The sequence below is a fragment of the Vanacampus margaritifer genome, chromosome 2 (genome assembly GCF_051991255.1).
Source record: "Vanacampus margaritifer isolate UIUO_Vmar chromosome 2, RoL_Vmar_1.0, whole genome shotgun sequence".
NCBI lineage: Eukaryota > Metazoa > Chordata > Actinopteri > Syngnathiformes > Syngnathidae > Vanacampus > Vanacampus margaritifer.
In genome coordinates, this window is record NC_135433.1 from 23787665 (window position 1) to 23859753 (window position 72089).

Genomic DNA, 72089 nt, shown 5'->3' on the forward strand with positions numbered 1-72089 from the left:
TTCAAAGAAAAACTCATTTTGAGTTTGCCAAAACAAAAACAGTCATGTTTAAAAAACAAAAAACATTATTTGGTTTATTTGTAGGATGTCAAAGTGGTTGATAATTGCCGATAATTATCGGCCACCGATATTATCGTGCACCCTATTTAACACACAAAAATGATTTTGACCAGGCAGATGTGAGCATCTTTAAAGGATTTTACTTCAGTTTTATTTTGTAACGTTGTTGACTTCTCTGGATAATTTTATTAACTCCTAAGAATCCTAAAAAAAATATATATATGATTTGTTTGGAACAAATCGATTGTTTTGCAGCATTTCCTCCGGGAAAAAGATTTTTGAAAGAGAACAACGGAACACATCGTGCAGTTCCACTTCGGAGCTTTTCCTTCTGTTGCGCTGCGGAAGGATACATCAAGCTATAAAGTGCTTTTCCCCTCCGCGGGATTGCGACCCTAATGGCCCTAATGTCTCCGCATACAAACGCTTTTCATTCGCGTCCAATAGAACGCCGTTCGGTTCCGTCAATACACGCGCAACGATGCAATTCTTTCCATGCGTTGCGCAGTCCGCGATATGGTGACTGATGACGTCAGCGCAGCGAGCGGAAGGAAAGCGTCGGAAAGAAGGAAGGAAGGAAATAAGGAAGGAAGCAAGCGCTTCTCTTCTCTCATCAATCAGCAGTGGTGAGAGAGAGAGAGCGTGAAGGCGCAGGCCCATTTTTGGTCGTCAGGAGGCATCTCCTAGGCGAGAGTCATGGCAACAGCGAACCTGCACGGGCCCCGCCATTCAACGCTGTCCTTTTCAAAAGTGGCAGGACAGCTTGTCTTCCCCCCCCCCCCCTCCACACCCCCATTTTTCTTTTACGTCCCTTGTCGCTCCCATTCTTCTCTTCCCTGCCACCACGTGACACGATCACCAAAAAGGGAGGGAGGCCGTGAGGAGACTGTGGGAAAATGTTGACAAACAGCACAACTCGACGCACGTTTGTGCTGTGTGTGTGTGTGTGTGTGTGTAATTGTTCTGTACTTGCTTCGATGCTTTTGGATTGATGTTTGAAATAATCGAATATATTGCCATTTCTTCTATTTTTTATACTCCAGCAAAAATACTTTGGGGAATTAAATCCTGTTAACAGGCAGCGAGAGTGGCAGATAAACAAACAAAAAAGGATTATCATTTTTTTTTAATCTCCTTGGTGGAAGTGAAAATATACTTCACAACAATATGAGGATTTCATTACATCCAAGTTTAGATGTTTTTGTGTTTTTTTTTTAAACAAGCGAGGGTGTCAACATGTTTTTCTTTACACACTGTAAGGTTATTAACTCATTCACTGCCATTGACGGCTATAAACGTCAAAAATTAATTTGAACAATTTCTATTAGTTTAAATTTTTTCCCACTTTTGTTAACAAGAGTATGAAAACCTAGACTTTTTTTTTCAATAATCTTTTTATTTTTTAAGAAAAGGTTATTAAAAATTAGGGGCATCTGGTGATTAAACTTTTTAATTGTAATTAATCGCATGACTTCACTAGTTAACTCACAAATCAAAAAAAAGAAAATATTTTTAAAAAATTAGGGGCGTCAGGTGATTACATTTTTTTATTGTAATTAATCACATGACTTCACTAATTAACTCACGATTTAAAAAAAGATTATTAAAAATTAGGGGCGTCAGGCGATTGAAATTTGCAATTGTAATTAATCGCATGACTTCAATAGTTAACTCACGATTAATCACAAATATCTGTTCTAAATGTACAATAGTTTTTTTCCTAGGTTTTCATACACTTGTTAACAAAAGAGAAAAAAAGTTCAACTAATAAAAATAGTTCAAATGAATTTTTGACGTCTATAGCCGTCAATGGCAGTGAATGAGTTAAGAATCTGCTCAGCATTCATAATGTCACATCTCAACAGCTACCACAGTAATGTGTAGAGTTTTTCATTGTTTAATTGAATGTTCATTCATTCTAAAAACAAAACATGGATTTCATGCAATTTTTGTGGAAAATATTGTTTTGGGATATATGGATCTTTCTTTGCAAATATCTGCCATTGCTTATTTGGGAGGGAAATTTTATGTATCAAAAGTAGCCTACTAGTGGTATCAGAATTTGGTGTCAGTGACTACTCAAGAATTGAGTATTCATGCTGGTATGAGTCTGAAAAAAAGTGGTATCGAACATCTCTAATATATACAGTAACTGTCAGTTGACATCAAATGTAAAAGAAAATGTATAATAATCTAAATACATGTCATAACATTTGAATAGGAGTTTAATATTTCAATATTATCATTTTTTTTAAATATTTAATTTCTAGAAATTTACTGGAAATTCCAATTAAACTGACATGTGAAGGACTGGAGGTTCATGTCTCTAATTTGTGATTAATTAAAAAAATAATAATAATAAAAAAGCCAATTTGAAATATTTTGATTAAAAGTAAAATATGTAGAACTTTACAGGGAATTAAAATACTACAAGTTGTTTTTACAGAAAGTCCATTTTGATGATAAAAACGAATGATAATGGCTTGACTTTCTTTAAAAAAAAATAAAAAATCCAATATGTAGAAATGGACACAATTGAACAATTACGTGAAGTATCTGAACTAGAATCCAATTTTGAGCACAATCCTGTCAAATGAAACCTCAACAATTTGGGGATTAAGTGTTATTTATTTCCGTTGTGGTGATGACGTCATACAGTTGTGCTCTGTCAACGAGGACATTTTCAAAGCGGTTACAAGTTGCATGCAAACGAGTCAGTGCATCGTGTGGACGTTCACTTTACTGCGGCGCCACCTGGTGGACAAACCTGGAAGTGTACATTTCAATCCCAGCAGCTTGCACATGTAAACGTGGATGCGGTTCGATTAGAGCGAGTTGATGAGCGAGTGCAGCCAAGCCAGATGACGGGACACCTTCTGAAAGACGAACCCTTTGCCGCAATCGGCCTCCGGCGGGCGGCTGACCACGCCGGTGAGGAAGAAGACGTCCCGGTACAACGTGAGCAGGGGGCTCCCGGAACCCACGCTGCAGTCGGCGTTGGCGCGGACCGCCGTGCAACCCATTTTGTTGCTCATCACGTCCGGATGCGTCTCCAGGCACGCCGCCAGGCTTTCGTACCTCAACTGGTTGAGGGTCAGCTGGCCCTGGAAAGACGCCGCCCCCGCCTCGGGGTCTTTCCAGCCCGTCACGGCGGCGGGGAGTTGGCCGGACGCGAGCACGTTGTCGGCGAAGTCTTTCTCGGGGAGGCAGGCGGCCGTCACCTCCCGCCGGAAGACCATGCGCTCGCGCAGCTCCACCACGGCCAGGTCGTTGTCGGGCCGGCCCGCCGCGTAGCGGGGGTGCGGGTGGATGGTTTTCACGGAAAGCGTCTGCTCGCCGTCCTCGTAGCTCATCTTGCGCTTGCCTGGATGGAAACGCGGGACTGGAGTCACGCAAGCACATTCGGATGGTGACGACAAATGCGCGGCGCCGGCGTGTACTGACCCACAGCCACTTGGAAGGAGCTGTATTTGGCGGCACAGTGCGCCGACGTCAGCACCAGGTTCTCCTTGAGGATCACGCCGCTGCAGAAACCTTCTGACTCGGAAGACTTCAGGAGGGCCTGCAGACGCGCGCCACGCCGTCAGATTTGCGACACAATCTGATGACATCATCGATTCGGGCAAACGTTGCATCCACACGCACGGACATCAATTACAAGGCAACCAGACATTATTTGACATCATTATTTTGTCGATGACTCCAATTTTTAAGTTAGTTTAGGGCTGCAACTAACAATTTCAGTAATCGATTAATCTGTCAATTCCTTTTTCGATTTATCAATGAATGGGATTTATATTTCCATCCTCTTTTTCAAAAGCAGTAAATGTTATTTCAAATTGACAGTGCCCACACACAAATGAATAATGATTCCGTTACTGGTTTGGTCTGTAACGTGAAGAAATTTGGCCAAAATGTTGATTTACTTGTTTTCCCAAGTAAAAGTAACTGTTTTATTTTGGCTCAAAACAAAGATAATCACTCCTATTTCATGGAAGATGGAACAGAAATCGGAGAATATTTGCTGCTGAGATGCAAAAATTCTGAGCATTTGGACATTTTTTCATTTAAAAAGATAGCTAAATGATTAACCGATTATTAAATGTAATTGTCGATTAATTTGATAATCGATTAGTTGTCAATCAATTAATCGTTGCGCTTCTAGATGAATTTAATAATCAATTAGTTGTCAATCGATTAATCGTTGCTCCTCTAGATTCATTTGACAATCAATTAGTTGTCAATTAATTAATTAATTGTTGTACTTCTTCATTCATTTGATAATCAATTAGTTGTCAATCGATTAACTCATTCACTGCCATTGATGACTATAGACGTCAAAAATTCATGTGAACTATTTCTATTAGTGTAACTTTTTTTTCATTTCATTTCATTTTTTATGAAAACCTAGAATTTTTTTTATTGTTCATTTATAACAGATATAAAATTATCATGCAATTAATTACGATTAAACGGCCCTTATTTTTTATATATATTTTTAATTAGGCCCGTCAGGCGATTACATTTTTTAATTGTAATTAATCACATGACTTCATTAGCGATTAATCACAAATTTTATATCTGTTATAAATTTACAATATTTTTTTTCCTAGGTTTTCATACTCTTGTTAGCAGAAATGGGGGAAAAAATGTTAAACTAATAGAAATTGTTGAAATGAATTTTTTACATCTATAGCTGTCAATGGCAGTGAATGAGTTAATTGTTGCCCCTCTGGATGAATTTGATCATCGATTAGTTGTCAATTAATCAATTAATTTTTGCACCTCTTCATTCATTTGATAATCAATTAGTTGTCAATTGATTAATCGTTGCCCCTCTAGATGATTAGTTGTCGATTAATTGCTTAATCATTTACTTCTTGATTCATTTGATAATCATTAGTTGTCAATTAATCGATTCATCGTTGCACCTCTTCATTCATTTGACAATCAATTAGCTGTCTATTGATTAATTGTTGCCCATATAGATGAATTTGATAATGAATTGTCGATGAATTGATGAATCACTTAATTCTAGATTCATTTGACAATCAATTAGTTGTCAATGAATCAATGAATCGCTGCATGTAAATGATGTGAAATTAAATTGACTTCAACGTCCAGCTCTTCAGCCCTTCCAAATCCAATTTTCAACCGCAGCTCAGAATAAAGAATCCAACCCAAGCTGTTCAAAATCCACAGCCGCCTCTCGAGTCAGTTCAGAAAACACCCCGGCATTGTTAGTGTGTGTGTGCTGCTACCTGCCAGGGACACTCCGCAGAGGCGCAGGCAAGTCCCTGAAAGTCACTGCGGACGATGGTGGCCTGTCTGCCCTCCCACTGGCTCAGACTGTTCACCTTCCCGCACGGGTAGCGGACTGACGAGGAGAAGAAGGTGCATGCGTGTTTGTGATCACAGGATGGGTCATTATCTCAATATCCAGATTGTCATGGCTGAGCTGTTGGCATTACCAGCAGGCTCGCACTTATCCCGGTCTGTTCGATGGAGCTTCCACCCTCTGGTGCAGGAGCACTCGTAGGAGGTGTAGCCCGGTTTACAGAACTGCGAGCAGCCCTTGTCCTTCTCCACGATGCACAACGTTTGATCTGAAGGGAAGACAAACACCAGTTTTTGCAGCATTAAATAGCGCTTTAATTTGTCAGAACCATTTTTTTTTTTATCGGTCTGGGGGGCGGGGGGGGGTTTCCACCTAGGTGCTAGTTTACAAAAGCAGATTTTGCATTGCCACCGTGGTGATTTGGTCCGATTATCTAGTGACTTTTCCGATTAATCTAGTTCATGTCAAGATGATTTTTTTTTATTATAGATTTTTGTTCAAAGAGGTGCTAGTTTACGAATCAGATTTTGCATTGCCACCGTAATGATTTGGTCCGATTATCTAGTGACTTTTCCGATTAATCGAGTTCATGTCAAAATGATTTTTTTTTATAGATTTTTGTTCAGAGAGGTGCTAGTTTACGAATCAGATTTTGCATTGCCACCGTGATGATTTGGTCCGATTATCTAGTGACTTTTCCGATTAATCGAGTTATTGTCAAGATGATTTTTTTTTTAAATCGATTTTTGTTTAAAGAGGTGCTAGTTTATAAAAGCAGATTCTGCGTTAACCAGCATGGCCATTTGGTGCCTGTATCCAGCAACTTTTCCAATTAATCAACTTAGTTTGTCAAAACGATTATATATATATATTTTTTTTAATATATATTATATATATGTATATTATATATATATATGTATATATATATATATACACATATATATATATATATATATATATATATATATGTATATTATATATATATGTATATATAATATACATATATATATATATATATATATATATATATATATATACACACATATATATATATATGTATATTATATATATATGTATATATATATATATATATATATATATATATATATATATATATATATATATATATATATATATATATTTATTTATTTATTTCCAATTAATCAAGTTCATGTCAAGATGATTTAAAAAAAAATTGATTTTTGTTCAAAGAGGTGCTAGTTTACAAATCAGTTTTCACATTGCCAACATGGTGATTTGGTCCGATTATCTAGTGACTTTTTTGATTAATCGAGTTAATGTCAAGATGATTTTTTTAAAAATAGATTTTTGTTCAAAGAGGTGCTAGTTAACAAATCAGATTTTGCATTGCCACCGTGGTGATTTGGTCCGATTATCTAGTGACTTTTCCGATTAATCGAGTTATTGTCAAGATGATTTTTTTTTAAATAGATTTTTGTTTAAAGAGGTGCTAGTTTATAAAAGCAGATTCTGCGTTAACCAGCATGGCCATTTGGTGCCTGTATCCAGCAACTTTTCCAATTAATCAACTTAGTTTGTCAAAACGATTATATATATATATATATATTTTATATATATATTTATATATATGTATATTATATATATATGTATATATATATATATATATATATATATATACTGTATATGTGTATATATATATATATATATATATATATATACACACATATATATATATGTATATTATATATATATGTATATATATATATATATATATACACATATATATATATATGTATATTATATATATATGTATATATAATATACATATATATATATATATATATATATATATATATATATACACATATATATATATATATATATATATATATATATTATATATATGTATATATATATATACACATATATATATACATATATATTTATTTCCAATTAATCAAGTTCATGTCAAGATGATTTAAAAAAAAATATTGATTTTTGTTCAAAGAGCATACCTGCCAACTTTTGAAAGTGAAAAAGCCTAGTAGCTAGGGTCCAGGGGCCGCATGTCGACGTCCGGTGGGGGGTTCAGGGGGGTGAAGCCCCCCTGAAGCCAAAGGATTTTTAGCATTTTCAGGGCTTAAAATGCAGCTAAGAAGTAACAAATTTTACATTTTTTTCACAATCACAACCTCATGTTTACTGTCAATTTACCTTAACTGTACTGATGGAAATAATCAAAAGAAAGTTCTTTAAAGCTCAACAATTTATTTAATATAACAAAGTCATAGAAAACCCTCATAAATGAATGATATCCAAATGTTCTCCATGTTATACAAGCTACAGCCTAAGCATTATTTGTTCTCCATTGTGCATCGTTTTGATTTTTTCAACTGGTCTTTCGAATGGGTCACACTAAGTTAAGATTTTGTATTGCGCGTAGTGCTTCTTTCCGCCGCTAATACCGCCGCTTGGCGCTGTGAGAGCTCATTGGAGGCTCTGCAACGTGTCGAGGAGGAGGAGGAAGAAACACTTCCCCCCGTGAAGAAATTCGAGGCGAAACTGTTGGCGGAGGGGTTTTCGCTGATAGATAAAGCCCTCGCACTCTTCGAGCAGCAAGACCCAAACATCGAACCTTGCCCAAAGGTTGCAAATCAAATAAATGATGCCACACAGTGCTACCGCGTCATTTATGAAGAAAAAAAAGGAAGCTGTGCAGTCGTCGTTGGATCGCTTCTTTCGGCCAGTTTCGAATAAATCCTCCAAGGGAGATACTCGCCAACCCGCATCTTCTTCTCCTCGACCCTCAACTTCTTCCGACGTGTTCTTCCATTAAGTGTCTCTCGTTCTCTCTCTAACATTGCACTGTACTGTAGTATTCTCTCTATTTTATTAAAAGTTTTTTTCAGTACAAACCAATGCCGTTTATTTGTATACAAGCCTTAAACATACTTATATAAACCTTCAATATACTTATATAGGCTTTAAACATAAATTATAATACAAAATATAGCGCTGAAGCAACTTACGAACGACCGCTCGGAACGGAACTCGTTCGTATGTTGGGGAGCGTCTGTACTTCGCGATCTCGTGGTGGAATGTTTTTCATTCTTTATTTACGATTTAAATTTTTTTTTTTCAAGGGGAAAACCGTAGTTTTTGTAATGCGACCGTAACACCGTAATGGGTTCAAGAAAACCGTACTCATTACGGCAAAACCGTAGTAGTTGGCAGGTATGAAAGAGGTGCTAGTTTACAAATCAGTTTTCACATTGCCAACATGGTGATTTGGTCCCTGTATCCCTTTTTCTATCAATCCAGTTTCATTCTTAGAATCCGATGCTCTGGCGAGAAAACTAGAAGCAAGTTCCCCCATCCCTTCGAATGAAGTGAAACGTGCTGCACGGCTCACCGGTCTCGCAGTGGACCCCTGAGAAGCCCGCCTTGCAGACGCAGTCGTAGCCTCCAACGCTGTCGGAGCACAGGGCGCCGTTCTTGCAGGGCTTCTCGGCGCACTGGTCGCCATCTCGGCACATGAGAAAAGGTCACATGTCACACGTGGCCTTGCCAAATTCACTCTATTGATAACATCCCTTACCGATGTAGACGGACCAGAAGATGTCCTGCAAGAGAAAGCGGAGATGATGAGCGAAGACGTGACGAACGTGAGCGTGCGCGCGCAGCTCACCGTGCGGTACGAGTCCTGGAAATGCTTGCGGGCCTCCTCGTAGGTGCACACCCGCTCCATGCAGGCCTGCTCCAGCGTGGACGGCTGCGGTCCGGCGCCGTCCGCGCTCCTCTTGTCACGCGAGATCAGCGAGCTGGCCTGCTGCTTGTCCAGGAAAACTGCACAAGACCATCCAGACGTCATCAGACCTTCCTCGTTCCTCTTGGCGCCGTCTTATATAGATTTTCATCAAATAAGTTTGTCCTTTTTGAAATGCCATTCATCATTCCAGCCCCTTACAAAAATATTTTCGTTACATGACTAAATAGAGAAAAATAGCATTCGAGCAATTGATAAGATTGAGATATTGTAATTTAAAACAAAACATAAGAGGGCTGCTGCTAATGATTAGCTATCAATAATAATATATACTGTACTGTAAATGAAAACTAAATATATAAATAAAATAATAATAATAAAATAAAATGGATAAACAAAAATTGATTAATCTGTCATTTTTTGCCGATTAATCAATTAATCTGATTTTTTTTTTTTTACAGGCTATTATTTCAAATTGACTAGTGCTACCACTATAGAATATTTTTCATCCCTGATGATTCCATCAATTAATCAAATAATCTGATGCAATTTTATTTTGAATTAATATATTTTACGAAATTATCTTTCTGCTATTACCATTTATCCACTTTTTGTTATTTATTTGGCATTTTTTTAAATGATAAATAAACAAGTAAACAACAATTACGCGATATCATGCGAGAGGGGTTGATATTTTACTCATCAACCTTTTTGAAACCGATTCCGTTCACTCAGTCATAGTTTTCCAAAGTTTGCAAATTTTGATGAAACACAAACGATTATGAGTTCATGAGTCATGAAGGACTACAGAAATCAGAGAACAATTAGTGTTAAGGGGCTGAAATCTGAATTTTGACAAGTTTTAGGTTAAACAATGGCTCTAAACAATTACTCATTTGTAGAAATTGTTGTCAATTAAGTTGACAATCTTTACTTGTCAAGTAATCGATTAATTTTGACACCTCTATTGACAAGCGTCTGGAAACGAATAACATTTGTAAGAAGAGTGTCAAATTCCAAACTATTTCTATATAAATCGATCATCGAATAATGGATTTGCGGCGTCCGTGCGTTTTGCCGCGCTCGTCACGTCGCTGCCCTCCTCACCTGTTTGCGGGGGGCTGTGCAAGGCGGCCACGGCCCCCGCCAGCAGCAGACACGTCAGAGCGCCCATTGGGCTTGAGTGGCGCATGGCGACGATGCGGAAGAATGGGAAGATCAACGATGCGCGATCCTAAACACAAGATGGCAAGAAATGACGCACCACACTCTGACTGACAAAACGGATGACGTCAGACGAGGGGATGCAGTACTGTTGTTGTTTATTGAGGGATAGATATCCCGTATATACATTGAATGAATGTGGTAATAAATGTCCAATCAATAGATGTGATGATAAATATTCAATGCCTTAATAGTTGTAGATTGGGTGTGACTGTGCATTTTTCTGCCAGCTGCCATGTTGCTTGTTAGCAGGCCCGTTTGTTTACCTGCCGCACGCGACCTCCTCCAGTATTCACAAAACACCCAAATAACAACTACATCGTGTCCTGTTTCAATCACGTATCATCATAATGCTGCTTAGCCTTTAGCATTAGCACGTATGCACAAAGATGGAGGAGAGGGGGAACCAAATAAAAACATCGCCGTGAATGACGTTATGCGAGATTCGGTTGAGACTTCACGAGTACTCACCTCGTCCAAACGAAAGCAAAGTTTGTCAACTGTCGGTTCAGAAACACGCAGCAGATTGCGGGCCTGCTACTGACGTCCAATAACAACAACACGAGTGATGTGATCTCCTCCTCCTCCACTTCTTCCAACGGCAAATTTATTTTAGGGGATGTAATGTGTAACGCTGACCACTAGAGGTCACTGTAGGACTAAAATCAAGTCGCAACGGCAGAACTCATGACTCGCTTCTATTACTATAGTACGACTGCGCTCCTACTATCCAGTCGGAAATGAACGGGGCGTCCTAATACTTACTAGAATACTCCCCCCACGGGCCGTCACCTTTAGTAGAACATGGATGGAGATAGAAAAAATCCCAAACAACCGACAATCATTTGTGCTGCAGCTGTGGACTTCTGTCCTCCTCTATGAGTCCAATAACACCTGCATAATAACAGCGGGCTTCGACAAGCTGCTACCCCAGCGCTGGGAAAGGGGGGGGCAGGCTCCAGTCCGCCCGGGCCCCAGGAGGTCTCAATCCCAAAAGAGAGGAGGGAAAAAAGCATGTTGTTTCCCGCCAGAGGTGCAAATGAACATTACTGTGCTGATTTCCCCAAGCGAAGAGTGTTGACATCCGGTGATGACTGCGAAAACAGAACCAGCAAGCTGCATATTGTTCCCCGTCATCATTTTTTCCCTCTTTATTCACATTTTTTATTGTCTCACCCTGCTTCCCTTCCCACTCCCCTTCATTCGTTTTCAATTGCAGTAAAAAAAATAAAATAAAAATTGGCTGACCCATTCTTCTTTCATGCTGCTTTTTTTTATGTGGTTACGCTACCTCAATCCATAACCGAGGTGCATCAATATTTCATGAATGTTTGACAACATTGATAAACATTACCATAGAATTATCCCCCCTGCTCATCTGCGTCTATTTTTCAATTTCATCACTTGTTATTCATTCCCTTTTTCACTTGTATTGATTCACTTAATGTCAGCTGATGCAGCTTTGATTTGAGGAGTGAATGCAAAGTAGGACATAAAGTGCTTGGAGTTGCATGTTAATGTTAGCCGCTAGGTATCTAATAGCTAACAACACTCTACAGGTAGATCCACCATATATACCTGGAAAATTCGCCACGTGGAGAGATCATACACTGAAAAGAAGTTATTTGGATTTACTTCATTTGAAAATGTGCTTATCTAACATAATTTTATTATTTTCAAGAAGAAGAGGAGAAAGGACATCAGTGTACAAATAGTTTTGTACACATTTAAATTTACTAAAACACACACACAAAAAAAAAAAGTAATCCTGCGTGAAGGTGACCAGATTTTTCAAAATGTAAAACCGGGACACGAGAATTTTACTGGAAATCAATTCTCACCAAGTACTATATAACAAATTCAATCGCTAGCCAATTCGGTGGTTGTGTTATCTTTAGCTGATGCTAAATGCTGTCTTGGTTGACAGTTCAATCGCACTAAACAAGTCAATGCACTCAGCATTATCCAACTTTTTTTTGGCTCGGTCCCAGCAGCTATTCACTGCAGCATGAGGCTAGTAGGACTTCATTTCCCATCATTCTTAGACACCGAAGCAGGAAGTAGTTCTAGTTCTGATGGCAAAATCATGGGATGCCTACTAGCGAATGTGAAAGTAAACTAGAAGGAATTTAACTGTCAAATTCTTTTTAACTTGGTTTATTGTATGAATCGATATGACATACACGTGGTCCAAACAATTGGCTTGCTGACTGGACAAATAAAAAAAAATAAAAAACAGGACTTGTTTAAAAAAAAAAGTTTGTACAATCTGGATTTATTTCCCCAAATGCTATTGAAGTTAGCAGTTTCATGCGAGTCTTGCAGTGTTATTTAGGTACGTTAGCAACTTAGCAGCTGCTAATTGGGCCACGGCCGCCATCATTTATGCCGTAAAAAGTCTTCTTTATGGTGTTGGTCAGTTATTAAATGTAACTGTGCAATATCTATTAAACCTTAGCAGCACAAACGAACCAAACAGATTATTTCCTCCACATTTTGCGTGTGGTAAATTAGCATCTCCTAATTTAGCCACAAAATGCAACGTTGGCTACGCATTGGTTCCTCTTTTGGTAGCGTGGAGCATGCTCGATCCTTTTTTGTGTGTGCCCCTTCTCGTTGTGGCAGCTGGTCCACAACAGCTGTCAATCATTGTTAAAGTGTAACGTTTTTTGTTGACTCAAAGCGTTTTCTATGCTGCCGAAATGGCTGCATTGCGTGACGTCAACGTCCAGATCTCTATTCAATTATTTTGTAGGTTTAATTTTTTTTCCATTGTACTTATAATAGACCTTCATTTTTTTTGAATGAGTTTCACTATTCACTCTTCGGCCTAGTCCGTGCACTATTGTGGGCAGTGTATTGTCCACTATATATTTTTTGGTAACATTTTTCCAATTCCTTTTAATGTGAACATCGTGAAATTAATTGTGCTTGGCCTTTTGCACCATGAAGAACATGAGATGATCTTGTGGTGACAAGAGGTTTGCAGGTTTCCCCGTTGTGACTTCTTCTGGATTGTTCCATTCGACGACAGGTTGACGGCATCATTTCCCCATCTGACGTGCATAATGATGATGCAACAGGTTATTAATGCCCTCGTCCTCCACATGGTCGCCCCAATGACCTGCAATCAGGTCAAGCAATTATGCATAAGAAAGATGAGCCTGCTTTGCTCCAGAGTGCAACATAGTGAGTATTGTCGTTTGCAAACAGCCCACACATGCGCAGTGAGAATGCGGCGACGCACGAACACACACAATGCAATCACACCTCCATACAAGTGCCACCAAATTGTGTGTAATTGAGTTGTTTTGTGACAAGGGCCAGTGGTAATGTTGTATACAGTAATGGGGGGAGGCGGAAGGGGGGGCGGCGCTGTGGGGGTCTTTCAATGCTCTGTCCCACTTTTCTACTTTTATTCTCCCCCCTTTATAAAGTTACAAATTTGCCACTTTCTAAACTCACAAATTTACGATTTTTTCTCTCGCAAATTTGCGAGTTTAAAAAGTAGCAAATTTGCGACTTTATATAGTGGCAGGTTTGCAAGAAAAAACTCAGAAACTTCTGAGAAATACACGTAGCGTAGCTATAGTCTAATCATGTGAGGACTTGTTGGTGGTTAATGTGACACCGTTTATAAAATGAAACGGCAGGATGGAGACGGATTCATTCTTAAATTAAAACTTTACTCGTCATTCACCTCAGCCAGAGCAACAACACTTCCTGATCCCCTATCAGCTGACTAACACTAACCAATCAGATGCTAGCATACTTTAGGTAAATGCAAATGAATGACGGAGAGCAGCAGATTCGACACATCAATTTAGATTCTTGAACAAAAAAATACCAAAATGTATGAATGTGTAAATAATAATTCTGGAAACATAAATGTACAAGTAAATATACATTTTAACAAATTAACTTAAATACTTGATCGTCCGGCAGCACGGTGGCGGACTGGTCAGCACGTACACCTCTCAGTGCAGAGGATGTGAGATCGAGTCCGGGTTTCGGCCTTCCTGGGTGGAGTTTGCATGTTCTCCCTGTGTTTGCGTGAGTTTTCTCCGGGTACTCCGGTTTCCTCCCACTTTCCAAAGACATGCATGGCAGGTTAATTGAACACTCCAAATTGTCCATAGGTGTGATTGTGAGTATGGTTGTTCGTCTCTGTGTGCCCTGCGATTGGCTGGGAACCAGTTCAGGGTGTACCCCGCCTACTGCCCAAAGCCAGCTGGGATAGGCTCCAGTGCCCCCCGCGACCCTTGTGAGGAAAAGCGGTCAAGAAAATGGATGGATGGATGGACTTGATCGTCCGAGTATGGACCTTGGCAAAGCGAGGCGTCTTTGTCGCTGGCCAGTGGCCGTACACAAAGGTTCAAAGAGCAAATGCTTAACGTGATATAGTTAATCTATGCTAAAGCAATTACTACCTCCTTATTTGGAAACACGACCGAAAAGTATTGGCAGTATTGCTTTGCTCCAGAGTGCCACATAGTGTGTATTGTTGTTTGCAAACAGCCCACACATGCGCAGTGAGAATGCGGTGACGCACGAACACACACAATGCAATCACACCTCCATACAAGTGCCACCAAACAGTGTGTAATTGAGTGGTTTTGTGACAAGGGCCAGTGGTAATGTTGTATACAGTAATGGGTGGCAGGCGGAAGGGAGGGCGGCGCTGTGGGGGTCTTTCAATGCTCTGTCCCACTTTTCTACTTTTATTCTTTCCCCCCTCCACCCTCCCATCCATATCAGTGAACATCAGCTGGATATATTTTATTTTAGGCTTACTCGTGGCCCCCCACTCCCTGAAGCGAATTTATTTGCTCACATGTCAGAGAGGAGGTGTGAGCGCACGTGACACACGCTCCTTCCGATATACACTTGTATCCTCTCACCTCTCCTCTTGGTTGCCGCTGGTTCCCACAAAATCAAGGCAGCGTAAGGTTACTAGTTACTTGTTAAGAAATGTATAGTAAGGTAACATTGATTGGTTCGCTGCCAGCTGTTTTCAAAGGCAATTTCCTTCTACTACCAACCATTTTGACGGACCTACAGGATATTGTGTCAGTTCACAATATCAGCACCGAAACCTACCAAAACAATAAGCAGAGTCTCTTTTTCTGTCAAAAAAAAGAAGTCAGAAGCAAAATAATTATTGGCTTTCTTCTCATAAATGACATTTGCTCTCATAATAGTATAACTTTATTTTCATGGTATTATGTTTTCCTCACCGTGTATTTGTACGATGGTGTATTAAAATATATATTTTTTAGAGGACGGGGGCAATATTCAGAGAAAAAAACTGTGAAGTTGCTTAAAACAGTAGTCTTAACATTATGTGTATTTTAAAGAATATCCTGTATATATTTTTATGTTTTTATATTATCAACTGTCGTTTAGAGGCGCCGCTCAACTTTCTCAAATGTTTTGTATTTTTCCATGACATATGAAAACAGAAACTTAACCATGTTTATATGAAACGAAACTGAAACTTAACTGTAATAAAAGCGACGAGGTGGCCGGGGGAGGAGAGAGAGTCGGACGGAGCCGAGCGTGAGTTAAGGTCTCGCGTCTCCTCTTCTCTCCCAGCCGCGGTTGCATTAAGACAAACAAGCAGCTTCTGCCTCCTTTTTCCTTTGTGCACGGTCGGTAACTAAGGGGATCTGTAATATCAGACCCAACAAAAACTTGTAAATTTGCCACTTTATAAAGTGACAAATTTGCGAGTTTAAAAAGTTGCAAATTTGCGGGTTTAAAAAATAGCAAATTTGCCACTTTATAAACTCGCAAATTTATGAGTTTTTTTCTCGGAAATTTGCGGGTTTAAAAAGTAGCAAATTTGACACTTTCAAAAGTCGTAAATTTGCGACTTTATATGGTAGCAGGTTTGCGAGAAAAAAACTCAGAAACTTACGAGAAATACACGTAGCGTAGCTATAGTCTAATCATGTGAGGATTTGTTGGTGGTTAATTGGACACTGTTTATAAAATGAAACGGCAGGATGGAGACGGATTCATTCTTAAATTAAAAATTTACTCGTCATTCACTGCAGCCAGAGCAACAACACTTCCTGATCCCCTATCAGCTGACTAATACTAACCAATCAGATGCTAGCATACCATAAGTAAAAATGCAATTGAATGACGGAGGGCAGCAGATTCGACACATCAATTTAGATACTTGCACAAAAAAATACATGTAAATAATAATTCTGGAAACATAAATGTACAAGTAAATATACATTTTAACTAATTAACTTAAATACTTGATCGTCCGAGTGTGGACCTTCGCAAAGCGAGGCGTCTTTGTCGCTGGCCAGTGGCCGTTCACAACGCTTCAAAGAGCGAATGCTTAACATGATATGATGAATCTATGCTAAAGCAATTACTATCTCCTTATTTGGAAACCCGACCGGAAAGTATTGGCACAAACAGTCGAGTAGTATGCTACATATATTTCTCGTAAGTTTTTGAGGGTTTTTCTCCGCAAATCTGCCACTCTATAAAGTCACAAAATTGTAAATTTGCGAGTTTATTAAGTGGCAAATTTGCAGGTTTTTTTCTCGGAATATTGCCCCCGCCCTCTAAAAATATATATATTTATACGCCGTCGTATATTTGTTCCCTTTCCTACATATAGCTTTTTTTAAGCAATTATTTTTTTACATCTCCCCATCCTGTGTACCTTTCTGCTGTGACCTGCAGAGAGGCTGCATGCGCGCTGATTGTGCTGAAGAGGCACCGAGAGCGCTGAGACGCAATTTGCAAGTTGTCTAAATGGACTCAGCTCTCGGGCCAAAAGCACTCTGAGAGCTGAGAGGCTTCTCTAAATCATGGATATGCGGGGATGACCAATAGGACATTCATCGAGAAGAAAACCTCGACCAAGGTCAAAAGCGTACACTTGTGTTGCCAGCAAAGATTTTTTCCACTGACTTTTCTTGAGACACTTTTATTCTACAGCAGTAAAGGAAGTGAAAATACTTTGAGGATCTTCTTCAAAAGCAGCATGAATTCAATTAAGTTTGTAATACCCCAAACTGAGACAATTGACCTCAAATTCAGCGGCTGTGGTTCGGGGTCAGCAAGACCTTTTCTGCTACAACCTAAATTTGTGACATGGATTTATTCTAAGCAGTCTTTTTTGTCTTCATAACATTTCTCTTGGCTGCACTGCTTCCAGTATGTGTACATCCCTGATCTGAATATATGACTGGATAGCCGATAGCCCATACACGCCCGTGCAAGCCGTTGAAGTCACAGGGCGGCCATCTTGCTCCTCCCATCTCGCGAGTAGACTACTGTATAGGGTGCACGTACAGATTGAAGATATACAGCTCGTAGGCAGTTAGTATAGGAGCAGGGTGGGGGGTGTGTGTGTGTGTGGGGGGGGGGGGGTGTGGGTTGCGGCGGGGTGTTCACTATTTTTTAACAAGTATAATAAATAATGAACAAGTGGCCGGTATGTGCTGCTTTGAAGACCCCCTTTTTCTTTTATAGCTCAGTTCCTTACCCCAATATTAGATTTGGCAGAGGCATCTTTTGTTGAATTACAGCTCTAATTCATTAACTCATTCACTGCCATTGACGGCTATAGACGTCAAAATTTCATTTGAACTATTTCTATTAGTTTAACATTTTTTCCACTTTGTTAACAAGAGTATGAAAACCTATGGAAAAATGATTGTACATTTAGACCAGATATAAAATTTGTGATTAATCATGAGTTAACTATTGAAGTCATGTGATTAATTACAATTGCAAATTTCATCGCCTGATGCCCTAATTTTTAATAATCTTTTCTGCTTTGGGGGAAAAAAGATTATTTAAAAAAAGAAAAGATTATTAAAAAAAAATTGGTTGCCAGGCGATTACATTTTTTGATTGTAATTAATCACGACTTCAATAGTTAACTCATGATTAATCACAAATTTTATATGAAATACAATAAAAACAGTTTTCTAGGTTTTCATATTCTTGTTAACAAAAGTGGAAAAAATGTTAAACTAATAGAAATAGTTCAAATAAATGTTTGACGTCTAAAGCCGTCAATGGCAGTGAATGAGTTAATTAAAAAAAAAACATACAAGTTTCCTCCTGTAAACATCATTAAGCATATAATTTATACATGTATTTAAGGCAAGTTGTAAAATGTCTGAAGTCCTCTTGTTTATGTTGAACAAATTCAAACATCATAAATCATTCTGTTTCGCCTAAGTACTGTCTCAAATGTTCTCCAATTTTGATACTGTAAATGTATAGGATCGTATGCCTAGAAACATTTCTTGGGAGGAGCAATGTGGCGGTCTTGTGGCTTCAAATGTCTTGGCCTATCAACTATACAGTCCTATATTCAGATCAGTGGTGTACATGCATGTTGGATTATTTGGTCCAATCAGATCTTAACAATCAGATTTCTAATTTGTCCTCACAAAGCCAAAACACTGGCCATCGATGACGTCAGCATTTTTTCCACCCTCTGGTTGGTCAGAGCAAACCAAGTTCAACACATCTGTAGCAACATGAATACAATTAATAATCAGCATCTCTGGTGATTGTGATGTATTTTATTTAAATGTGTTTCCATTTTTGGCATTTAGATTTTGAACTCCAGATGATGTACAGTATGTGGCACGTTAGTGGGTTGCTACATTGTGTTTAATAATTGTGACGTGGCGTGTTATCAAAAGGTGGATTGAGTTGGGTGAGCCTCAATAGGCCCGTTGCAGCTGAAGCCAGAAGGCAGCCATTTTACATTGCCATCTTGCTAACAACTTGAGTTCTGTTTTTGCTGAAAATGTGCGTGTTTTACACTAAGATCCCTGTATGGAGTCATGAAAGCCTCGCAAAGACTAAACTCCACTGTTTGTATCGACTATTTCGAGTATATGATCTCAATATCGTGAAGTGATAATACAGATGATACAGATGAATTGTTGAGGAGCACTCAGACAAAAGAGATCAATTAAAATGGCATCCTTACGATGAAATGGGCATGTAGCGCTCCTACCAGGCTGATTGGTGCCCATGCTGGCGATGTCCCATTTGACCATCACAGTTCAGTCTCCAAATTCTGACTCCAACCATCCCCACCTCACTCGTCTGCCTCGCCGTCATCACGTGTCCAACCTTCTCACACATTCCCTCATCCCTCCTCTTCCTCTCTCTCTCCCGCTCGCTTTCCCAACTATACTCTCCTCTCTCGCACTCCTCTCCCTCACACACTCACGCGGCATCCTCCCCTCTCACTCATCTCTCCTCCTTCCTCTTCCATCATCCGCCGGCACATCTCACCTATCGCATCCCACCGCGTCCCGCCCCAACCCTCCCACCTTCGTCTGGTCTCACCTCGCGTCCGTTCCCACCTCACCTTCCGACACTCACACACCGTCCGACTGAGAGCAGAGCGACGGTCACCGAACTGTTAGCTGGCGCCGTCCGGCTTCTTGACAGCGCAGCTGAGGAAGAGGACGCGGCCATGGAGCACAGTCACATTTTCCCCGTGTCCACCTCCAACGAGAGCAGCCGGAGCATCGGGCAGCATCCCTCGGAGGGGGCCCCGGGGTGTCCCCTTGGACCGCTGCCTGTCATCTACTACAGCATCTTGCTGTGTCTCGGCCTGCCGGGTAAGAAACGTGCGCACAAGTCTTATACGTGCACCTTTCACGTGGATTCCCAAACTTGATTTGTCACGTGTGTGCGTGTGCCTGTGTGTGTGTGTGTGTGTGTGTGTGTGTGTGCGTGTGTGTGTGTGTGTGTGTGTGTGTGTGTGTGTGTCTGACCTTGTGGCAATCTCATGCGCATGCGTCTGTATACTTTGTCATCTATCGTTATGCACTCGCATTGATTGCAAGTAGCTATTCAGAATTCCTATTGAAAAAAAAATTCATTAAATGTGACCGTGATATCAAGACACAAAATTATTGCTTATTGCTAGGCACGCCCCCACCCCAACCCCACCACCTCCAGACACATTGAACAGCAGAATATTTCAGTTTTGACCTCTGCGACAAGTGAGTGTTCGCACCTGATGAATTAATGACACAGACTCAATTAGTCAGTTTGGAGACATATCAGATTAATTTAGTGTCTCCGTCCCACGGCGAGATCTGCAAAACTCACAACGGGAAGCAAAGTGTTGTGCTTATGTGTTCATGTCAGTGACACAGACAGAAGCGTGGAGGTCACATGAAAGTGGAATGTGGTGCAGTCAAATTGTCATAAAAATCACATAAGCTTTTTATTTTTACCAGCTCGGTCAATGAGGTTATGTTTACAGCACTGTTGGCACGATGTAAGAGATTAGATAATACATCCACCACACAGTTTTGAGGTTGCTGGTTCGAATCCGGCTTTCGGCCTTCTTGTGTGGAGTCATGGGTCCGGGTTAGGACTAGGTTTAGTCACAGGGTGCATATATAAAGACAACCATTTACATGACTACGGTCAATTTAGAGCAGTGGTTCTTAACCTTGTTGGAGGTCCTGAACCCCAGTAGTTTCCTATGGGCCTTCAATAAACATTTTTTTTTTTTTAATTTTAAAATTCAAATTCAAGATATAGGTTCAGGGTGGTGAGCAGCCTTTTCTTTTATGTATATATATATATATATATATATATATATATATATATATATATATATATATATATATATATATATATATATATATATAAGATGGAACCCGAGGGCCGCAGATACAATGAAAACAGCAGAGGCCCCAGAATTGAACCCTGTGGAACACCATATGTTCCGTGTCGCCATACTTTCATTTTTGCTCAACAAAGTTATTATGAAGGGATTAAAATAATAAAAGAAATCAAACAACGAACCATCACAATAGTCAAAAGTCGACTACTGAGCGCACCAGATTTTCTGCAGCACAGATAGGTTAAAGTTTTCCAAAAACTTTTCAACCTTAATAAAGTATTTTCATAACTCTTTTGATGAATCATCGACTTAAAACTAGTTGAATGATTACCTTTGTCATGGCCTGAGGGGGTCTGTATCATTTTTAACTGGCACTAAGCAACTTTGAGGAGGCTGGTAGGAACACTGCCACACAAAAAAACTACAAAAGTGCTGACTGCTTCATGGCATACGTCACTTCCCCCTTTCCCCATTCGTTACAAAGACAGAAGTCAATTTGAATGTTGCACGATTACTGCTTTCCTGGCAGAAGCTGCAAAACAAAAAAAAGTTTTGTCTGAGGAGATAAAAAAAGAAAAAAAGGAAAAAGGAAGCTACCCGGATAAAAGGACAGTCAAAGATCTACATTGGCCTGGCATGAGCTATAAAACGATGCAATGCGCTTGTCCTCATAGGAAATGTGGTCTTCCTTTAGACATAACAATACTGCTTTTGTCCATATAGTGCCGCCTTAATCAACGTTAACTGAAAGTTCTTTAGTGTTGCTTTAAGCAATGTAGCGTAATCGCCTGGGGTGTATCATCACAAATGATTCGAGTCTGGACCCCTGACGAACCCCTGAGACGGACTCATCGAACCCCTGGGGTTTTGATCTAACCCAGGTTAACCGATTTAGAGTCTTCACTGAACTTTACAGGCGTACTTTTTGAAGCCGGAGGGGTGAACATGCCCAACTGTGAGGCAGACGTGCTAATCGCTACAACACCGTGCTGCCCTATTTTCATGATTTCCTTTGGGGAAACTGTTTAAAATGCACGCTATTAGGAGGCGACTCATCGTCCCAGAATGACTTGGTTGAAACGCAATAATGGGTGCAACAGTGGAGTGTTTCAGTTTTGACATCTGCTTTGCAGAGGTTCCAAGTTGGAATCTCGGCTCCGGTTGTGTGGGTTGACATATCTGAATCTAAGTGTGACTGTTTGTTTGGTGAACTGGTGAACAGTTTCCTCAGCTGGTGTCTCAGTTGACTTTGACGGGTAAAAAAAAATGGCTGCTACACCGCTACCTTGAGTTAAGAGTGACCCAACCTACAAGTTTTTCCAATTTAAAAATTCAGACACACTGCCACTTGAGTGAATTATCAGGACATTGGGGTAGTTTTAGTGGACTTTACATGATCAACATTGTTGGGGCCCCAAAAAAAACATCACTGATCTGATCACAAGATAGAGCAATATTTCTTTTTAAATAATTGCATATACTTGTGTGCTGTTTACAGAGTATATCAACACAAGTATTTTCATGCAATGCCAAAATCTGCAGTGGAAGCCCAAATTCATTTGCAGCAACCCGCCACAAACAAATAAAAAATATATTTTTTCGTGGATCTGATCAATGATGTCATTGGTTGAATCAGTGAATTAAAACATTACAGACGTTAGCAAAAATATAAAAGAAAAATATCGTCCAATCCAATATAGCCGATCAGAGTCTAGTTTTTAGGGAACTGGAACGGATCAGAGGCATTTCACTTGATTTCAATGGAGAAAATGTATTTGGAATGTGTAAATTGATTTACAAGCTTGGTTATAAAACAAATTCAATTCATAAATCAAGGTAGCACTGCATGTACATCATCTTTTGAAGTCTGTATGTAGGATATTAGCAGATTAAAGATGCAGTGCAACATCAAAAGGGCAATTTTGTCCACCAAAGCTGAACAGTTTTATTTTGTGTAAAAGTAAAATCCCTGTGCTCACATCTTCCCTAATTATTCCCCCCAAGATGCCGCAGGAACAATTGCCTCTGTCACCACCATTTTATTCCATCCTGCGGCGTCCTCGCCAAACGCAACTGCGGCCGGCTGTTTGTTTAATCAGCGTAACCCGGGAGAGTAATGGAATCCCGCAACAGTTGTCTGAATTAATGGCCAACTTGAGTGCGGCGGGCTGATACTTTGCGGCAGCCAGTGCAACTTATTCAATCATTATGACACCGCTCGTCGCTCTTGAGCCGAGCCCATGAATGTTTCATGAGCGGTGGTGGGTGCGAGCGGCAACACGCCGCAACCCGCCAAGCCACGAGGATTTCACGCTGACGATCGATTGCGGCTGCTGCCTTAATTATGACCTCGTGTTTCATCAGTTGACACGCGCGTTCTCACATCTGCAGTAGGCACCTGACCTTTTAAGGGAGGTCACGTTGATGCCGTTGATGTCATGGCGGCTGAGGGTGACTGGACAAGAGAAAGTTGAGCCAAGTGACGAAGCTTTCTGTTTACCACTTAATCTGAACTATGGCCCCAAAATTCTGGTAAAGATCCAAAAGATTGTGCATTCAACATTTCTCTGCAGTGTACTGTATTTAACCTTAATCTGACCTCTAACTGGACTCTGACCCTAACCATAACCCTCCCTATAATCCAAACGCGTTTAAGTATCTTGGGTTCTTGTTCAAGAGTAGAGGATGGACGCTCTTAACGTGCGTTGCTGCCGATTGATTGCGGCTGTTTCCTCAATTACGACCTTGTGTTTCATCCGTCGACACGCAAGCCTCACGTTGTCACGTCTGCATTTCACAACTGACCTTTGTAGGGAGGTCATGTTGATCGTGCCGATGTAAGGGCGGCTGAGGGTGATGAGAAATGGGATTACGTGGCGTTAAGTAGCAGGAAATGATTGCTGTGTGATAAACCCACACATACTCACACACGTACAGTACACACAAAAGGGGATCAAGGACAGCCAGATGAGAATTTGGCATCAAAGCAGAGAAGAGAGTTTAATAAGAGGCAAAGTAGTCAAGTTGTGCCTCGATGCTGTAAGAGGAAGACGACAGATGAGCTGAGATGCATTGTCACCCATAATTAATGGCACTACCTTGCTTCATCTTCTTCTTCCCTGAGCTTGCTTGCCATAACACATGAGGCAGCGCAGACGTGTGGCGGCGTAGCGAACAGCGGCACCACACAGATTGTATTTGATTAAAAGAGTGAATCACACCCTTGATGCAATCAGGGCGTACTACTCACAAACCTGCAGCAGTGACGCTTGTGTGCAGACTGACATCACAAATTCGGGCTTTAGCAAGGTTTAAGGCTCAATTTAGATGTTACAATGATGTGGTTGTTGTTCGAAATGATGTAGAACAACATGGCAACACTCTTTACGTGCATACCGTGGCTTTCACTTCAGATTAAGATTTAAATGAGCAGAATTCTTTGTCCTCACATATTCACTCAATTGTGAAACACCCACTCACTAATCCATGCTTTATCATACTAACTCACTCAGTTTTAAACATTCACTTACTCATCCGCCAAAAATATTTTGACTTGCCTCCCTCCCTCACTCATTTTTAACATTCATTCGCTCATCTATGCTGAAATCATTTTCACTTACTCACTCACTCACTCAGTTTTAAACGTTCACTTAATCATCCGCCAAAATCATTTTGACTCGCCCCCCTCCATGGCTCCCTCCCTCACTCACTCACTCACTCACTCACTCATTTTTTGAACATTCATTCGCTCATCTATGCTGAAATCATTTTCACTCACTCACTCACTTACTCCGTTTTAAACATCCACTTACTCATCCGGCAAAATAATTTTGACTCGCCTCCCTCCATGGCTCCCTCCCTCATTTTTTAAACCTTCATTTGCTCATCTATGCTGAAATCATTTTCACTCACTCACTCACTCACTCACTTACTCACTTACTCAGTTTTAAACATTCACTTACTCATCCGGCAAAATAATTTTGACTCGCCTCACTCACTCACTCATTTTTAAACATTCATTTGCTCATCTATGCTGAAATCATTTTCACTTACTCACTCAGTCTTAAACGTTCACTTACTCATCCACCAAAATCATTTTGACTCGCCTCCCTCCATGGCTTTCTCCCTCACTCACTCATTTTTTAAACATTCATTCGCTCATCTATACTGAAATCATTTTCACTCACTCACTCACTTACTCAGTTTTAAACATACACTTACTCATCCGGCAAAATAATTTTGACGCACCTCACCCACTCACTCATTTTTAAACATTCATTCGCTCATCTATGCTGTAATCATTTTCACTTACTCCCTTACTCACTCAGTCTTAAACGTTCACTTAATCATCCGCCAAAATCATTTTGACTCGCCTCCCTCCATGGCTCCCTCCCTCACTCACTCATTTTTTAAACATTCATTCGCTCATCTATGCTGAAATCATTTTCACTCACTCACTCACTTACTCAGTTTTAAACATCCACTTACTCATCCGGCAAAATAATTTTGACTCACCTCACTCACTCACTCATTTTTTAAACATTCATTCGCTCATCTATGCTGAAATCATTTTCACTCACTCACTCACTTTTAAACATACACTTACTCACCCGGCAAAATAATTTTGACTCACCTCACTCACTCACTCATTTTTTAAACATTCATTCGCTCATCTATGCTGAAATCATTTTCACTCACTCACTCACTTACTCAGTTTTAAACATTCACTTACTCATCCGGCAAAAATAATTTTGACTCGCCTCACTCACTCATTTTTAAACATTCATTCGCTCATCTATGCTGAAATCATTTTCACTTACTCACTTACTCACTCAGTCTTAAACGTTCACTTACTCATCCGCCAAAATCATTTTGACTCACCTCCCTCCATGGCTCCCTCCCTCCCTCACTCACTCATTTTTTAAACATTCATTCGCTCATCTATGCTGAAATCATTTTCACTCACTCACTCACTTACTCAGTTTTAAACATCCACTTACTCATCCGGCAAAATAATTTTGACTCACCTCACTCACTCACTCATTTTTTAAACATTCATTCGCTCATCTATGCTGAAATCATTTTCACTCACTCACTCACTTACTCAGTTTTAAACATTCACTTACTCATCCGGCAAAAATAATTTTGACTCGCCTCACTCACTCATTTTTAAACATTCATTCGCTCATCTATGCTGAAATCATTTTCACTTACTCACTTACTCACTCAGTCTTAAACGTTCACTTACTCATCCGCCAAAATCATTTTGACTCACCTCCCTCCATGGCTCCCTCCCTCCCTCACTCACTCATTTTTTAAACATTCATTCGCTCATCTATGCTGAAATCATTTTCACTCACTCACTCACTTACTCAGTTTTAAACATCCACTTACTCATCCGGCAAAATAATTTTGACTCACCTCACTCACTCACTAATTTTTAAACATTCATTCGCTCATCTATGCTGAAATCATTTTCACTTACTCACTTACTCACTCAGTCTTAAACGTTCACTTACTCATCCGCCAAAATCATTTTGACTCACCTCCCTCCCTCACTCACTCATTTTTTAAACATTCATTCGCTCATCTATGCTGAAATCATTTTCACTTACTCACCCAGTCTTAAATGTTCACTTACTCATCCGCCAAAATCATTTTGACTCGCCTCCCTCCATGGCTCCCTCCCTCCCTCACTCACTCATTTTTTAAACATTCATTCGCTCATCTATGATGAAATCATTTTCACTCACTCACTCACTAACTCACTCAGTTTTAAACATTCACTTACTCATCCGCCAAAATCATTTTGACTTGCCTCCCCCCATCGATCCCTCCCTCCCTCAATTTTAAGTATTCACTCGCTCATCTATGCCGAAATCATTTTCACTCACTCATTCACTCCCTCCATTTATTACAGGCGAAATTAAAGTCTGTGTCAGTTCAGCAGCACAACTTGATGTTGTGACTTCAACTAATTCCATCCCAGATGCGCAGGCATGGAAGTGACACTTGAAAATCACCTGATGTGTTAACACGAAATGTAACACAAGCACTTGCCAGCCACGCAATTATCACCATTTGAGGATTAGTCATATTAATAAAAATGGCTACCTTTTATAATTTTAGTGTTAAATCACAAAAGCATCACATTTTTACACGCGTTTGCATTTTATTTTGTGGTATCATTGCACTATTAGAGGGCGAGTGTGTACGTAATGAAATGAGGAGCGCAAAATGCATCAGAATGTTCTGCGGTCTCACCAGCTCAACGTGTTTAAGTATTGATGTTGCCTTTTCAGCCTACTTTTACTTCCATTTTTTATTGAACACATCTATATTTCATGTTTTGTAACACTGTTCACACAAAAACCGAGCAAGAAATCATGCACAATAAGCACTGTAGTCTGAATTTAAGTGGACCTTCAAGCAGCCAGCAAAATGTTTCATTTGGCGACCATTTCACACAAGGTTAGTGCAGCTATGCATTTCCCCCCAGCATTTTCATTGGCAGTTTTCAAAGAACACAGCAGTGCTTTTCAGTCTTTTCACACAAAGTACCACCTCAAAAAATTCAATCAAAAAATTCCCCCAAAATTCTAAGCAACATTGTATGTAGGAAAATATTGTTCCTCTGTCTAGTTTTCTTCATAAACCTCTGTCCGCCGCCGTCATGTTTATTGTGTCGCGACTGTTGCACGTGGCAAACCTCCCACTTCCACTTTGTCCACCAACATCAGGGGGAAAAGATCAGGGATGCCGTGCGCTCACATCCCCATGATCCTTACTTGGAAGGCCGGACCAGGCGTCAAATCACTTATTGAAGAGATCGCCCTCATTGATTTTCAGTTTAGGCTATTGATCTGCCAATCTTCAGCCGCGTGTGTGTTTGTGGGGGACGAGGGCGCGGCTGGCTAATGGAAAACAGAGCAGGATGTCAAGGTGCTGTTTTTTTTGTTGTTGTGGCTGATGCTGGAATTGAAATAATGAATATTCAGCGGATTCAATGAGAGCGAGAGCGAGTTGTATCCAGTGTGCAATCAGGAAAAGTGGCAGCTCGTCCCTGCGCTAGGTAAGCCGCGCAGGAGGTGCGAAGGGAGCGTTTGAAGCCGTAAATGTGCCCGGCTGCTGATGCTCACTTTGTTTGAACAGCTGACAACAAACGCCAACAGCAGCAGCAGCAGCAAAACAAGTTGGCTCACTGCTACCCACTTTTTTTTTCTTTTTTTTAAAACAACACTTGAATATGTTTTGGATGCAGTAGTGATCACTGAAATCCGAATACGGTATTTGTTCCACGTAAATTCACTAATATATTTCCATGTGTATTCACTTACTTTCATAGCATTTTCTCTTGTCTGCACCACTTGTTGGATGTTGGATTTATTTTGATTTTGTCCAATTAGATTTTAGCCTCAATGTGTTGCCATGTCAACTAATCTGCCCAGAGCCTTCAAAATCAGTCGTGCTGTCTAATGTAGCTCAAGGCCACCTTAACTGCAATGTGTGCAGTGCAGGGTTTGGCAATTTGTTTTCATGAGTGACAGACACACACAAATCTACTAAATTAAATTGAGTGGATATAAGTTCTCATAATATATTATCTTCTATACGTAAGCATTATTAAACAGCGACAAAATTAGCCTATGTTAATCGGTTAGCAATCGCGATTAGCATTAGCGTGCTAGCGATTACCACTAAAGGTAAACAAACACTAACTATCATTTAGTTCAGTCATACATCATTATATGTACATTACATGTGTAATAGTGTCTTAAAAGTCACTTACAGATCGTTCTGTAAATAATCCATTGGTAAGGGGTTTTGGGGAAGCTCAATATGCTATATTGTCTTAAATAAAAAACAACTAAGTACTAAATCAGCGAACTTTTTTCAAGTAGACAAATAACATCTGCCATTTGGCCACTAGATGGTGCACTAACAAGATGAAATCAGACCACAGCCACCATTGCAATACTGCATGTGTCTGCAAAAAAAAAAGTCCGTGTATAAAATATGGATGGCCCAAACATGTTTCCGGCGAAGCATTGAGGCAGAAAACAGAGGTCGACCTCATTTTAAAATCGACTTATCCGACTTGGTCGACTTTTTTTCACAGCCTTAATTTCAACCATGAATTAATTTTATATATACTAGTCTATAACTAATATATACATAATTTCATTGTGTTCTGTGCCTACAAAACAAAATGCATGATCATTAAAAATATCCACATTCTCTCTTTATTCTCACCATCCACATCCTCTTTGACAATTGTGCCATGTTTTTGTGGTTCAATAAAAAAATGATACAGTAATGAAATGGATGTGAAGCCTCAAAAGATGACACAGGGTGACAATTTTGACTTTGCAGCTCGGTCACTTCATGTTATAATGTCATTTCTGTTTTGTGCTGCTCCACTTTAGTCACTTTCAGCTGCTTGGTGTGCACTATATTGGCAATGGGAAAGTTTCTTTAACCAATCACAGAGCCAGTTAGCTGCTCCAGATGATGTCAGTATTATTCAATTACATTTAAATAGACATCTCTGTTGAGTATGATGTATTTTATAAAAGCGCTATATAAATCTCATGCATTATTATTATTATTATTATGTTCATGTTGATTCGGAAGCACAGTTGTGTGCCGTAATATTGTGTTTAGTTTAGTATCGATGCTTTCTATGGTTGTGATGAGATGGTGGTGGTATTAAGGGAGATTTAATTGGGTAAGTCCCTATTGTGAAGGCCCAGGTAAATACATTTCTTTTCATTTCATTACATGTTCTATTTCTCACTCACTCACTCAGCGAATGAAAAGCTTTTCCTGTACTGGGATCCATTTGGGCTGATTCGATAGCACGTCCGAGGTCGGTCAGCAGCAGAATTTCGCCATTGTCATCTTAATGAATGAGACGCTTTTGATTTTGTGTCTCAGTTACTTGCTTTGTATTCCAAATCATCTTTCCTGACGAGGATCAAATAAATAGAGCATTCCCCTTTCCCGGTGCGTCTAATGAACCGCAGCCTTTGTCTTGGTCCGGCCGACCTATTGGAGTAAAATATGCAGAAATAATGAGTGTCAGGTTGAATTCCTGTCAGGAGATTTGTCTTGTGTCTTTCTTGTTCATTAATGACCACACATCACGCTTATCCTCACAGGGTAAATGTTCTGCATCACATATGAACTTATGTCTTTTTTTGGGGTTTTTTTGCAGCTGTGATGCGCGCCTGCTTTTTGTTCGGGGCCAATATGGAAAGAGTGCGTCCCTGCTTCCTGTCCGCTTTGACACTTAAAGGAGAGAACAGGCGGCGAGAAACAAAGAGCTTGTCATCATTACAAAGTGCATGCGACCTTTAAAGCAACCTTTGATATTCGCCCCTTCTGCGAGTTTGTGCGTCCACATGTGTGTCGGCGGCTGCCGCACTTTCATTCTCATCTGTATCTTTCCGTCTCATCCTCCCTTCCCTCTCAATCACCTTCTCTCTTTTTAACACCCCCCTTCCTTCATCACATCTCACTCCCCCACTTCCTCATGTCTATTTCCTCCTGCGCTCTTATTAGCATCTGGGTAACTCATCAACGCTCATTTGCAATTTCTTCCAAATGACATAAAAAAATAATAATAAAAAACCCTTAATTGCAAATTCTTTAAAGGGAAGGGGTGTCTCTCCCAGGTGGCATCATGGATGTTTAGGCTTTGTTAGATGAGGCCCTTGGGAACTATTGTTGACTGCTATGTTCCCTCGCTATACAGTGGCTCATTATTAGCACTCCCGCTACAGCATATCACAGATTTTTAAGTGATTTTTATTTTTTACAGTACCGTACACTGGCAAGTCCAAATTTGGAGTTCTCTGCTTTCAGTGTAGTACCACATTGTGCCACAATGTGCTTTGCTTGGCAGCACTGAGGTCTACCAGAAGAGATGCAGCGTAATTAAGATCGAGAAGAAGAGGTTGGCAATGCAGTTGTAATCATAGATGTATACAAACCCTCGATGGTTCATGCTCGCTGTGAGCCAATGTGAAGCAATGTCGTCACAGGGCGGCCATCTTGGGACAGGGCTGCTCGATTGCTTATAACATTACAGTCAATGGAGGACAAATTTTGAAATAGCTGTAAATTGCTCAACTCTCCAAAATAAAATTCTCAACCGATTTTTTTATTTTGTTGGATATCACACAAGGGATAACACAAACAACTATGCCACGTTTTGTTTTTTTTTGTATCTGTGATTTAGAAATTTGGCCTGAATCAGAGCCACATTAATAAGGTTTGTAATTAACCAATCCATCGACAATTCAGTGAGTTAAGAGTATTTAAGTGGGTAAATCATCCACCCTACCACCGACTACAGCACATCGCACAAGAGCAGTGCCATCTTAAGATGGCCGACCAGTGACGACCCTGTCAACTCTGCCTTGATAAATCTCTTGTTCATATCCATGATTGTAATACAGTACTGCCTTTCAAGTTTATAATAATTTTTCCCCAGACAGCAAAGAGAATATATGCTCTGAATTCATGTGTTGCTGCTCCATGTGGGTTAAAGTAGCAGTTGTTTGAAGTTGTTTATAGTTACCACAACATTTGTGCTAATTTCTGTTAGCCGTGGTGTTTCACATTATATGTTAGCATTAAGCTAACATACTTTCATCAGGTGAAATGACGCGGTTTGGTTGAGTGTTTTGGTGTTTAAATGTACAGTGTTTAATTCTGTTTTGTTTTACAGTATGTGTCAGTTAGGAATGACAAAGCCTTGGCGAAGGCACACTTATCTCGTTATTATATTTATTCTTGTCTTATTAGGGCAATTGTGTCAGCAGGGTTGGGGAATCCAGGTCCAGAGAGAGCAAACCCTGAAACAGTTAGACTTTAGTCACAGGTGCTTCTACTCAACAGGTGCTTCTATGAGCTCTTTTACCTGCCAGTTAAACAGAAGGTGGCTTAAGCCAATCTGTGGCAGGATTTTCTGGATCTGGATTCCTCAACCCTGTATGTCAGCAAATACTTTGGAATAATTTAAAAAAGTTGTAATTTGTTTAAAGTGTGCCATAGGGGATTTATGTCACTGATTTTCACCTATTGCAGGTGGATTAGGATGGTATTCTACCGCAATAAATGGAGGTTTACCACATATTAACAGTTAGGCATTATAAAATTCAAACTCACCTATTCATGAATACTTTTTGGTACACTTGCTCCATTTTAACTGAAAAACTCACCATTTTATGTTTTGTATGTGTTGCTGTGCCATTTATTTAAAGTAGCATTTGTTCAAAGGTTAATGATTATGCTAATAATTCCTTTAGCTGTTTTATAGTGTTTCATACGACTATGTGAGCACTAAGCTAACAGACTTTCGTCAAAACTAAATGGTTTAGTTAGTAAAACATTTTAATGGGATACTTGACTCATTGAGCCATTTTCAACAGTAAGCATGTAATAATTTGTCTATAATTAATGTGATAACTTCATTATTTTTCATGAACAATTAATGCCTTTAAAAACTGATTTTGCCACTTGCTGTCGACCAATCATGGCTCAGTTTGCTGACCGAAGGCAAAATAAAAAACAGGTAAGCCGTGATTGGTCGTTTCTTCCTATTTCCTCAGCACAGGCGATGTCATCTTTAGTCAACAGCATGTGGAAAAGTGTTTTTAAAGGTTTAATTGCACATGAAAAAACATGAAGTTATCAAATTCATTCTGGACAAAATATTACGTTTTTACTGCTGAAAAACGCTGCCTTTAACTTCAGCTGGGATGACAAACACATGTTGCTTATTTGGAGAAATGTGCAAGTGAGAGAAGAGATGGAAAAAATATGTGTTTAAATGTGCTTAAAGCAAGTAAGAGGGGAAAAACGATTTATAAATGCATTTTCTAAAATATTATTCCACTACGCTGATTTTCATCTATTTATCTTTCATCTATTTCCATCCCGCGATAACCAGGGATTGATTATACTGGATGTGTGGCATGTTTTGCCACCTTTTTTTGTTTTCTTCGACACCAGCAGCGCAAACTCGTCGCTTTATTGCCGAGGATGAGTCAGCGGGGTTACGCAGACCGAGGCTTCATGCTGTGCCATCTCCTTTCCTTTCTTAACAACGTCAACGGCGCCTCGCCTCGTCATATCAGGAGAACAGCGGGAGAGACGTGGGGGCACAAAAAGCACTCGCCCATAAATAGACAGAAAGGGGTGACCTGTGCAAACAAACACGTGCACAAAGCGCACACTGAATCCCATTATCCGTCCCACAGGTCATTCGAATGGCCTCTCAGCTGGAGACAGCCCCTCTTATTACCTGCACGTACAGATGGGGTACATTGTGGAGGCGTGTGTATGCGCACATGTCCGAGCAGCTTCGTCTCCCCCAAGTTGAAAATAAATAACCCTTGTCATTGTATTTCTGATATGTTCAAATTTAAAATCAATTACCATGGAAATTGAATTTATGTGGTCCAGGATTGCCATCACTCATTATTCATAAAAATGTTAAATCTACTTATTCATTCATATACGTTTGCTTACAAAAACTGCAATGATCTATATGCGTAGGGTGACCAGATGTCCCAATTTACCTGAAACAGTCTCCGTTTCAGGTTTGTATCCTGATTCCTGTCCCAGGATCCTGTTTTGTTGTTGTTTTGTTTGTTTTTGTCAAATCAGTAAGCCAGTCGTTTGGGCCATTTGTACTGTATGTCAATCACACAGTTGTCATGGCAATGCATACAATAGACTAGGGGTGTTAGAAAAAAACGATTCGGCAATATATCGCGATATTACAGCGCGCAATTCTCAAATCGATTCGATATGCGGCCGAATCGATTTTCAAACATCAATTTATTCAACTCACAATGCAGCATTATTTGCATGTGCAGATTTACAGTTTCTGCAGAAATAAAAGAAAGAAAACAATTACATTTAAAGTACCTGAGTGCTTCTATCATTCAAAGAAAATTACACTCCTAATTAAATTAAACTCAAATTAATAAATTGTTAACATACTGTTTTAGGATGAAAATCGAACTATATTGTTAGTCTATATTAGATTACATTGGCAAATGACTAACAGCCACATGTTAGCAGTCAGCTATCAACTACTGATACGAAGTGCAAACATTAGACAAAAAACGAACATATAAGAGACATTAACTTATAGTTTTTGGCTAAGCACAGATAAGAACTTATCAGCATAAATTAAAATTGGAACGAGTCAGAATGGACACTCACGTCGTCATTTACTACTCCACGCTGCGAGCCGACTGACAAACGGAGGACGGGAAAACAGGAAGCGGAAATACGGCGCCGCGTGGCCTTTCAAATTAAAAGTATTCGTTTCAAAATAAGATATGAGTCAACATTACAAACGAAACAACTTGAAGAATTCTTATCACATTTGTTAGAAATATTTCCTGGTAAGAAAAATTTGAAAATTGGTCACCCCAGTCACTGTCACTCACTTCACTTACCAAATCCCTCCTACCCTCCATCACTCACAATTTTTTTTTACTGAAATAACTCAAAAACTCAACTCACATCCAAAAACGTATTAGTCACCCACTCTCACTCATTCCCTGACAAGACTTTTTCACTCATTTACTTCTCTCACTCATACATGTATTTGAAATCCATTTACTCATTCATTTATACCCATTTACTCATTCATTTATACCCACTCACTCAGACACTGCAAACTCGTGCTCGTGGATATATATACAATGACATTTATGACATGAAATAAATATTTCATTCTCATCGTATAATTACCATTGCATTTATACGCATCACTGAATATAGTTATAGCATAGCAACTGCCTTGGCAGTATAAATTGAATTATCGTGATAAATGTTCTGTAAAAAGAAACCGTAAAAGTTTGTTTGATGACGGATAGATAGATAGATAGATAGATAGATAGATAGATAGATAGATAGATAGATAGATAGATAGATAGATAGATAGATAGATAGATAGATAGATAGATAGATAGATAGATAGATAGATAGATAGATAAATGTCCCGCTTAGTACTGTAACAGTGTAAATCATTCCCAGGCTGACTGTGTTGCTGAATTTGCTAACCTTTCAGATTAAAACATGACAGGCTTCTTTTTGGGGCTCTGTGTGGCCAGTCGGGGGGATTTGCTGAATTTGCCAAATATTGCAGGACTGTATTTCAAACATTTGCCTGCAAGTTTGCAAACCAGTTGGGTTGCAATCTAACTACAAGAAGTCTCATATACTTTAAAGCTTTACAAGGGTATTCATAATGAAAGATTAGAACATGAAATAAGTTTATAGGAGTATGAATGGCCAATAATCACTATTATTGGCGGCGATCGGGGGCCCCAAAATCTAGTTTTGCTTACCATGGAGGCTTGGGTCAGCCACTGCCCCCTTTTGATACTTGTAAAATACAAGCATAAGCCAGAAATTCCCCTCAGGGTGCATAGCTTGTCTCCCTGCAATCTTGTTGCTTAAAAATCTAATATAAATGTAATAGTGTTTTTGTTTCCTTAGTTTTCTTCACACGTGCTACTGTATCTATATGCATGCCTGGATTCCAGTACAGCCCCCTCGCCCCTCACCCTTTGAGACCAGCCCATTATTGTGCACCTCATACCTATAAAATGGCGAGCGCTTTCATCTGCGCACGGGCCGCCTCCACCGTAACCATGTAGGGGACGTCGTCCGTTGAAATGAATTCGGGAAGCCCCACGCCAGCTCGCAGCTGCTAAATGGAAATGTCAAACTTGCCGTGAATCCCTTTTGTCTGTCACAGGGGAGCCCGGGCAGAATAAGCCCTTGAAGCCCGGTGACGGTCAACAATTCACTGCTTCCATTCCCCGCAGCTCTGTCGCCGTCCCGGAGTTTGGCGGCTATAGTGAAATAATTGGCAGGCGGATTTAAGAAAGCGAGCTCTTGGATTAAAGGTCAGCGCTATTGTGCAGGATTTTTAATAGCGCTCATCTGAAAATGGTGGAGTGTGAGCAGCAAATGGGACACATCTAATTAAGATCCTTCCTTTTTGGAGCAAAGAAAGCATATTAAACTGTAAAGTCGTCCTCTATCTCGTCTAGCTTGAAGGCGTTTCGTCTGGCAGTCCAAAGTAGACCTCTTGGAGTTGAAAGGGAATTTCAGTGAACCAGATGAAAACCAACAAATGACCAGTTGATGAAGGTAGAGTCAATAACGCAATCAGTCACTCTTTCACCTGAGAGCAATTTAACATGTGCACTGCGTCATCGTGCGTGTGTGTGTTGGGGCGGGGTGTCATATTCTTTTGGTTTCATGGTTGCTGCAGGATTCCATGTTAATGAATTGGTTCATGTCTCGTAATTGGCATTATTGTCTTTTGTGTGTGTGTGTGTGTGTCTTTTGCAGCACATCCTCCAGTCTGGCAAGGACATTGCAACTGGAGCTGCATGGGTAATTTGCAATTAGCTGATAGTGGCTGTGAAGTGCGATGTCGTAGACTTGAAGATGGCCGCTTTTAATCCCATCTGGGTTCTATTACCAAACAGTGGGCGGGAGCGCGGGGGACACACACGTACAGCCACACACAGCTAAGTGCATTTGTTGCTGGAATGCAAATCAATGTCAAAATGCATCTTTATCTGTAAAAAGATTGGTGTCATGCTGCACCAGCACTTTTGAGTACAGGAGGATCCACGTTATGTAAGCGAGATGTTTGTATTATTCGACAATTTGCATAAATTCTCAATATGAATTGTGTTTTTTAATATGATGCCTTTGAAATGACACATACATCTTGTTTTATTAACATAAGCATGTGTTCTGCAAGTCGATTTAGCAAGATTAGTCTGCTCTCATGAGAATTTAGTAGCATTTCAATTTAACTGCAATTAGTGCAAAACAGATGGTTGACATTTTGGATGGCTTGTTTCAAGTCTGCGTCAAGTGAAAATACATATTTCATAATTATGTCTTCTAAATTTGACACCACAGAGAAGAGTGCTGTCAACAACCCTGCCAAATTTGAATGATTAAAAAATGAGGCTTCAAAATCATAAAAAAATCCAAATGTTCTTACCACTCTCAAATGCTGTCGGCGTGTCCACTGAATGTGCTGAAATCACGCCTTAAATTTCAGTTTTTCAATTAAAATTGAAACATTTATGCTACTTTGTGCAGCATCTTTATGCCTCCACATACTTTAACTGCACGTTTGAGCTACGCAAGTTTGCCGCAACAACCAGGCACTCTAAAGCAGCCACACCTGCGCGAAGCCTGCTCCAAACGCTGGTTGTCAAGTCTTATTCCCATCTCACCATCTCTCAGTGACATAGTGACATGTGAGCACTCACAGCCAACAACGAGGCACTCTAAAGCAGCTACGTCAGTGGACTATATGAAGGATAGATGGATTTCTACGTCACAAGGGACCTTTTGCAAACCACGCCCCTATGTCCGTCAAGCTTTTCTCCATTGAAATCCATTGTCAAATCGATCCACAAAACTTTGGCCAGCTTCAATAAAACAAGTTTCAACAAGCTGTGGACCTCCAACAAGCAAAATAGTGAAGCCATGATTGTGTAAATTGTACGTGAGGAATCCACAAAGTGGAGCCATGTCTTGATTGGGTTACACAGTGTGGTCGGCTTCAGCCCCAGCTAAATGTCTCCAAAACAAGCATTTCCTACATTTGCTCCAAAGTAAGACTATAATGGGCTTGGCTAAAGCTAACTAGCAACCAAACGAGGTAAAAGCCAGCTTTGAGCTCTGTTGTCACAATCACTTTAGCTCCAGAGGCAAGATCGTCCATAAAACTGGACATCAAAAGTTATGCTTGGATTATTTAATATTTTATATTATCAGGATATCATTCTCAGTGGCCATTCGTCACCTCACTCGACGTGTGCTTCCACATTTTCGCTATTTTCTTTGCAATGCGATGCTTAGTAAAAATACACGTTTTATCTTGATCATTATTAATGTTAGCTGGGTAACTTGACGTCCTAGTAGGTAGTTTACGCTGGGTCTCATACCGGAAGTTCTGTGATGTTTCAGCGATTTACACACAGTGAGCATAACAGGCACTTTGAACTTTTCACTTAGCACTTTGTGTTACAAAGATTAAACAACGGGAAAAAAACACGTAATCAGTTTACAGTTTTATTTTTACATTTTTTTAAAGGGAATTATTTTTGCAGGATTACAATTTCCACACTGAGAGAGAGAGAGAGAGACGCCATTGTTGTACTGGACTTATCTTAAAAACTTTATGATTTAGCATCAATACTTGTGAAGTCCGCTTATCTGCATATTTTAATATTATGAATAGATCATTCCACTGCATATTGTGATATTGCGCTTGTATTGCTCCACAAAACACTCACTGACATGCTGTGGTATGTTCATTTCCATTGTAAGTGTACAAAAGGATGTCGGACCTGGACAACTGAAGGGGGCGGGGCTTTTGTGACAGGTCCATTGCGCCGGATAACCCCAGATGCCTATGAAGTTCTCATATTGTGGGCGATGGGCAACTCATGCCAGAGTGCATCACTGGATCTCGTTTTAGCCCCCCCCCCCCCCCCCACCAAAAAAAAATCTGGAATTCTTAAATGGTGGAAACCAGTTGAGCACTACATCTCCACAAATGAGTCCCACATAGGTCTGTCTTTGGACGTTTCCATCAGTTATCTTGAAACAAATCTCTTTGTAAAATTCATTTTACAGGGTCTTTAATTAACTTTCTTGATTATTATTGTGTTTTATGAAAATGTCATTCTATTTTTTGCATACTATTCTCCCTGCAAGTGGATAATACAGCTCAAAATTCATATAGTGTCTCCAGATGAAACATCAGAATAAGGCCCGAATATTAGTGAAGAGCTTCCGTTTGATCATCCACAGTTTTAAAGAAAATTCAATGAGCCTAGGCAGAATGCCACTGAATTGAATGTTGCTGTAACTCTGTACAGTGCACTTTTATGAGACTGTCTATAAATATTAGCATCCTTGGGGAATTCATTGCACAGGCAGCGTCCTCTTTTGCTGCAGCCAGCACGTGCCAGTCATCCTGAGTGAATGCATCCAGATGTTTTTTCTTCTTCCAGCAAACTTTGACTTTTGGCAATTTGACATTGTCAAGATGATGTGAGCACAAAAGGGAGGCCTGCTGACATGTCAGGGCTTCAAAAACAAACAAGGCAATCATTTGCTAGACAGGCGAATATTGTTGCTCCTGTCTGCTGCACGTTAAGTTATTGCGGCGATAAATCTTCAGAGGGATTTCTTGCTACCTGGCAAAAAAAAAAGGGAAGACCACACAGAGCGATGGGATGTCCTTGTGCTTTGTTGTTGCAGCTCCCTTGCCAGAGGCAGAATGTTGCTGCTGGTGAACTCAGTAGCCTCGGGGAGGATGCCATGTTGCACCTTAAACCTCCTCCCTTTTTGTTATGCTTTAAGTGTTTTGCCGAAGGCACAGACAGGTGCTCCTGCCGTTACATTGCAGGTGCACTGTACATATGAGGGGTGATGGGTTTAGACCAGGCTTGCCCAATCCTGCAGCGTTTGCCTACTCCAACACACCTGATTCCTATAATCAGCTCATCAGCAAGCCCTGCAGAAGCCTGATAACAATCCTAATCTTTAGAATCAAGTGCGTTGGAAAAACATCTAAGACCTGCAGGACTCCGGCCCTCGAAGACCAGGATTGGGCAAGCCTGGTTTACACAGATAGCACTTAATAGCTTAATTTTATTTTTGCTAACTTATTATGCTATATATAAATTATTAGCTTTAACCTGGAAACCAGGACAAAAGTCATTTGACTAAATTCACCGAAAATGGAGACGTCTGCTTTTAAATTTGAACACTTCAGAAGTTTTCAAAGACTATATATTTTTTTAAATACATGTTCTTGTTGTAGGCCTACTCCGTTATTTCTATAAAAGGTCACAACTCACAACAATAGAAAAATCTGAGTCTCAGGGTACCATCAGTTGAGGACAAGTGTGTAGTGTTGCGTTCACATCAGATGTGAATTTGCTTCATTCACGCCACTCTCCTCTGTTCTTATGAACCACGCAAGTCAATCCGATAATCAAGGCAGACAATCAGTGTGTTTGCTGGTATCAACAGTGGCCGTGGGTGGTAATTGTGCTAAAATTTTGGCTAATGCTTATGCTAACTTGGATAAACACAATTGTACAGCTGTAAACAAGTAACATAATCATACCACATATGCCAACTTGGTCGCTCACCATTCTCCAGGGTTGCTCTATTTTATCATCATTTTATCCTCTATTGTTCTGCTTAACAACTCTCTATGTGCATTGTGTGTGCCGCAGTATATTGTTGTCGACACAGCATCACGTGAATTTGTGAATTTGGCCAAGTCGCAACATGTCATGAGCAGATTTTCAAAATGAAAAAGTTATAATTTCACCAAATGTCATCGATAGTCAGTCTTCGTCGGGGGGGAACGAGTTGGATTGCTAAAATGTGCATTGACCGCTAATGTTAAATGCTAAAATCTTGGCTGACTCAACTGCGCTAAACAAGTCAATGCAGTCACCATGATCTACATTTTCTTGGTCCCGGTACCTAGTGGAAGCTGGCTGTGCCATTTACCTCGTGCCGGTCACACACTGTAAACGGAAATATACCAGTAGAAAGCTCAGCTTCCATTGTTGTAACTGTTGACAGTAGGACTACATTTCCCATGATTCTTAGATGCAAAGGCAGTAAGTAGTTGTAGTTCCGGTCACCGCCTGCTAGGCAAAGACTTACATATGACTTATTCGTACAATCGTACGCCATACACTGCCTTTGTCTTGCTAATGTTAGTGTAGCATGTTGTCTGTTTAAATAGAGCTGCCTACTAATACCCTAAATTCTCTTCCCTTCCTCCCCTTCACCTCCATTTTCCAATCACCACTTCATCCTTTTTCATGTACTCACCTGTCATCATCATCACAACCCCTCTTGTGGCTTCCCCCTCTCCAGCTAACATCATGACAGTGATCATCCTGTCCCAGCTGGTGCTGCGTCGTCAAAAGTCGTCCTACAATTATCTCTTGGCTTTGGCGGCCGCCGACATCCTGGTCTTGCTGCTCATTGTTTTTGTTGACTTCATCCTGGAGGACTTCATTCTGGCCGCGCCGCTGCCGCCGTCCGTAAACAGCGCCGTTCAGGTTCTGGAGTTCTGCTCCATCCACACGTCCATCTGGATCACCGTGCCCCTCACCATCGACCGCTACATCGCCGTTTGCCACCCACTTCGCTACCACACCGTGTCCTACCCGGCGCGCACGCGGAGGGTGATATTCACAGTCTACATTGGGTGTCTGCTCTCGGCCGCGCCGTACTACTGGTGGCCGGAGCTGTGGCACAGTTTGCCCGCTATAGCGAGCGGGGGCAGTGTGGAGAGTAACAGTCGAAACGCAGCCCAACATGTCCTGGTGTGGGCCCACTGCGCCACCATCTACCTCCTCCCCTGTGCCGTCTTCTTCACCCTCAACGCCGTCATCGTGCGCAAGCTGCGCCGCCGCCGCAGCTGCTTCCGCATGCGCGGCTACTCAACCGGCAAGACCACGGCCATCCTGCTCGCCATCACCTCCATTTTCGCCGTGCTGTGGGCACCCCGCACCCTCATGATCCTCTACCACTTCTACTCATCGCCTCCGGCCTCGCCGGGCGCCGGACGCTTGCTGCACATGCTTACAGATCTGGCCAACATGCTGGCGTTGCTCAACACCGGCGTCAACTTCTTCCTCTACTGCTTCATCAGCAAGCGTTTCAGGGCCATGGCGGCCAACGTGCTGCATGCGCTGGTCCACTGCCGGAAGCAGCCGCAGCCGTTCTACGCCAGTCACAATTTCTCCATCACAAGCAGTCCTTGGATCTCACCGGCCAACTCCCACTGCATCAAGATGTTGGTGTACCAGTATGACAAAAACGGGAAGCCTATTTGTATTTCCTCTTGAGGGCTAAGGTTCAATCGTCAGCGGGGCTGGGGGAGGGGGAACATCGGGGCTTTTGTCTCCTTGGAGACCATCCTTGCCTGCATGGGACTCTTTGGAAAAAGGTCAGCCTGCACGGCGGGAACAGCTGTGGCACTTAAGCTAGCTTTGAGCCAAAACAAAGCGTTAAGACAGAAAAGCATGCTAAGATAAAAAAAAAGAAGTTGTTTTGAATAACGATGCAGAACCAGCATCTCTTTGCAAAAAATACAATCGAGACTCTTGACCGTCTCATCACCCAAAACCACAGACCGATGGCCCCCTACAGTATATACGGTTCATGGGTCGCCATCTGTACCAGCAGATTCACAGCCCGATGGGAGGCTTTGGTGCCACGAGCTGACGAGTCCGTGCTCTGCGCATGTTTCAACACCTGTTACTTTGTGTGCCAGAATGTTCCAGTAAGTCCGATGAGGGGGTACTCGGGCACAGCCCCCGAATGTCGCGTCCAGCCCATATCCTACAACAACTCTCTAGTATTAATATGCAGAAGAGTCTCTCTTTTGGTTTTTGTCTGGTGCTCGCTCTGGAAGTTACAAGCTCGTTGTGACAACTGTGTATCGTCGGTCCAATATGTATTCACGCTAGACTGTTACTGTAGCTTGACAAAGATGTTCAGTGGTATGGCTATGAGCTAGTTATCGTCGTCTCCAGTATTAGAAAGAGGAAATTTCTGCCATTAGTGGATAGTCCTCTGTGAACTAATAATGGCCCTGGATGATTTACCGTCAGCCGTTACCTGGATGAATATAATGAATGTCAAAGAATGTCTCTTTAACCCTTTATCCACATGAGAATGAGCAGAGTGGGAAAAGACAAAAGCCGTGTTTCAGCCAAGTCAAATGGTTTGTTATGTATTTTGAACAAATATAACTTATCTGTACTGTAAGGGGGCAACATGGTGGAGCAGTGGCTAGCAAATCTGATTCACAGTTATTAGGTTCGGGGTTCAAGTCTCGGCTCTGGTTTGCATTTTGTCCCAGTGTTAGCGTGGGGTTTTTGATAGCATTCTGGATTCTTTCTACATCCCGGTGCATGCATGTTAGCTTCATTGATGAATCTAAATTGTTCTTAGCTGTGAACAGAAATTCAAATGTGAATGGTTATGTGTCAAGGGGGTCCCTGACCTCTCACTCAATCAGCTGGGATACTGTCAGCTCCAGCTTACCCAACACCTAAATGAGGAAAAGCGTTACACAAAATGGATGGGTGGATGGAAGGCTTTTTAGCTTGGTAGGGGTACGACCAGGTAGAGGTCAACACACCACACAGTGCAACAAAGTACAGGTGGTCCTTGGTTCAAGTTGGTAGTGATACACAAGATTTGTGGGGTTATGAACTGTGCGCAGTGAACTACCTTGCTAAGCAGCGTTATTATATGTCACAAGAAATTCATTGATTTATATTTATAACCTCAAGCGGTTTCTTGTAATTATGACTTGACAGCTGTGTGAGCGTAGTTCACTGATCTACTACAACATGTTCCAACATAAAAACTTATTCTGTGAATTGATCTACTTAGTGAAAATGTGTCATTTTGGACGAATGCCCCAACCTTCATGCTTGTTTCGGCCAGCCATACATTCCCTATCTCCCACCAAGATCCAGTGGTGAATTTGGTCTCTGGGCCACGGTTCATCTGTGTTCATTTGTCCCACTGGCTGATCGAAGTTCAGACCTATTGAGGCGCATTTGACTCAAGTGTCATAAAAGTGAACGTGTTGAGATTGCAAATGGCTCCTGCAGACACCTTCAGGCTCTGCATTCATCCATCCATCAGTCGCCAAATGTTTTAATACCCGCCTGAAGGGATTAGACACATCCGTCCAACAGACAAAAAGCCTTGCAGCCGATGATTGTTTGTTGCGGGCTGATTGAGTCGTGGCCTTCAAATTCAAATATTTGGCAATCATTCTTTCACGTTTTTTCCAGCTTGGCGATTAATTACGCAAAAAAACCTTGCTGCAACTGAAAAGTGTTCTTTACATTTATAATAGTGACTGCATGTTACCATGGTGACAATGCTGACGTATTTTTTATAGATATGTAATGTATTGAGTGTTCTGTCCTGGAAAATTAGGATGTCGACTATCAAAATGGTAATGGGAGTTATTTTGCCGCAGGAAAGGAGCGCACGTCTCTGTCCTGATTGCTCGGTGCAATATGAAGAATGGAATGTATTTAGTCCGTCAAAGACTGTTTGACTCTCTAATACAACATGTCGGCGGAACTAGATTTTTCCATGTCTGGCTAAAGAGCAACAGTTGGGCTCATGTGGTTCCTCCGTCTCATTCCATCAAAGATAACTGCTCCCTTGTTTGTCGTCAGGTGCGCGTCGGGATAGATGAGGAGCTCGGCCAGTCCAATCGCCGTGTTTTTGTTCCACTCAAATTGATTTTCCTGCAAATTACAAAGCGAAATGAGGGAGTTTGGCTTGCCACCTGCTCCTCTGCTTCCTCCTGTTGTTCCACACGTACTCTTTGCTTCCACTTCATGTCCAACCCACCTGCGCAGACTTCATTTTCAACTGTCCAATTCATCTGTTGACTGCACTGCAAAAAATAGGAAACAAGCATATTTTTATACAATGTTACTGAATTGTCTTATCTATTAAAATTTGTCAATTATCATTTATGTGGCAAAATGTAGCATTTTCAGCTCAGCACGTCCTGTTCCTGCTCAGAACACAAGCTTGGTCATTCCTGCCTATGACACAGTTTCACGGTTCCTCCACGGAAAATAAACATCAATGCAGAATATGATCATCACTTCTCCTGCGTAAAACTGGAGGATGACTAGTCCTGTGTGAAACATCAACATCGGTGTTCCTGCACAGAACACAAGCATTGCTCTTCTTAGCATAAGTAAAGCGTCACTGTTCCTGTGCATGACATGAGCATAGTTGCTCCTGTTCAATATCAGATTATATTGACATGGCTAAACAGAAAGAATGCTATCTGATTGGACAAAAATAATAATCATAATCCATTTCCAAGAGAAATGGTCTGAAATGATGAGAAGACACTATTGGGAATAAATTAATAGTTTCATGGGACTATTGTTTATATTAGGGGTGTCAAAATTAGTGCATTCATTTTGAGTTAATTTTAAAGTTCCTTTAACACCACTAATTGTTTTCAACGCGCGATTAATGAATGAATGAATAAATTACTTGGAAAGCCTGTACTGGGATAATTCCAGTCGCAACACAGCAGACCCGTCCACATCCAAATGTTGCAGTAATAAATTTAATGAGGCATATATTTGTGGAGACTGGAGTCAAGTTGTGTTTGACAAGTTACTTCATGTTCAAGATTAGATAGCTTTTAATATGAAAAGAAAATGCACTGAGCTGTCACCAATGTCTTACAAATGTAATTATGCCATCTAGTGGCAGAAATATGACCTCAACACAAATCAATATCACACTCGTTTTTTACAGTACAGTACATCTTTTTAATTTTAACTCAATTTTATGAATTATTATGAAATTACTGTACCAATGACTAAAAGATACAGCCGTATTTCTAGAAGTTTAACATTTTTTCCACTTTTATGTTAACAAGAGTATGAAAACTTGAGAAATTGAGAACAGATATAAAATTTGCGATTAATCGTGAGTTAACCATTGAAGTCATGCGATTAATTATGATTGAAAAATTTGTCTGACACTCCTAGTTCAGATTTAGGTCAGTGCTTCTGATGTTTCTGCCCACTCCAAAGTTTCCTTCTGAATTCTCTGTAGGCTTCTGTCTGTAGATGACTGGATAGGGATGCAGGACCAAAAGAAAATCAATAGGCAGTCACTGTTCATCCAATTCTGCTCCATCAAAGCAACGGGTCATCGCATTTCGTTTAGCGCCAGGGAGCACTTGCACTACATGCTTCAGTCAATGTTGCCTAACGATTCGGCGGTTGATCATTAAAAAATGAAGATCACACAAAAAAAATGAACGATTCACTAAGCCCGAGGAACTCGCGGCAGTTCTGATGACATTTGAGTGCAGTCATTTGTGCCGTTTGGGGCCATGTTAATGTGACATTTGCGCAAGGGGCTGTCTCCTGTTTCCCTTGGACCTACAGGGAAGGAAGCAGGCATGCTGGGAAACCAAAAAAACAACCAAGGAGCGGTTAAGCAGATGAATAATGGCGAGGGGGGGGGGGGGGGGGTCACCTGCTCGTGTGTGTCACTTTATCCAAAAACAGGTGGGAGGGTGTGTGCAAGGAAAAAGTCATGCCAAGAAATAATGAGTGGAATGGCCTACTATAATATATTCTCTTTAACCCAATACTAAAAATGAAAGAGATCAAACGGGCATCTCCAATTTTTGTAAACTTATTGAGACGCTTAAAAAAAAAATCATTTCTGGTTCCAGGTTCAAGATAATCATTTTTATATAGGATATTGTAAGGCTACATTCACATTGCAGGGAGTGATGTTCAATTCAGATTTTTTTTTTTGTTAAATCTGAACTTTTACCTCATGACCTGTCAGTCATTTTCAAGCATATAGCGAGCTGTTTTACAGCATTTTGATGATATTTCAAGACACATAGAATATTGTGCTCTGTGACTACATAAGTCTACTAACAGGTGCGCTTCTTTCACCAGAAACAAAAGTTCCATTCTTGCGTAATCAGCAGTAGAACATGAGTTGGTTTCACCAAAAACATCAGTTACTGACAACACTTTGTGAAAAGAAACATGGTGTGCATAACAGTGACTTGGAGGATGTTGCTTTGTAATACTTCAATTTAAAAAAAAAAAAAACCAAGGCTGAGAAAGTGCTTTTGATGGCAAAATAATCATTTATTTTGAGAGATACAACAATGAAAAGCGCGAAAAGTGTGAGGTGCTGACTCACCGCATGAATGTCACAGGCTTTTTTACACGGCATTCATCATCCACTCCATGAACTGTGTCGTCTTTTCATACGATCGTAACATACAATTTCTACTGTAAAACTCTTGCATTATACAGCCCAAAAAAAAAAAAGTGTGGATGTAAATGACGAGTTTGTAATGACGTGACCACACGTGTGGGCTTGTGATTGGTTATCAATAGAAATGCCGCTAATGTGCAACGGATCATTGATCCGTGGTCAGTTCGGGTTAGACCCGATCCGCGGATTGGTTGACTAAAACAAAACAAAGTGTACATTCACAGTTCATTCTGACATGTCAAGGAAGCTGAAACATACTCAATGTAACACGTTAAGCCTAACTTCAAAACAAAGTTGACCAATACAGTAATACATTGACGGCAAAGCAAATAGCCCTAGGACACTTTTACTTTGAAGTCTGCCCACATTGTGGCGCGATGGCTAGCTTGACTTCCCGTTTCTTTATCTTAGTTGATCGACATTTTAGTTGCGATCAACATTAACACAACGCTATGCCAAACTCATGTTCAATCGCTAATTTAGGACGCTAAGAAACTTCTAATTAATTACGTTGTCACTGTATTGATGTATGAAGTCTCCGACGTAAGTGGCTAGCGGCTACCTGTTAGCATGACCAACGAGTGTCTGGTAAATTTGACAGTTTACTATTTTTCAATATTCTGGACTAAGGCTACTTTGTAATTTACTCTCCGTGTTTAAAGGAAGAGTAGTGCCTTCAATTGCACGTTGAGGTCTTTTCATTATTAAAAATAATAATAATAATAAATAAATAGAACATTGTCTTCATTTATTTTCTAAAACACTTTTGCCCATTAAAAAAAAGAAAAACATTCAACTCAAAACGTCAAACTTAACTGTTTAGATTATAGGAACACAACTTTAAGCCATTAATATCTTGTTATTTTACACATGAACCATGTAAAAATAAGAATGTTTCTGCTTCATATTGCACTTAAAAGTTGTGTTCCTAAATCCTAAAAGGCTATATTAGACATTTTGAATTGATTTGTTTTTGTTTTGTTTTTTTATTTAAAGGGAAAAGGAGTTTTACAAAATAAATGAAGTCATTAAACCCTACACAGCTATATTAGACATTTTAAATTGATTTTTTTTTTTTTATGGAAAAAGTGCTTTACAAAATGAATAAACACAAAGTACGATTTATCTTTTCTTTTCTTTTTCTGAACCGAAAAACGATCTGATCCGTGACTCGAAGCCGGGATCAGATCCGAACCGTGACTTTTGTCCATTTGTTCAATTGTCCATTTCTGAAATAAAACTTTTCCATCAAAGCTTTTTGTTTTTTCAGGGTAAGGAAATGCAAGATGAAACGATGCCATGTTCGGATGTCCGCTAGTAGGCGTGACCCTTGTCAGCTTTTGCGCTTGAACTCTTCACATCATCACTCAATCATGGGGTGAAATAATTTTTCCTGTTGTCTCCTTCTGCTACACATTTTGTTGTGTGTGGGGGTGTTAGTCAGAAAGAAGCTTTAATGAGTGCCATAGGAATGTAAAAAAAATCAAATGTGTATTTGTATCAAAATGCCGACTATATGACAGCTAGAATGACATACAGCACAGTATTGTAAAACCATGTGTTTGTGAATGTACAACTGATGCTTTTTCGGGTTGTGTTTTTCTACTCAATGATGTTTTTGAGAAGTCTTTTACCTCCTTCCATGGCTGTGTTTAGTTAAAAAAAAGTTTTTAGATTGTACAGGAGTTACTATAGGCTTGCATAATTAACTGTTTTGCTGCTAATTAATGTATTATTGACATAAAGGTTATGTATTATCGTCATGTGGGAAAGTATGCAGAAAGGCCAATATTTTTATTGAACAAATAAAGAGCAGTGTCTCTGAGGACTGTGATGAATTGTGTTGTTTACTGCGTCTAATATTGACTCCTATGGTCAAAGCAAACTAAACTAACCTTTAGAAAATACGGTTCTTACTCTACAGTATATTGTGTGTACCAACACAATTTAAGTTAAGCGTCTAGGGGCTTTTAGAACTCTGAGGATTTTAACAGAAATATTGGATGCTAAATCATCATATTTCATATAAAAGCCTCTTAATAATTAAGCATATGACACAAACAACATGCAGGAACACAAATTTTGTTCTTGTGCATTATAGAGTGGCACTGTTCCGGTGCAGAACATGGCCATCACTGTTCTTATGCATAACACATGCTACACTGTTCCTGCTCATGTTATGAACACAATCATGAACGTCACTGTCCCTATACTGGCTTCATGTTTTGTGTCAAGGGGCCCAAGTAAACAAGGGCAAAGTTCCAAGAGCCATTGAGACAAAAGCACAAATAAAAAATTTAAAAAAAGTTCAAGGCCATCCACACTTTAATATCTTCAAGACGCATCTTTCTTCATTATTGGGACATAAATCTAACATTCATCAGCATAGAAATGAGTCCCATCCTTTTTCAGACAAATACAAAGAGAAAAGCAGGGGGCCTAAAATTGATCCCCCCATAAGACAACAGAGCATTACTCACATAATTCTGTCTGACAAATGGGGTCCAAATCAACTCAGAGCACTACCACTAGTGTCCACCAGGTGAGACGAGCTGAAGCTAGATATCAGTCAGATATTGTGGTTGTTGGAAGATAAGCGTGTTCGTTTTCTTTCGGGTAGCGAGAATGTTGGTTATCTGAATACAGGCTGGAGATTGATGAACAGTTCCTTCAAAGTTTTTATTTCTACAGAATATTCCGGGCACAAGTGAGTTACAGACAATGGCTGTAGCATCTCACAAGTGCGAAGATTACAGAGGACTTACAATATTCTTATACTATCTTGAAGGGCGGTACCACACAGTTTCCAGTAAACAGTTCAACCGGAGTTGACCAGACATGAGATAACACTCAAGGACATCATCAAATACAGACCAAAGCCCATTTGAGGAATAGAGGAAGTTATTCAGTCATGACTGCACCTGGCAGAAATTGCGATAACACTCACAGGGATACATCCGCAGAACAAAGCTTACTGAGGAAATGAGGAAAGTAAAACAGTTATGACTAAATCTGGGCAGAAGATACATTTCATGGTCCACAGTAATGCCAGTCGGGTCCAGCATGGCAAAACAGGTCCAGCTGCACAGGAACATCAACATTACCAAGCATCAACATTCCTGCACATAAAACGAGCATCACTATTCCAACATTTTCACATAAAATTTGCCTCATTGAGATACTTTACATTTATCTCCAATTCCATATCTATTGAACAAACCCCCCCCCCCCCAAAAAAAAAAGTTCCAACTTCAAGTCTCACATCCCGCATTTTACCATTTACATGCAATTTATACATTCAAATAAATCCTAGTTGTTAATGTGAATTCACGAGGAGCCTTCTTGCTTGCATACATTGTGTACATGAAACCAAAGCAACAGGATAGTTCATACAGCAACACACTTCATTTGTCGTGTTTAACATCCAGCGCAGGCGCACAAATTGAAGATTAACACGTGCAATATGATCCATCCTCCATAATTTATCATGGCAGCAGTTAGCGTATTCTGAATGAATGCGAGCGTCTGAGTTTGCTGCAATGTGTGTGCGTGTGTGCGCGTGACAGCAGCACTGACTCAGGATGCACACATGCAGGGTGACAAACAACAGCAGGCATGTAATAACACACACGAGTGTAATTCGAATGATTTTTTCCCCCATCGGAAATCATGTCAAATCTACTGGAGGTCCACTAAACTTCCAAGTTTAAAGACTTCAAATGTATTTTTGGGGTCATTCTGCTTCATTTACTTGCATAAAGTTCCAAAAGAACCCACCAGGCCGATCGCTTATCTCGCTGATATTCACGCTCTGCCAATTATCAATGCACACAGCTGACGACAAGCTAATTAACACCCCTCTCGCCAAAGAAATCGTCTCCCCGCAGGAGTGCGAAGGTCACCAGCTGCTGAATCAGTGCGCGTGTGCCTTTAAAGCGCCCTGACGATTAGCCTAGTTTTGTCAGTCCGCTCGGATTTTCATCTCCTCTTGTACGATTCAGTAACTGAGAAATCTTGGCAAAGATCTATCACGTTAGGATGCCGCCGGCTGATAAGGTGGGCAAAGGGAATTTCAGACATGAGAAGATAGAGAGCTGGAGGGATGTGTGTGCACGTGCACGTTTGTGTGTGTTGGTCGGCCGGTGTAGTGGTGCGGCTGCAGTAATAAAGATGGATGAGTTCGTCTGCTGCAACCATGATTAGGGCTGAAAGTGGTGTGTGTGGTTTTGTGTGTGTGCGTGTGTGTGTGCAGAGTTCAGTGTTCAGGTCTGTTTGGACTTCTACTGTCACTAATAAAATGTCCTTTGAAAATCACCCAAAAATATAAGTACCCACCTAACCCATTTGTTATACATATTTAGAGTTTTTCCCTGGTGATGGTACTCAGCCCCCAGTTGCTCAAACCAAGACGTAATTGTGAGATGTAATTACTGATACATACAGTGGTACGGTACCACACCTTGTTACTGAAAGAGGCTAATAATTTGTCGTCTTTTGCGTGTTCCAAAAATTTGAAGACAGACTTCTTGTAAGAAAAAACACCTTGCAAGGATGATTTATTAAAACAGAGAATTCTCTGGTCACCGGCAACAGTTTACATCACGTAAAAGGTGGAATTTAAGAGTGCCGAATGTGCCCCTCCCTTGGGGAGAGAGGGCTTCTTATAGTATCGAGCTTGGAAAGTGAAACGCCTTTTAAAACACGTTATACAACAGATTTGCAGCTGTGCCGATCTCCAGACAAAATATACTCTCCGGGTACTTTTTCTCAAAACAATATCTCACAAACAAGTTGAATCAGATTTAGAGTGGCCGTGAGCGATGGCGCAAACAGAGTGTGTGGGTGTGTGTGTGCTCTCTCAAAGCAGATTCTGTTCTCAAGAACAAAATGTGTGAGCGCAACACTGAGAAGGAATTTTAGACCAAACAAGGTGTACCAGCTTAGGTTAAGGTCAAATTATACTGAGTTCAACACTATTTCACTTACTTTACACATCTATAAAACATTTCAACATGGTTAATATATGAAATAAAGAATTAAAATATTAATAATGTCTAACATTACCCAACTCATGCCTTGTTGTTGTTGTTGTTTTAGAAACGAGCTTGGTAGGCCGGGAGCCAGGTCCACCCCTCAGGATGTTTTTTGTTACCTTTTTTTGACTATGATTTTGTGTTATCTCATATCTTGGGCCATCACAAGTTGGTAGGGACCACCCCCAACTCAAGGCCGTTTGGACACAGGGGCCAAAAAACACACCTTTTGGGAAAAGCTTCTGGCAAACTTGTGTAATTGCAAATGTCAAGGTACAGCAAATGCATAAATGGTCAGAAAACTCTCAAATTTTGCATGGTGTGTCTTCCTGACACGTGGGGGAAATAACAGCAAAATAATAATGGGCTTCCTGTATTTCAATTCTCAATATCACCCTCAACATACCCTAAAAGATCAAAAAATGTCTCTCCGCCTGACAAATTATTATCAAAAGTGATCCATTTCAAACATTTTATTTTACATCTCACTGCCTCAATTTTATATTAACTCATTCATTGCCATTGACGCTAAAGACGTCAAAAATGAATTTGAACTATTTCTATTAGTTTCACATTTTTTCCACTTTTGTTAACAACAGTATAAAAACCTAGATTTTTTTTATTGTTCATTTAGAACAGATATAAAATGTGTGATTAATCGTGAGTTAACTATTGAAGTCATGCGATTAATTACAATTAAAAATTGTAATCGTCTGACACCCCTAATTTTTAATAATCTTTTTTTCCAATAGTTAACTCACGATTAATCACAAATCTGTAAAAAAAAATCTAGGTTTTCATACTCTTGTTAACAAAAGTGGGAAAAATAGAAATATTTCAAAGGAATTTTTTACGTCTATAGCCGTCAATGGCAGTGAATGAGTTAAAAACATCCCACATTTGTAACATTTAATTTAAGTCCAAGATGAGCTTTCTATCTGAAGTATTAGAGGAGCTATGACCAAAATATTCCACTGTACCCTAAATCGGGAAAAAACTGAAAATTCCAGAATTACCATTCAAAATGGGATTAAGCTATTTTTCTGCATCTAAATAAAATCTTAAACAATATTTGGAACATGTGTTATGTTGTACTATACTATCTAAATTGACTTACATAAAAAGTGAATAAACATTAACATTGATTCCCCGAGTCATGCATTGTTGTGTCCTTGGGCAAGACACTTCACGCACATTGCCTCCAGTGCTGGTGTCTGAAAGGTGCGAATGTTTGGTGGTGGTCGATTGTAGGCAGCCACGCTACCGTCAGCCTGTCCCAGGGCAACTGTGGCTACTAAAGTAGTTTACCGCCACCAGAGTGTGAATGTGTGAGCGCACGAATAATGATGATGATGATGATTTTTATTATTATTATTATTAAACATGATCGCACAAAATCCGGGAACCAAATTTGAGATTTAGAAAAGAACAAGAGGCTGACAAGGAATAAAAATGATTTTCGCAAAACAATAGATTAACATTCTGTCTAGCCAAATGGAGAAAGAGTAGAGTGCCGCTTAACCATAAAATTGAACTATGATCAAATATGACTCGATTTAATAAATTGTCAAAAAGAAGTTTGACTTTTTATTGATATTTTTTCACCATTTAGTTACACAAACATTGATCTATGAACCATGCAAAACTTTATTGTTGATGAAAATACACAGCGATTCTGATGTACAGTGTTCCCTCGTTTTCCGCTGGGGTTAGGTTCCAAAAAATACTCGCAATAAATGAAACCTGCAAAGTTGTAGTTATAGCTTTGTTTTACATTTATTCTAAAAGTTTTAAGGCTCTAAAATCCTTCACTACACAGTTTATACACTTTTCTCATCGAGGCATTTGCATTTTCTCACATTTCTCTCTTGTTTAAACATTCTCAATGTTCAAACCTTCATAAATTTTGTATAATAGGTACATAACTGAAAAAAAAAAAAAAAATGCCGTGAAAAGTGAACCGCATTACAGCGAGGGAACACTTATTATTTTTTTAATTATGTCCTCCTTTTTGACCTTATGGAAATGGCCACCCTAGTAAGAACGAGCTGGAGCGGCTAACCTGGAGCGGCTAGTGGGAGAAGCTAGCAAAAGCTAGCAAGAGCAAAGCAGTGGGAGAAAAGTGGCAGGAGCCCAAATCATGGGAACACCTGCAGAGCCCAACCGTGGAAGGTAAGCGGCGCTCGACCCATTGGATCCGAAACTAGCTGCAAGCACCGCCAGAGACTAACTACGTTCGTGGAAGTTCTTCTCCTTCAGGTATCCGTAGCACAAAGATGGTGGCACGACTTATGTAGGCTAATCTAAGTAGCAATTACTAGACCTATGACTATATAGAAAAAATACTCAAAATAATAGTTGTTTTTTTTTTAATGATTTCCTAGTTCATCACTAGATGGCGCTAAATAATGCACACTGTCTCTTCCAACAACTTGTATTTAAAAACTAATGGTAGCAACACTTGCCCAAAGTCATCTGGGTTAGGCTCTAGCTCACCTGTAATCCTAACAAGGACAAGCGCTATAGAAAATGGATGGAAACATTGTTCAAAACCATGGTAACATCCATTGAATGTTCCGCATACATGCTATATGCTAAACAGCAGCTCAGTCAATTAGTCACGTAGTCACTTCAAGGTTTCTACTTGTTGGAGGAGAGCTTTTTTTCCTGAGCGACCGTTGCCGTGGTGCTTGCTGCTCGCGTAAGCGTTCTGTTGTGTGTCTTCTAAACTTGCCAAATACCCGTGAAGGTTAACTTCCAACGAGAGTCTCAATTCAAAGCTGGAACGCCATGTTTCCAAAGCGTTTGAATCGACCCAAAGGGACATTCATCAAGCATCAGACGAGAGAGAGTTGGAGCGTTTGGTCCTCAAGGGGTGACAGGCGGATCGAATGCTGATTTCATGCTTCTCTCATGCATGTCCTTTATGAAATTGTACTGTCACGACAACAAACTTAATTGACGCTTGCTGGACAATTCATTAGGTACATGTTATAACGACTTGCATCCATTTGGGCAAGAGACAATGTACACAATGGACTCAAAATTGTATGAAGCTGTGAAAAGTGGTACTAATGGGAACGGAGGCTAATAATTATACTGCATTAAAGTGACTTTCTTTCACATGACCACGTTCCTAATATTAATGATGAGTGCCTTTACAAAGATAAAACTAAAATTGGCTTGACACTTGTCAGTTGTCAAAGGGATTCTTCTAACAGTATAGCTTTGTTATTACAGTGCAGAGAGAGAGAGAGAGAGAGAGAGAGAACTTTATTAATACCGAGGGGGAACGAATATCGAATTAATTCATAACGGATGGGTATCTAATATCTCTAGGTGGTCATAAAAACACAAATATTTACATTAAGTTGGCTAAATAGTTGTGGTCATTTGTCATCTGTCTAAACACTAATGTAGGTAGGAGTCTCCATTTGTATCTTTCTGAGTGCTGTGTTTTGAGAGTCGATCATGTGATTTTGCAACAGAGGTTAGATATATAGCTTTTTTAATGTCCATCAGTTGTTCAGTAGTACACTTTCCAACCACAATACAAATGGTTAAATCAGTACCTCGGAGTTTGAACATAATTTGTTCCTGCGAAGAGTTCAAAGTCCAAATTGTTCTACCTCCGAAATATTTTTTCCCTTAGGAAATAATGTAAATGCAATTAATCCGTTCCCAAGCTCCAAAAACAGAAAATTCCTATTTTAATTTCTATTTATGTTTTTTACATTTACAGTACAGTACAGTATTTAAACAATAAAAATACCTTACCTTTTTTTGTTGTAGTGTGATGAGTATTGTGGTCCTTACGTGTGTTGTTTAACGTCAGGCACGTTGTTGAACAGCTAAGGGGGGTCCTCGTTCCAGTATTTACAGAAGTAGTGACAGTAGTTACAACTGCGTGAAAATCTCCTTCCTAATTCCACTATGGTTCGTAGCACTGTATGTTTTTCTTTTCTGCCACCAGCACTGATGACTTTCTTTGGGCCCATGGCGAAGAAAATTGTCGTTCACGATCTGACTGGAAATGAGCAGTGCATCGTCTCAAATACCGCAACGTGCGCATTCAGCATTGCTCGGCTTCACTCGACTTCACTCGGCTAACTGTTTTCAAAGTATGTTCGGTTTAGCTTGCTTTGCTTGGGTGTTCGAACTCCGAAAATGAGTTCAAACTTTGTCCGTGTTCTGAGACTGCATTAAAACAGTGGTATCGGTATACCATATATATATATATATAATTGAATTTAAGAAACAGGACTCAAGATGAAAAACTAAAGTCCAGAACCACACTATACAGTCTAACCCTGGTCTGCCATAACGAGCAACTGTTTGCCGACAAGGCTAAACGAGAGGCCGCCATTGACTGTGTGCTAAGTGTTTCCCATATTGTTCACTTATAATGTTTCAACACCTAGAAGCAGAAACGTTTTTTCACTTTCGAGGTAAAATCCATGAGGCATTCTTGAATAATGAAGCAGAATAGAATTTTTGCAGGTCACTGAGTTTATAGTGGAAAAAGAAAAAAGAAAAATGGAGCTGAGCGCCAAACTTGTGGTGCTTTGATGGATTATTGTTGCTGCCAGTATCGGGTGTTTTTTATTTTATTTTATTTTTTCATTAAGGTTGATCCACGATCTACATGCTAAGTGCTCTCAAGTAGGAAGGAGAAGAGGCTGCAACGGTCATGCTAGTAATCCCTTTCTCATCAATGACTTGAGCAAGTCTGACCTTTTAGGATGGAGGATGAGGATGGCACCCGGAGAAAGGGGGCCACACGAGTAGTTCTTGTCCTGACTCAAGTGGTGGTCTTCATCTTGTGTTTGCCCTCACGTTACTGAGTTGATGTGTTTTATCATCTCTATGTTGTCCTTTTCTTTTACCACGTCAAATTATTTTTACAAACATTACAGCAGTTCAATATTTTTTCACACACTATTTTCTTTGTCTTGCTCTCTGGCTTGTTTGCACCACCAGGGGGGCATTGGTGGCAGCGCTCTAGAGTAGTTTAGAACCTACTTGGTAGGCAGGACTTGTTTTTTATTAGCAATGGTTGCAATGGAGTCCCACTCTGCACCATTGTTGTATGGTGTTCCACAGGGTTCAATTTTGGGCCACCTGCTGTTCATATTGTATTTGCTGCCCCTAGGTTCCATTTTAAGAAAGCATGGAATTTCCCTTTGCCGACAAATCGACAGTATGTCACGCTAAGCTAAAAGGACGCCTTCTCCTTCAGGCCACTTTTGTACTTTCTGGAGGAAATCAAAACCATGATGGCACTAAACGTATTGAATTCAATGAAAAGAAAACAGAAGTTGGTGTTTGGTCCCAGTGGCCCTTGTACATCCCTTGTGGACTTGAGCCCTCTTTGTTTTTAGGTTGTCTGATTTTTACTTTACGTACAGCATTTTGTATGCAGCTATGGTTGCTTTTAAAGTGCTCTATGAATAAAGTTGAGTTGCTGATATTAGCCTGTTTTGAGGGAGTGGCTTCATGTAAGGGAGCAACTGTTATCCCCACCCCATTGAGCAGTGTCATTGGCGAGTACAGATTAGGTTACCTTCAAGACAAGGGCTGGGGCAAAGGGTGTGGCGGCACCTCGAGCCTCGAATCTAGCACCCAAAAAAAAGTCCATGCAAGTCCGCTTTTAAACATGGATTGTATTTTCCCTTGTCGAGGAAGCACTTCATCATCAAGGTCTGAATTTCAAGAGATTTATTTGGTTGTTTAATTTAACTTATTTCACACTCGATGTGTGGGCAGGCACTCCAGACAACTGATTATTTCTATACAAACCATTGAAAAGTCAATATCCCATAAAATGTCCCCTTGAAGTAAGCCCAGGACAAAAACAAAAACAGTGAGTTCAAAGCCTGTGTTTGATCAAACAGCAGCAATGCAGACAGGAAAGAAAGTGAAACCAAGGTATTGATTAGGTATACTAGTATTAATCAATATCAGCACAACTAATATCCATATTATTGATATTTGGATCGATCTAGTAACCACTACCGACTACGTTACAAATGACATATGTTTTTGATTCTCATACTTAACCTAAACTGTCTCTGAGCATTCACTGATGCCAACAATTTTTGTTCAGTCAGAATGAGTTTGCTACCATTTGCAAAATTTATAGCCTGTTTTTTTTTCTTTTTTTTCTTGCCAAAGGTACTGGCATTTTACTGCAGTACAGCTAGTGAAATACTCTTAACTATAGCCATAAACTCTAGCGTAAAGTGCAACAGTAGAGCAAATGGATGACTTGCTGTAGCCCAGTCTGAACCTGTCAGCGCCGGGGTGCTAAATGCTGATAGTGGACCAGACCCCTTGTGGATTAAGAGCTAGTGCATAGTGGTGCAACGGACCATCATTGATCCGTGGTTGGTTCGGATCACGCCCGATCCGCGGATTGGTTGGTGCCGGTGGGGGAAGAAAAAAAGTGTGCATTCAGTCGATACCATTCTGACATGTCAAGGAAGCTGAAACATACTCAACGTAACACACTAAGCCTGACTTAAAAATAATGTTTACCACATACAGTAATATATTGACGGCAAAGCAAATAGCCCTAGTACACTTTTACTTTGAAGTTCGCCCACGTCGTGGCGTGATGGCTTGCTTGACTTCCCTTTCAGACGTTACTTTGTTGTAGTTGAATTGTAGTTGCGACCAACATCAACACAACGCTATCCCGAATTCATGTTGACTAATTTAGGACGCTAAGAAACCGCTAATTAATTGCGCCGCCATTGTACGGCAGAAGTCTCTGACGTAAGTGGCTAGCGGCTACATGTTAGCATAACCAACGAGTGCATCATGTGTCCTATTCAAGTGTGAGTTGCTTGCTGTTATTGTCTTTTTCTCTCTCCTCCAAATTGGCCTTTGTTTAAACCCGCACAAGTTCTGTTGACCTTTTGCACGTGATGTCACAGCCCTCATGGGAACGCCCCCTCAGGGACGCTGGACGGCAAAAGAGCCACTTGCCTGTATTGTAACCATTGAATCTCGTACAGCGTAAAGTCTTTTATCTAATTGATTATCTTTTCTTTTCTTTTTTTTCTGGAGAGCTCAGTAGTAAAATCCATTCAGAAAGTGAAATCCAGCATCGAACAGACACCACCCACCAGGCCACCAACCAGAGTCCTTCACCAACCCCAGAAACATCCAAATTCCAACAAATCAGGGAGACCTCACCCAGTGTATATACAAGTGTGTGTGTGTACAGTAGTGCATTAAAATTGGGAGCAGGTGAGCCGGAGCAGAGGGAAATGATATCCTCACGCTCCGATCCACCTGCCTCCCAGTCACGTCAGTGAGTGTATGTGGTAAATTAAAAAAAAAATAGTTGGGGCGCGGCGGGGACACAGACAGGGGATCGCAGCACTGCTCTATACTGCGGTCTGCCCCAACCGATGGCACCCCACCCCGACACCCACCCAGTTGTGTGGTGCATTAAAATTGGAGGTTCGAAGGTTTCTCGACGGAAGGATCCTCCATCGCGCAGCTGTAAAAATATCCGTCGATGAAACGTTCAAGGTCCTCCACGCTGGGTGGTATTCCAAATCTGCCGGATGAAAGAGAGAGAAGAGAAAAGCCAAGATATATGGTGGTTAAATTCAGATTAGTTTAGCATAATAGAGTTAGTTCTATCTCAGCTGCAGGGCGCCGCCATGTTGGGGTTTCCCGGTCTCGCTGTAGGTCTCGCGATAGTCACAGCATCTCGCGATAGCAGTCCTCTTTCCTCTAATCGATTATCTTATAAAATGGTCATATCTTGCGGTCGGTTGTACGGACAGACAAAGGAGTAAACCAAATGTGGCTTTTTATCGCATACCTACTAATGAAGACGAACAACGTCGATTGTTAGCAGCAATAAACAGAAAGCCCAAAAAGTATTCACGGATTTGCAGCGATCTTTTTTTGCGAGGTTGGTCGATAATTGTAATTAGTAGATAAATGTTCATACATTTTACTAGTAAACGTACACTCTAACAAAGATTGTAAGAGAGGTGTCGAATTGCGTTTCAAATCACATTAGCGAGCCAGATAGTTAGCGTCCACTCCAACTGCACGAACACACAGCTTAGTTTTAAAATGCACCTTCTTCAAAACTATTAAGTGCATTTGACTGTTAAATAATGGGGGATTTTGTCTTTGTGCTTGGAGTTTTTCACTCTGGAGCCGGAGTCATGAAATTACTGCATAGCTTGCCACTACGATAGTCATTTGTTCCATGCTAGTAAACATAGTAACATAACATCATCACAGCGTTTCAGAGCGGTCTATGTAAAAATAAGTCAGTTAGCATGATAAACAAGTTTTACCTTTGCATTACGAGGTATATTGTCCCCCGGTGTGAGCGTAGCATCTCGTCCCAGAGACTTAGCCAGCGACAAGCTTTTAAATCAGCCTCGGTGTAAGGAGAAGAGACGGCATTGACTACATAATGATACAGGTCGTGCGCTGTGAATTCCGGCAAAGTCGGTGATTTGACTGACTTGGTAAAAAAAGCAGTCAACAGAAGGTAAGGGCTGTTTTGAAACTAGCGATCTCCAATTTAAGTAAATATCGCGCTCCATGTGTCCCGACTAAATGTGCAACTTCGACTGACAGGGGAACTTCGGTTGAAGTAGTAGATTCCATGGCTCTATGGGCAATAATAACTTTTCATTTGTAAAATAACAGTCGCTAAGTCACTAAGTCGCTCCGGGTCACGTCTTCTTCCATTCAACAATCATTTCCTTCCACCGTTCGTCATAGAGCAGTCACGTGATCACGTGACGTCGGTGCAAATGGTCAATAATACTGAAAAAACTGAGGCTGAAGACTTGAAAGGGGTTCAAAAATGGCTGTGGGGAGAAACGGAGCAAAGCAAGCGGCTGCCAGATAAGTAAGTTTGACAGCTGGTACGGTTTACTTTAATTATTTTTCAAATGTTCTATATTCTGGACCAAGGCTACTTTTGTAATTCACTCTCCATGTTTAAAGGAAGTGAATGTGCCTTAAATTGCATGTGTTTTCATTATAAAAAAAAAAGAAAGAAAGAAAAGATAAATAGAACTTTGTCTTATTTATTACTGTTGTCCATTAAAAAAAGGAAAACATTAAAATGTCAAACTTAGCTGTTTTGATTATTGGAACACAACTTTAAGCCATTAATACCTTGTTATTTTACACATGAACCATGTAAAAAAATAAGACTGTTTCTGCCTCAAAAGGTGTGTTCCTAAATCTTAAATGGCTATACTAGACATTTAAAAATAATAATAATAATTGTTTACTTTTTTTTTTGCTGATCCAAAAATCGATCCGATCCGGGACTCATATCCGTGATCCGATCCGAACCGTGACTTTTGTGATCTGTTGCACCACTAGTGCATGTAGCACAGCAGCAAACATCCATACATGCTCACTCTCACTAATTCCAGGTTCACAGGTGACCTTTTGAATGTGTGCTTGTTTGCATCTGAGGGTCGTTTGAAGCAGTCCCTCTGACATCAAGGCGGCGTGGTGAGCCGCATGAAAGCCGACTGGGGGATGCGGTGGCTAATAGATTAGACAGGCAGGTATTCTGGCAGATGCAGAGATGAGCACAGGGGATTAGCGTGGCTTCGTCATCTCTTTGCATTGGCCTGTGCTTTGTTGCTTCAATGGCGTAAAATGGCAACTGAGCGATCGTCTTCTTTTTTTTTTTCTGGCAAGACTGGAACGAACCATCAACAGGGATTTATGTATTTGATTGCAAGAAAATTCATTCCTTAAGAGTAGTCTCAGTGTTGTGATGAGACCTGGAACCTGATTGGAAATAATTTAAGCAGTTACTCAGAATTAATTCAGAGAGCTGTTGTTGGTAAACAACATTCTCAATGACTTGACCTATGACATAGTATCAAGACTGCTCTTCTTTAGGAGTGGCCGACTGATCGCAGTTTTCCTGGCCATGGGAAATGATCTAGAATATAGATCATCGATAATATGACAACACTACAATCTAGAGTGTAGTGTTGTCAAAAGTATTGATACGAAAGTATGTTTTGTTATTAGCAATTAGCCGGCTACCGCGGTTAGCTTTATGCTAAAGTGAATGTTCAGTGCTCTGTTGGATGCTGTTTGTTTTATTAGCCATTAGCTGCGGGCCAGTGATTAGCAACCTTTAGCTTGACTCAAACATGTTTTCTTCTCTAAAAGATGCAGACTAGAGTGGAAGAGAAGTTGACCTGCCACTAAACCAAAAACAAAAAGAAAAACACACACAACCTACCCTACAACTACAATTTTTGTATGAGGTACTCCCTCCTTTGTGTTATTCATAATTTATGTGAAAAAGTGATTGTCAATGATTTTATTTATTTCATATTTCATTTTCTGATTATGTTTTTCATGTTAATGAAATATTTTTCTATGCCTTTTTAAAGTATTTGTCTTTTGTTTTATCTCAGCTGTATTGAAAATGTTATAGAATATCGAGTATTTTCCTGGGTCGCTCCCTCAGGGGATGGGTCAAATGCGCAGTGTAACAGTTTATTAGACTGTGTGGAACCACACTCCCCCCAGTGGCCAAATTGGGTACAGCATGAACAGCACTTCAAATAAAGGCACACACAGACAAAGGCAAGACAGTATAAAATAATTTAAATAAAATTGATTTTGGGACATTTAAAATTGATTCTGGATCGTACTAAATGAGAATCGCGATTCTTAAGAGAATCGATTTTTTGGCACACCCCTAGTGATCAGGTTAGCATTCCGTGTCAACGTGATTGCTGCCCACGGTGGCCTTTAACGTACTCCTGCATAGAGCACACTTTGAGTCAGGAGCACAGGAACTGAAATCTCTCACCCACTTTCACTGAACAAAACCACCCCCCACCCTACTTCCTGTCGCGCTGATTGGATTCTTACAATCAGACCATGTAAATTGGAAGAAGCTGACAAGTCATCAATCACATATAGGGAGCGCAGTCCGTAGAGCGGCTACGCACGTGCCGTGCCGCTTGACACATTGTTCCGTCAATACGCTCGCAGACAAAATCATACATCTTGGCTATGTAGGTGAAAGTGTGTGTGTGAGAGTGACACACATTGAGAACATTCCATTTTCATCAAATGTGCTCCAGTAAAGGATGTGATGGACTGTTGTGCCGTGGAACAAGTCCGTTACTTTCATGATACGATTATCACTATCTGCTTGTAAAATTAGCTTTTAAACTATGGTGACCTTTATTGGTATAGTTAAATGTATTTTAGCATTTTAAACAATTCTCACATATTACTGTTTATTTTAAATAAAAAATGATGTAAATTAATAACAATTCATTTATAAACCTCAATTTGGTTTATGACATCCTGCAATTATAAAATATATCAAATCAGAAAGTCAAAAAATGCCATGCTAGCTTGTTGCTAGGCAGAATTCAGAGGGTACATTTATGGGCAAAGCATTGGTCCAGGACGGATGGATAGATAGATAGATAGATAGATAGATAGATAGATAGATAGATAGATAGATAGATAGATAGATAGATAGATAGATAGATAGATAGATAGATAGATAGATAGATAGATAGATAGATAGATAGATAGATAGATAGATAGATAGATAGATAGATAGATAGATAGATAGATAGATAAATGGATCATTTGTTGTTCCTGTTAACTTTCCCCGCTTCACCGAGTTCACTGAGTTGTGTGTATGGAGCCGTGTTGAAAGCTGAATGCAAATGTCAGCGGCTCTATTCCCTCTGCCCTGTTCAATACAGCAGAGCGTGATTAGTAAGTGTTGGCAGCAGCTGGAGAAAAAGGCAAGTCTTCAAATAAGAATCATGGCTGCAATGATTGGTGCAAGTGATGGAGTCCAATCATTTGTATACCAGCCAGTCAGTGGGTCCCAGTTTTGTTTGTTTTTTTCTATTTAATCACTCTGTATAAAAGTATAGCGGAACAGTTACTCGTTACATACGCGAGGGCATTTTTTTCAGGCGGATAATAAAGGTGGCCTGCAGTGTCCTCTGCTGGGTTGCTATTGGATAACAACCGCTGTGTGTAGCAGTTTTTCACAGCCTTTACTGAGATGTCACAAAAGAATACATGCGGAATTATTGATTGACTTGGGGGGAATCAAGTGGACAGATTTATAAACAATTCTAAATGGCAGACAGTGTTCACACACAAAAGCTTCAGGTTTCTGCTCGAAGGTAAAACCTACATGAACAACAGAACTTTATTTGGACTTAATTAGAGGCACTTGAAAAGGTGGCTGGTGTGTGCTGACTCCCATTTAACATGAATTTGAATGTGATTGGTTAAATAAACACAGACAGACCCATAGTTTGTAATTAAGTAACTGTAATGAAATGCAACTTTAACTGAAACTAAGTAAATGTAACTGAGTAACTCCAGTAAGGTAAACCCAAAAAAATGTCAGGAAAAGCCTAAAAAGCTCTTACCGCAACTGCAGCATGCCAACAGCAGATGGCAGCAAACTTCCAAATTGGCCTTTCCGACTGCACAAAGAGGAAGAGGAGGGGGAAAAGGAGGAGGAGGAAGAAAGAGTGTAAGAGGCTGTGCTATGTCTTGTGTGATCAACATTCTTTTCATGCAACTCCAAGCAACTTGTTGCGCAAAAACAAGGTTTTTATTTAGGGTGTGTATCTGACAACTTCCTCAAAGTACGTGCACGTTCATATAGCAAGCTTGTTGTAACCTTGACTTCACTTTTACCTTGATTGGCAGTTTTGGCTTGGAATTTGACAAGTCTTGTGTGTGGCGAATGCGGCCATGCAGCCGAGTAGCAGCAATGAGATGTGGGAAGGCTGGAGCACAATGTCCAACCAAGTCTACAGCAACCCCAAGGTAAGGTTTATACACTGACGTTATACATGTGTAAGTTACTAGTGACAGGAAGGCGTAACACTCTACTTAATACCAGAGGGTGGACAGACTAGCCAAAATTGTACTCAAGTAAAAGTACTGTGACTTAGGAATGAGGAAGATAATTACTGGAGTAAATAAAACTACTGTCTAGTAGTAACTGGTGACTAACCTGTATTTTATATCAGAGTGCAAAAGTAAATACAGTAAATAGACAAAGGAATAAAATAGCAAAAAGGATAATGCCCGACAACAATTCATAAAATAAATTCGGTTTCGGCAGGTTCAGCAACAAGAAATAGTCAGAAACAGAAATTCAATTAGAAAATGACTCACCAGGCGGAGCTTACATAGAAAACGTGTTTTGCTTTCTCAGGTTGTAATGTGGAGTTCTTGTAGGCTGAAACGTAGACACTTGCTCACATTGTGTCAAATTAAAGAGAGATTGAATGTGAGGCCTGGCGTGTCCTGTAAATGAGTCACTTTGAAGACTTTGTATGTGGTCATGTGACGGTTTGGCTCCGTTTGATTGGTGGAATGGAGTCAAAAGTCGCCGAGTCGCCAGTAGTTGCAACCAAGTGCTTTTCCGACACCAGTACAGTGTGAGTATGTTACTTAAAAACAATGTCACGCGTGACTTTGACGGTCGTTTGTTGTTGGTGTGGAACAACAGGTAAATCTGCTGATGAAGTCCCGAGTGGTGCAGTACCTGAACGGCCACCCGGTGGTGGCGCTGGCGGTCATGCTGTTCTGCGCCATGGCCGCCGTGCCCGTCGGTCTCTTCGTCCTTTTTGCGCTGGTGACCGTCATCTTGTCAGCTGTCAGCTTTCTCTTCTTTGAAGGTAAAAAGATTGGACGTCTACTACGCGTATACATCTTTTTTATTTTACATTTGTGACTGTAATTTTAATTTGAATGCATTTCTTTTTATTTGGTTGATTTTGTTTTAAGTCAGACTTAAACCTACTGAACGCAGAAAGTTTAAGTCGCTACTGTCACCTGTTGACAAAAAATGAAACTGCACACACCCTTCTTCACATACACAATGCGCACATGACGTCACATCCGCAGACAGAGGGCGGGAAATTCGAACCTGAATCCAGTCTGAAAGCTATTGGCCAGAGGCTTGCAGGGGTGCCCATTGTGAACAGCTAAGGTGTTAATCTAATCATAAATGGTCAAATAAAAAGGCTGTTGTAAATTTTATTAAAACATGACTTGTGATTTCATTTGAGAATTATTTTTAAAACGTTTAGAATTATTTTTTTTATTTTTTTTTGTATTTTATATTTTTGGGAGGGGGATGAAGCTTAAGTTCTGTTTTAAATGCATTTTCTTTTTAAATATTGTTGATTTTGCGTGTGTGTGTGCCTGTGTGTGTGTGGGTTTGTGTGTGTGTGTGTGTGTGTGTGGTCTTGTTTTTTTCACATAGTGGGGCCACCATTTCGGGATTTCACAGAGTTGTGGAGCCCACCCGTCCATGAAGGGCTATTTTGCTGAGCCCCACAAGTTTAGACCTCTTTTTGAGGGCCAAGACTTGGTTTTAGAGTTTAGGTTTGAATTGGGTTATGGTTGAGGTTAGGGTAAGGAATAGGGGTAGACAATCATTTTTGATGGTTGGGGTTAGGGGAAGTGGCTAGGAAATGCAGTATGTCATTGAGATGGCCCCACAAGGATAGTAAAACAAACTTGCGCGTATGTGTGTGTTTTTTATTCAGTAATTTCTTTAAAGTATATTTTTATTTTATTTTATATTATTATTATTTATAGTCTCTTGTTGAAATTGTATTTATTTTTTATTTAAAAAATGATTTGTTTTTGTTTTTACAAGTTTTGGGTTGAAAATGTCATTTAAAAAAAAAAGTTTTTATATTAATTTGTGACTGGGGTTTTTGTTTTGTTTTTAATTTGTTGTTTAGGCTTCCTGCTGTTTGTGGGCGTTGTGAGTCTAACGTGCGTGCTGATGGGCGTGGCCTTCTTCTCCGTGGTGGCGTCTTCCGTCGTGGCCGTCTTTTACGTGGCCATCTCCAGCGTCTTGAACTACTATTACCCACATCTAAAAAAGGTACAGCACATTTAAGAGAGTGAGAGCAAAGAGTCACTGCACGAATGGAGGATTAGAGGAGGGAGGGGGGGGGGGGGGTAAATTACGCTAAGCTCCTTTTCAGCGTTGTTGGATGTTAACCCCACAATTGCAGCCTTGGTCATATTGGGCTTTTGTGGTTTTGTACAATATTTGGTTCAAATAAAAAACATTTGTCAGATGTAATGGCGATCTCAAGTATCGGTACTTGGTACTCAAATGAATACTTGTACTCGTACTGTGTCTCCTAAAAACGTTGCTGTTTCATGTTTGTGTCTACAGATAGAGACAGAGCTCTACAAGGACAGCGGGGATGAAATGACGCACAACTCAACACAATAGTTCATTTATTACGTCGTCGTTTTCTTCTTCAACCAATTATGGTGCAGCTCAATGCCATGGTACCTTTCATTTGCTCTTTTTCTGTTCAAATAGCCAACAATATTTTTTTATGTGTCAAAAACTTATCTATTTATTTCTTTGTCACACAAACTATAGAGATTTAATTCCATTAGTTATACTATAGAAGGGCGGCACGGTGGCTGACTGGTTAGCACGTCAGCCTCCCAGTGCAGAGGACGTGAGATCGAGTCCAGGCTTCGGCCTTCCTGGGTGGAGTTTGCATGTTCTCCCCATGCTTGCATGGGTTTTCTCCCACATTCCAAAGACATGCCTGGCAGGTTAATTGCACACTTCAAATTGTCCATAGGTGTGAGTGTGGATGGTTGTTTGTCTCTGTGTGCTCTGCTGGCAACCAGTTCAGGGTGTACCCCGCCTACTACCTGAAGCCAACTGGGATAGGCTACAGCAACCCCCGCGACCCTTGTGAGGACTAAGCGGTTAAGAAAATGGATGGATGGATGGATATACTATAGAAATGCACAACACCGAAAGCTGTTACACTATTTTTGCAACCCTGAATTGTGTTTTTTGTTGTTGTTGTTTTTGTTTGTGGTAAAGCTTTGAATAAAGTCTTGATGAACACCCTGAATGCTGTTTTGTTTTGTTTTTGTTTGGGGCTTTTTTGGGGGGTAGAAAATCTTCTTCTATGATAAGAAGAAAGAAATGCAATGTTATGTTACAAGAAAAAAATTGCTCAAGAGGGAAACAAAAACATCAGAATAAAACAATAGATAAACAATGCCTTTTATTTTTTAGCCAAATAGGGTTATATTTTCCCCTAAACTTGGTGTGGTTGTTCGTCTACAGTATGTGTGCCCTGCAATTAGCTGGCAACCATTTCAGGGTGTACCCCGCCTACTGCCCGAAGATAGCTGGGATCGGCTCCAGAAGCCCCGCGACCCTTGTAAGGAATAAGTAATGAGAAGATGGATGGATGGGAAAAGTTTATTATAACAAGAATAAACTTGTAATATTAAGAGAATGTAGGAAATCAAATGAATCAATTTTAATTAATACAAATATACATATATAACACATTTCAAATAAAATGTTACTGGTAAAATCACAAAAACAAAATTGTAAAGGTAGTAGAATAAAACCCTACTTTATTACAGACATATTCAGCGGTACCTTAAATGAGTGACCCAAATTTGGAAGGTTTTTTTTCTAGTATCAGCGTGTAGTATTGCAGCATTTCCAGGTCCGAGTACTAAACTAGTAACAACACCGTGCATCCCTTTTCATAATATTACAACTTTTTCCCAATTAAAACATTTTTTGGGGTAATATGCGAGAATAACGTTTGAAATTACAATTTTTCATAACACCATTAGAACTTTTGCAATGTTACAACTTTATTGACAACATTATGACTTTATTCTCTTAATATTTCAACTTCTTGGTTCTTACATTACAACTTCCACATTTTTTTTTTAGCAATATGATTGTATTCTGAGGGTGGTATCTCACTGAGCGGCACATTTTTAAACAGCTTTTCTTGACGCCATAAATTTTTGAACATAGTTTGAAAAAATGGTTTGCGAGAGTCTAACGTTCAAACGCCGAGTTTCCACTGTATATATTCTGGCTATATTTTTGTAACATAACTTTTATCAGACTTTTTCATAACAATAGATCTTTATTCCCGCAATGTGACGACATTTTTTGTTTTTTATACTTTTTTGTTTTTGTTTTTTATACTTAATCATTTTTTTCATTAAATCGTACGTCCCAAAAAAAAAGTGTGCTCCAAATTATGTGGTTTTGAGATACATGCAGTCGCTTGGTTGACATTTGCTGTGCTTTGAGATGTGTGAGATCATTTGAGATACAAGTAAGCTTTGGACACGCCAGCGCTTGAATGAAGTTTTCATAAAACTACTCAAGTTAAAGTGGTATCGGAGTGTCGTATTTTTCAAGTCCAAGAGGATAGACATGAAGTATTGGCAATAATATCAATACAGTTTTATAGTATGATTGCAAATTTTGTCATACAGCGAATTAATTTTTCATTCTAAATAAAAATGTTGTGATACAAAGTCATACTGTTGCAAGAAAAAAAGTTGAACCACATAATAATAAAAGCCTTACTTTTATAACACAGAAAGAGTCATAATATTACAATTTACAATAAAGTTGCAATGTTACTGGAGTTATATTGCAATGTTCTGATAATAAAGCCTTTTTTTTTTAAAGAAAAAGAAGTCAAGTCAAGTTTATTTATCTCACAAGAGTCTCAAAGGGCATCACATGCCCTCAGCTGACAAATATCAACGAGAGCAAGGACAACCCCCCCCCCCCCCCCCCTAAAAAAAAAAATCAGGCGAAAAAGAAGGGGCCGCAAATGTGGTAATCCCCAGGATGAAAAAGAAGAAAAATCATTCTACACCAATGTAGTCAAAATATCAGGAGAAGAAAAAAATGATGATTTGGGAAGAAAAAAAGTCTAGAAAAAATACATTACATTTTTAAAATATATCTTAAGTATAAAACAATTTGTGAAACAGCAATGTAAATAAATATTACAATGCTATTCTTGTAAAACCTTCTATTAAATGTTAAACTTTAGTACAAAGTACAAAGAAAAGACAACGGTTAAAAATGGGAACAATTCTTGCATTATTATGACTTAATTTGTGATTCTATGACTTTTTTCTTTTTGAGTTTTTTGGGTGTATGTTGGATTATGATTGCAGCTATAGCTTTCTGCTCCAAATGAGAAGCATTTTGTGGGAACATCTCCAATTAGTAAGATATGATGCAGCAAATTCCTCCTTGGCGTCACTGGCCTGAAAGAAACAGGAGCGTCTACGTTAGGAGCGATTGGATTTGGACATGGCAATTCCCTTTTCCTCAATTCCGACTCTTTCCAATACAACATTTCCTTTGTGTGCGTCTGTGGGATCGCGGTCTGGGGCTTTTCAGACGTGCTGATAGTCAAACAGAAGCGAGTCTGTGCCTACTTCACTTGAGTCCTCCAGATCACACAACAAACTGGGCCTGCTGGCAGTCTGGATTGACCACGGCTAAACTTTCAGAAGACTTTCGGCACACATTGTGGTTTTTGTCTCCCCCACCCCCTGAGTTGGTGTCACTACATCTTTTCCTCATGCCTTACCAACACTGGCGTGCACAGGTAGACCCCTAGTGGTGTTGACATACTCTGCCCTCTCTAAAAAAATAATAATAATAAAAAATAATAATAAAAGTGCCCTTTGGAAAGTTAGTTTTTTATTTATTTATTTATTTTTATTAATAAACAGTTTACTGAGGACAGGTCAATGTTGGCACAATGTTTTAGAAAAGCTGCACGATTAAACGCGTGGGTGGGAAAAAAAAAAAGCCCGGATATGCGCCCCGTGCAGGTGCACACCCGACCTAGCTGTCTCTCTCTTTGTCACGTGAACGCAGACTGCGTCTGGGTCGCACACACACACTTCCCCCGCTGCTGCTCCACCCCAGCCAGGTAACTGTGTTATAAATCCAGTGAAATAGTATTGTTTGTTTCCTCTATTCCCTACCTACACTCATTTTGTTGTGAAGTAGCACAAACAGCTGAGCATAAATTAGCCGAATGGCCACCTAAGTAGCTAGTTTAGCGCTTTACGCTAATCAATAGATAACTTGATGACCACCACAGGGTACAACTATATGACGGTGAAAGGAAATTCTTTGGTCAATGCTTTGAAAAGCTTTGGACTTTGGATCATTGTAATTTGACTCCAAAATGTGATGAACTGTTGTTTGCGTCTGGTTTGTATTATGCTAATAGTCACAGGCAAAAAACAATCTAATACGTCGCTGGTGGTCGAAGCATTTGCATTGAGTTGCATTGTGAAAATATCAGAAATGCCCGGATGTTTGGAATTGCCAATTGTCTGTGAAAAATACCCTTTCACCTTCTTGTAATGACAACAGTCAGTCTTATTCATTCTCGTGCCATTGGTCTGTTTGGTTACAATTGGTCTATTTATTTAGTAATTGCAGCATAATGCCTAGAAAGGAGAGGATGAAAAGGGGAAAAGAAAAGAAGCTACAGCAAGTAGCCAAGGGTAGCATCTCTCTGCTCTCTTGGATGAAATCAAAGACGCATGAAGATGAAAGATCAGACTCAGAGTCAAGGCCAGAGAGAGTCATGTTAACAAGTAACACCTTTTAAAGCTTCCATTTTAAATTTGATTTGCTCCTTAAGGTTAATTTCATTGAAAAATCTTAAAAGCTGTTCACATTTTATTTTTAAGTGGCTTGTACGAAATCAGCAGGCATGAAACTATTATTAGCTAAATTATTAGCTATTATTTTGTACAAAACTGCAAACTGTAAGTTATTTCTATGCTACAAGTCTTGCAGTCATGTTGCCCTAATATGCTATTATTAAAACTAGCTGTGGGGAATTATTATTATTATTATTATTATTATTATTTGTGTGTGTAATGTTTTTTTTTTTACTTGTGTCGACAATTTCGAACATCCGGGCATTTCTGACATCTCCCCAGTGCAACGCAATACAAATGCTTCCTTTATTAAGGTGAAAGTAAACGGTGGATTGGAATGCTTTTGCCTGTGACTATCATACAAGCCACACCGATTGTTATAGTAGTCAAACAACATCTCATCACATTTTGAAATCAAAATAATGCTCACAAATCAAATTATAATGATCCAAAGTCCAATGCTTGTCAATGAGCGGATAGATTTCGTTCACCAAAAGACCAAATTGACAGCCA

At 40.0% G+C, this 72089-nt stretch overlaps 3 protein-coding genes and 2 long non-coding RNA genes across 5 annotated transcripts; 2 read left to right on the forward strand and 3 right to left on the reverse strand.

Annotated features, from left to right (window-relative positions):
- Positions 1 to 2668: 2668 nt before the first annotated feature.
- Positions 2669 to 11005, reverse strand: proza (protein Z, vitamin K-dependent plasma glycoprotein a). Its single transcript, XM_077559373.1, has 9 exons — positions 10842 to 11005; positions 10254 to 10380; positions 9069 to 9226; positions 8979 to 9003; positions 8793 to 8906; positions 5532 to 5666; positions 5322 to 5437; positions 3505 to 3622; positions 2669 to 3424 (listed from the first exon to the last, which is right to left on the reverse strand). The coding sequence occupies exons 2-9, from the start codon at positions 10336 to 10338 to the stop codon at positions 2886 to 2888; spliced, it is 1290 nt and encodes a 429-aa protein (XP_077415499.1). The 5' UTR covers positions 10339 to 10380; positions 10842 to 11005; the 3' UTR covers positions 2669 to 2885.
- Positions 11006 to 19613: 8608 nt separating this feature from the next.
- gpr139 (G protein-coupled receptor 139) lies at positions 19614 to 46169 on the forward strand. Its single transcript, XM_077559588.1, has 2 exons — positions 19614 to 20002; positions 41011 to 46169. The coding sequence occupies exons 1-2, from the start codon at positions 19855 to 19857 to the stop codon at positions 41988 to 41990; spliced, it is 1128 nt and encodes a 375-aa protein (XP_077415714.1). The 5' UTR covers positions 19614 to 19854; the 3' UTR covers positions 41991 to 46169.
- LOC144044890 (uncharacterized) lies at positions 29250 to 34318 on the reverse strand. The gene is made up of 3 exons (XR_013291382.1): positions 34267 to 34318; positions 30851 to 30940; positions 29250 to 30072 (listed from the first exon to the last, which is right to left on the reverse strand). It is a non-coding gene; the product is annotated as an uncharacterized LOC144044890 (long non-coding RNA).
- An 11535-nt stretch (positions 46170 to 57704) lies between the features above and the next one.
- LOC144044993 (uncharacterized) lies at positions 57705 to 65350 on the reverse strand. Its single transcript, XR_013291391.1, has 3 exons — positions 65214 to 65350; positions 64454 to 64510; positions 57705 to 59571 (listed from the first exon to the last, which is right to left on the reverse strand). It is a non-coding gene; the product is annotated as an uncharacterized LOC144044993 (long non-coding RNA).
- LOC144044991 (lipid droplet assembly factor 1-like) lies at positions 64534 to 67951 on the forward strand. Its single transcript, XM_077559748.1, has 5 exons — positions 64534 to 64650; positions 64740 to 64859; positions 65551 to 65719; positions 66797 to 66942; positions 67243 to 67951. Exons 2-5 carry the CDS (start codon positions 64785 to 64787, stop codon positions 67300 to 67302), a joined length of 450 nt encoding a protein of 149 aa, XP_077415874.1. The 5' UTR covers positions 64534 to 64650; positions 64740 to 64784; the 3' UTR covers positions 67303 to 67951.
- Positions 67952 to 72089: the final 4138 nt, after the last annotated feature.

Bases quoted from the DNA above. Each gene is read 5' to 3' on its own strand.
- proza (XM_077559373.1), bottom strand. From the start codon at position 10,338: ATGCGCCACTCAAGCCCAATGGGCGCTCTGACGTGTCTGCTGCTGGCG. The intron at 9,227-10,253 runs GTGAGGAGGGCA...GGTCTTGTGCAG, and splicing joins GCACAGCCCCCCGCAAACAG to TTTTCCTGGACAAGCAGCAG. The intron at 9,004-9,068 runs GTGAGCTGCGCG...TTTCTCTTGCAG, and splicing joins TCCAGGACTCGTACCGCACG to GACATCTTCTGGTCCGTCTA.
- gpr139 (XM_077559588.1), top strand. From the start codon at position 19,855: ATGGAGCACAGTCACATTTTCCCCGTGTCCACCTCCAACGAGAGCAGC. The intron at 20,003-41,010 runs GTAAGAAACGTG...CCCCCTCTCCAG, and splicing joins GCTGTGTCTCGGCCTGCCGG to CTAACATCATGACAGTGATC.
- LOC144044991 (XM_077559748.1), top strand. From the start codon at position 64,785: ATGCAGCCGAGTAGCAGCAATGAGATGTGGGAAGGCTGGAGCACAATG. The intron at 64,860-65,550 runs GTAAGGTTTATA...GTGGAACAACAG, and splicing joins AAGTCTACAGCAACCCCAAG to GTAAATCTGCTGATGAAGTC. The intron at 65,720-66,796 runs GTAAAAAGATTG...TTTGTTGTTTAG, and splicing joins CAGCTTTCTCTTCTTTGAAG to GCTTCCTGCTGTTTGTGGGC.